Source organism: Odontesthes bonariensis, chromosome 4 (assembly GCF_027942865.1).
Source record: "Odontesthes bonariensis isolate fOdoBon6 chromosome 4, fOdoBon6.hap1, whole genome shotgun sequence".
NCBI lineage: Eukaryota > Metazoa > Chordata > Actinopteri > Atheriniformes > Atherinopsidae > Odontesthes > Odontesthes bonariensis.
In genome coordinates this window covers 17,924,800-17,985,747 of record NC_134509.1, presented here as the reverse complement: position 1 = coordinate 17,985,747, position 60,948 = coordinate 17,924,800, and the positions used below count along the sequence as shown (strand labels likewise).

Sequence of the window (60,948 nt, the reverse complement as noted above, 5' to 3'; positions counted from 1 at the left end):
CGATTATTTTAGGAAGGTGACGATATGTTAATTAACATTTTATTTGGATTGTAGCCTAATTGTGATAGTTTCAGTGGAGTGGTGAGTGTGTATTTGTGCACTACTTACGCATTCAGGCGGTCAGCAATGGTTTGCCACGCTTGCTCCCTTTGTTTTTTGACTGTGGCAGTATTTCCTTTTTGTTTTATTTTCTCCTTCACCTCTTCATAGGTTTCCATTAATAATTATTGCTCCGCTGGGGAGAAATACGCCGCCCTTGTTGCCATGGTGAATCAGTGAATCTATGATGATCGTGGGGTCTATTTAAGCAAGCCGTGTGCAGCACTTATCCAGGATCGCTTTCACCTGGCTTAATGAATCCGTGTCTGCTCATCCTGGCTTGGCCTTTGTGCAACCAACTAAGCCTGGGCGCCCATGTTTTGGATTCCTTGAACCTGGCTAAGTAATTCATCCTGGATGTCTTAATCCTACTTTTGTGCAACAGCCCCCGGACGATGACGAAAATATTTCGTTAACGCCCCTTTTTCCCGTGACGATGACGAGACGATGACGCACAAAATTGCTTCCAGAAAATAAAAATATGACGAGAATAAAAAATGGTTTTCGTTAATGAGACTAAGACAAAACGAAATTTACAAGCCATGGACGAATGGACATTAAAATATGTAATTGTTTATAATTAATTTGTAATTTGTAATTGTTAATATAAGTGTTTCTTGATGATGTGTTGAAGATACCGCACAGATTTCATGCATAGACACATGAGAACAGAAATGTTTTTAACCTGGATTTAAAAATGTCTCCATTTGGTGAAAGTTTAATCTCCACTGGCAGTTTGTTCCACTAGTTTGCAGCTTAACAGCTAAATGCTGCTTCTCCATGTTTAGTCTGGACTCTGGACTGGACCAGCTGACCTGAGTCCTTGGATCTAAGAGCTCTGCTGGGTTTATATTCTCTGAACATATCACAGATGTAAACCATCAGCAGGCTTTTAAAATCTATTCTGTGACTGACTGGAAGCCAGAGTAAAGATTTTAAAACTGCTGTGATGTGTTCAGATCTCTTAGTCCGGGTTAAAACTCGAGCAGCAGCGTTCTGGATGAGCTGCAGATGTTTAATGCTCTTTTTGGGGGACGCAACGAAGAAAAGACTTGAGCCTGCAAAGTTGTCCACAAGACAAAATGTATAAAATATGAAGTATACTATTAATTTAAGATGGCTCTGTCAGAAGTCAGCCATGGTGGAGAAGTTTCAGCAATGAACCTGTATTTAATTTGGCCAAAGGTCAAGCATGCATAGCCTCTGTCCCCAAGCAGGACACCACTGAACTCTCCTGCAGAATAAGAGAAATGTTGAATGGATATACATGTGTTAAGACTTGACAATTTGATGCAATATGTGCCTTATATGGCTATCTATAATAAAGTATGACGAGCACTTTAAATTCCTTAAGATGACCTCTACACCTGACCTCTCATTACATTACCAAAATTCTGCCTATGCTACACCTTACTTCAAAAGTACACTCCTTCGGGTTAGTAAAATTCTTGCGCCTTGTGCAAACCTCTGTGCCAGTGAGGATGCTCGGAAGATCCAAGAATCATGAACTGATCCCGGCCATTTAGCCTCAGTGTTGGAAATTAAATGACCTCCATCACAGATCATCTGTATGCACGCAGGAAAGGAGTCAATGATGAGGTTTCACAGGGCATAAATGTAACATTGCTCAGCATTACTCAAAGGGGTTGATGTGGTATTTTTCAAAATGAGAAATCCAGTTCAGAGTCTATGGACAATTATCCCCAAGTGTACCTGTACATTTAGGATATGGAAAAATGTTCGGTTTACATAGTCAGCCTCCACGGGTCCAGCAGGGGCCTGGACAATGTGACAATGTTTAAATCCAGACTGAAAACAGTTCTATTTAGATGTGCATATGACACCTGAAAGTATTTTATCTGCACTCTTCACTTTTAAATTAATTAATGATTTTTTTTGTTTTTTGGAATGATTTTATTGGCGCCTTGTGATTTTATGTAGCTGTAAAGCACTTTGAATTGCCTTGTGTACGAATTGTGCTCTACAAATTGCCTTGCCTTGGATGCGTACATGGGTACAGTGAAATGCACCGATAACATTAGGGAAGCCTGAGGGAGATGATGAACTTAATGCAAATACTTCAGCCAGTAGGTTGTTTTACATTATCGGCTACTGTAAATGTGGAGCAGCAGTCTGAAAGGACAAAGCCCCCCCCCCGGTATTCGCAATACTGACACTCTCCCTCTGTTCAAGTCTTAACTCAAAACCCATCCGTTTAACTTTGCTTACCTCCATTTATTGCTCCGTTCTGTGTATTTTTAATATGGTATGATGTTTTAATTCCTGCATTTTATCTAATATCTTGTTTGTACAGTCCTTGAGTGTTTTGAAACGAGCTTTCAATAATTCATTAACATTATTACCTGTCCCCCATTTTTCTGAGTCGGGTCCTACGTGGGTGTAGATCGGATGTTTGTTAGGTATTGATTAGTTTTAATGAATACCATGTTCTCTCTCATTTAATTTCATGTTCAATACGTGTGTATAGTTGCGTTTCTTGAGTTGCACTGGCACCGACTGATTGATTTTTCGAGACAGTGAAAGTGGTGATATGATAACCACAGTTTTTGTTTCGTTTTTTAGACATGATTGCGGGAGCGCAGAATTCTTGGTGAACATTTCTTTCGGGAGTCTGTTTCAGCATTTTTTTAGTTGCAGCTAAGCTAAGCTTCAACTTTAGCCTGCCAGGAACCAGGCTAGTTCAGCAGCATAAACTACCATGGTTACTCAGCGAGCGTTCAAATAAGCCACCTTTATGGAACGGAACTCTCGCTAAATTTAGCCAGAAGTAGTGAAATAAGCCAGGCTTTCCGCTAAGCCAGCTTCGTGGAATACCCCCCTGGATGAATGGAGCCATTTCGTTTACAACGCGAAGGACAACAAAACAACCTGCATGATAATGATTGATCATGCCGCCATGTGTGGAGAAGTTCTATTATGTACAGTGTTGACTAAAATTACTAAAATTTGACTAAGACTAAAATTGATTTTCGACATTGTGACTAAGACTAAATTAAAAAAAGCTGACGAAATTAACACTGCACTGTTGGAGCTTTTTCAGATGAAGTTACACTTTGTGTTTGTATCCAATCCAGCTTTATTTCTACAGCACCTTAAAATAACCACAGTGGACCACAGTGCTGTACAGAAGAGGAGATAAAAGACAAAAGAGCAATAAAGACCGAATAAGTACAAGAAGTAATAATAAGTCAATAAAAATAAGTGCCAAAAGATATGATAAATATACAATAAAATAAGAATAAAAAAGTCAACAACTCAAACGTCAGAGACACAGACCCTGAAATGAGTTAAATCTCTCTATAAACATTACAGCAGATGTATGACATGTAACAATTAGATTTAAGCTCAAATGAGATTTAAAAAGAGAGAAAAAATTTAAAGTTTCAGCTGAGAAATTCCTGTTGTGTTCATCTGGTTTTGTTGATGGTGCTGTACAACACGGATGCATCCTCTCTGGTTTCCTCAGCTCTGGTTCAGGGAGACAAAAAGAGAAATCAGCTGACTGTGCAGATACAGCAGTAAATGATGTCATTCCCATTGAATCCCATGAATGATGAAAACGTAACAACAGAGCAGGAAGATGCAGCAGAAATGAGTCTGTGTGGTGATGTCAGAGTGTGAGGAGCTGCTCACCTTGGGGCTGGACTGACTCTATGAAACCTGACAACAGCGTACTCAGTAACTTCCTCTGAGTGTCTGTGAGGCTGAGCTGCTCTGATGTTGGAGTACAGAGGATCTGCCTGGTTGTTGCTGAAGTGGACGCTGGCATACTGAGGCTCATCCTGCTCCTCTGGCTTTCCCTGACCACCAACACACTTCACATGTGGTAAAACACATGGAAGTTAAAGAAGGACAGCAAACAGCAAAGGGAGGCTCTTCTCAGTGGAGTCAGTTTTTAGTTCTACAACAGAATAATGAGTCCAAAGCCAAATGTTGTAGTTTTCTACCACAATGATACAAGTGTCCTCACCTGTTCCCTGCCGTCTGCTCTGAGCTCAGGCTCAGATGATCCATTGGAGGTCCTCTTTGTTCTGCTCAGGAGAATCGATGATGAACGAAAGCTGAACATATGAACTCTGAACATGACTGAATGAGTTTAATGAACAATAATGTAACAGAGCTGCTCACCGGATCCACAGACAGGCAGAGAGGAAGACGAGAGGCAGCAGAACAGCAGCAGTTACTGCAGCAGCTGTAGATTTTACTGCTCCTGAACAAACATGGATCAGAATCAGGCTCTGACACGTCATCGAGTTTGACAGCAGGTTTGTCCTCATTGGACCCACAAAACAAGAAACACAACCCCTGATAGATTGATCTATTTATCTATCTATCTATCTATAATTATGTTCAAAGAACAGGAGACCTCTAGTGGTCGTGAGAGCAACAGCATGAGAAAAATGGTGTTGATGATGCTGATGAACGCCTGGTAAAAAGAATGTATTTTATTCCTAAATATGATTGTTTTCTGACCCTAACACAGTCATGTTACTGCCTGAAGCCAACCAGGAAACAATAAAAGTGTTTCAGTGAAATAATGTTGTGTTATTATCTGGAACCAATCTACTGGACAGAGGCTGGACTTCTATCCACTCTGGAGCTGCCCTGGGTGAAAGGTGGAAGCGGGGGTTGGCTGACCTGCAGCTCCCCGTTTGTGGGCTCAAATGTTGGAGTTTTCCCTGGTGGATGAAAGGGTGGTCTGCCTGCACCTTTGGGTCGGGGAAAGGGCTGACTGTTGCTTGCGTTTATGCTCCTAATGACAGTTTGTTGGCCCAAATCTTCTGCCCACTTCAGGCTGGGGATGAGTCACTGCCTGAAGTGGGGGATTTTAAGTATCTTAGAGTCTTGTTCACGAGTGGGGGTATAAAGGAGCGGCAGATTGGCAGGTGGAGTGGGGCAGCATCTGCAGTACTGCTGGTGTTGGACCGGTCTGTTGTGGTGAAGAGAGAAGGTGAAGCTGTCAATTCACCATTCGATCTACATTCCAACCCTGACCGATGGTCATGATGGTCATGACCCTCCAAAGGGTCGCTGGGCTCACCCTTAGGAGCTGGGTCATCCAGGAGGGGCCCAGAGTGGAGCTGCTGCTCCTCTGCATCGAAAAGAGCCAGTTGATGTGGTTCAGGTATCTGGTCAGGACGCCTGCCTACTGAGGTGTTTCGGACATGTTCTACCGGGAGGAGTTTGACTCAGGAGCTGCTGGAGAGACTGTATCCCTCGGTTGGCCTGGGAACAACTCGGTATCCCCCAGAAAGAGCTGGAGGAGGAGGCTGGGCAGAGGGAGGTCTGGGGATCTCTGCTTAGACTGTCCGGACCCAGTTAAGGTTCAGATGGATGGGGGCGGGCGGGCGGGCGGTGGCGTAGTGGGTTAAGCAGCCGCCCCATGTACAGAGGCTACAGTCCTCGCTGCAGCTGGCCCCGGTTCGAGTCCCGCACCGGATGGCCCTTTGCTGCATGTCTTCACCATCTCTCTGCCCCCTGTTTCCTGTCTCTCTCCAACTGTCTATCCATTAAAGGCATAAAAAAGCCCCAAAAAATATATATATAAAAAAAAAAGGTTCAAATGGATGGATGATGTAATATGATGCTATATTATAGACTGAATGGAAGTCAGAGAAGAGGAAAGAGTTGTCGTATGTTGGTCTTGATCTCACCTCACATAGAGGTGCATGATTGAAAGCAGTCTGTGCCGCTGCTACATCCAACCACCCTCCTTCCTTCTTATGAGGACTTTGTAGCTTTTTAAATGAAAGAGAACAACGTCTGCTCTGATGTGGAAACACTTAAAGAAGTCGTATTTCCCTCCTGCGGCTTGTAGGGGCGGTACTTTACAGGACACCAGAAAGAGTCGTATTTAAGGGTCTATCAAACAAACTATTTATGTTACATACTGGACCTTATCTTCACCAGGCACTGTTCTAGCGCCTCCAGGCCTGCACGCTCAGCTCCACCTGCCCCTTGGCTGTCGGACTAAGTGCGTACTGAGAGGTGGAGCTTGATGGTGGCTGAGCGCAAATGGAGGAAAAGTAAAAACCCTGAGGACCTTCTTGCCTTCCAGTCCTTGCTTTCCACTTTTTCCTCCTCTCTCTCTGCTGCAAAAACTGCCTTCTTCTGTAACAAAATTCAAACTTCTGCTTCCAACCCCAAAAAACTCTTTCAAACTTTCTCGGCCCTCCTCCAACCCCAAACCCCTCTTCCCTCCTCCTCCCTGACGATTTCGCCGACTTCTTTGACAAGAAGGTTAACGATATCTGATCTTCCTTCCCTCAACCCCCAGCTGTCCACACCACCCACACTTGTCGCTCTCCCACTCCTCCCTCCCTACCACCTTCTCCCTCACCTCCCTCTCTGCCCCACTTCTCTCCCCTCTCTGCAAATCAGGTCCTTCACCTTGTAACATCCAGCTGCCCCACCACATGTTCCCTTGACCCATTCCCTTCCCCTCTCCTTCATTCTGCTGCCCCTGATCTTCTTCCTTACCTGACCCACCTCATTAACACGTCTTTGACATCAGGCTCTTTTCCTTCTGCTTTCAGGACTGCCAGAGTCACTCCTCTTCTAAAGAAACCAGCTCTTGACCCTTCAGAGAGCTCTTGACCCACAGACCGGTATTCCTTCTACCCTTTCTTAACAAAACTCTTGAACGTGCTAAACAACTGTCCTCTTACCTCCACCAGAACAACCTCTTGGACCCCCACCAGTCCGGGTTCAAGGTGGGCCACTCAACTGAGACGGCCCTTCTAGCAGTAACTGAATCACTCCAAACTGCTCGAGCTAACTCTCTCTCCTCTGTCCTGATTCTCCTGGACCCTAACCCTAACCCTGGACCTGTCTGCAGCATTTGACACAGTGAACCACGACATCCTTCTCTCTACCCTGGAGGGAATGGGGGTTTCTGGCTCTGCACTCTCTATGTTCTCATCCTACCTGACAGATCGCTTCTACCAGGTCACACTGAGAGGATCTGTGTCGAAGCCACGTAGGCTCACCACTGGGGTTCCCCAACGTTCGGTCTTGGGTCCTCTTCTTTTCTTCCTCTACACATCATCTCTTGGTTCTGTCATCCACTCCCATAACTTTTCCTACCACTGCTATGCAGACGACACCCAGCTGATTCTGTCTTTTCCCCCTTCTGACACCCAAGTGGAAGCACGCATTGCTGCGTGCCTGGCAGACATCTCAGGGTGGATGTCGATGCACCACCTTAAGCTCAACCTGGACAAGACTGAGCTGGTGTTTCTCTCGGGGAACGGCTGCCCATTCCGAGATCTGGCCATCACCATGGATGACTCCGTGGTGACGTCAACTCGGACCGCGAGGAATCTGGGTGTGACCCTGGACGACCAACTGTCGTTCTCGCCAAACATCGCATCAGTGACCAGTTCCTGCCGATTCCTCCTCTACAACATCCGGAGGATTCGCCCCTTCCTCACCGACAAGGCAGCACAGGAGCTCATCCAGGCTCTTGTCATCTCCCGCCTGGACTACTGCAACTCCCTCCTTGCTGGCGCCCCGGCTTCTGCCATCAGACCTCTGGAGCTTGTTCAGAAAGCTGCTGCTCGTCTGGTGTTCAACCTCCCCAAGTTCTCCCACACCACTCCCCTTCTCCGCTCTCTACACTGACTCCCCGTAGCTGCTCGCATCCAGTTTAAGACTCTGGTGCTCGCCTACAGGGCAGTGGAAGGAACAGCTCCTTCATACCTCCAGGCTATGGTCAAGCCCTACACCCCCGCCCGACCACTTCGCTCTCCAGGCGCCTGGCTGCCCCGTCACTCAGCGGTCCCTGCGCACGATCGACACGGTCACGGCTTTTCTCTGTTCTGGCACCCCGATGGTGGAACGATTTCCCGACTGATGTCAGGACAGCTGAGTCGCTGCCCATCTTTCGCCGCAGGCTGAAAACCCACCTCTTCACAGAAACACTACCCTGATCCGCCCTCTTAGGACATCACCTGTTTCGTCCTAGCTCCTTACGCACTTATTTGTTTCCTAAATTGTCTTTGTTTTCTAAATTGTCTTCCCATTTGTCTAGGTACCTAACTTATCGCATTTACTCTGGCACTAGTTATGCTCTTAGCTGTTTGGTTTTGGAAGGAAATGCACTTATGATTTCTTGTGACCTGAAGTTCTTTTGCCTACCGATGTGGAACACACTTATTGTAAGTCGCTTTGGATAAAAGCGTCTGCAAAATGACCGTAATGTAATGTAATGTAATGTTCTCGTGTCCATTGGAGGAACCTTAACTTGACTGAGTGTTACAGGACCACATGCAAAGACTACATTAAAATAATCTGGAACACAAACCATCAGACAATATATTTCATTACCTGCTGTAATTATAAAATCTTATTTCTCACTATTGGGATGTGGCTGATTATTTTCATTGTGGATTCATATCTTGGATAATTCAGTAAAAAGCCAAATTAATATTATATAAGCAGCTGAAGGTTACAGATCACACATTTACCTCAGGAGAGTTTACAGTCTGTTCAACCCTCAGTTCTTCAAATCAGATATTTAAAAACAACTTCAGTTTAACTGGGAAAAGAAAATGGATGAAGCTTCAGGAGGATCAAATGTTGAAGTGATTCTTCTGGATAAACAATAGATGTTTTTACAGAAAAGCAGCATCACAGATTTTCAGATATGAAAATCAAACATGATGAAATTATAGTTATTTACAGAATATTTACAGTTTTGGTAGAATGTGAACTTTATAAGAAGATTATCTGGAAGGAGGTCATGCACCTTCTAGGTACTGTGAAATAAAACGACCCGAGTCACATGACCTCATCACAGCCAATCAGTCATTAAAACCACATGAAATATTAACTGAATATAAAAGATCACCTGGAACAACCATCAGAAGAACTGTGGAGTTCTGACTTCCTCTTGTGTTCTGAGCTTCACAGGAATAATTTCCACTGTGTTCAAGTCTGACGTCAGCGATGGTGAAGTTCTGTCCTGAAGCTTTTGGGGACTCTTCCTCCTCCTTGTACCAGGTGTATTGAGCTGCTGGGTTAGCATCACTGCTGCAGGTCAGAGTCACTGAACTGCCCTCCTCTATCTCAGCAGAGGGACTCACTGACACAGAGGGAAGCTTTGGAGCATCTGGAGAACATGTATGCAGAAACACATCACTGAAATTATTAGAAATATTCTAAATTATTGGAGGACTTTTGTTTCATAAAACAAAACAGCCTCATGTGACTTACACTGAACATTTAAGAAGAGAGATGAAGAGTTGATCCATCCATACTGATTCTCACACTTGCAGTAGTAGTTCCCTTTATCCTCAGAGCTGATGGAGGGGAAACGGTAGCTTCCTCCTGCTCCTTGATGCAGTGTTTGATCCTCCTTGTACCAGGTGTATTGAGCTGCTGGGTCAGCATCACTGCTGCAGGTCAGAGTCACTGAACTGCCCTCCTCTATCTCAGCAGAGGGACTCACTGACACAGAGGGAAGCTTTGGAGCATCTGCAGGAGAAAACATGAAATGTTCATTAGAAGATGTGTTTGTTCGGGTGCAATGTGAGTTGGGTGGCAGCCGGAGGTGGAGACCTTGGCGGTCTGATCCTCGGCTACTGAAGCTGGCTCTTGGGACGTGGAACGTCACCTCTCTGTTGGGGAAGGAGCCTGAGCTGGTGTACGAGGCTGAGCGGTTCCAGCTAGATATAAGCCACATTCGAACAGAGCAGTTCTAAGAACGCAGTTCTAGGAACGGTCCACCTGGAATTCTGTTCTAATAACTGCCCTTCCCCAGGGGAACTGTTTCATTTTGCATTCGCACATGAGTCGGGACCCTAATAGAGACTGATGCGGCGCAGCCGTCTGCGACAGCGACGTGTTACTTTAGCGCCACATTCAACAACAAAACAGAACAAAACAAAACCCGCGAAAAGTAAGGAGAGAAGAAAAAAACACCACCAAGAAGCTAATATGGAGAGCGGGGAGGCCACCGTGTTCATGGTCTGCATGATGGTGATATTAATCATGGACGATCACATCGGGCATCTAACGTCGAGGCTGGAAGAGCACACGGAGAGAGGCAGGATCGAGCGCAGGCGATACTTCTTGGTTTGATGAAGGAAGGAGAGCAGAGCGCCGCAGACAAAGGAGGCGACGTGTAAGTTTAACTTATTAAACACCCGCAGGTTGTGTCCGTGTCCTATGAGGAAACATTTCAGCCGTCACAACATGACAAGCGGCGTAGCTACCGACCACCAAACACCTCCGTCAGATGTGTTCCTATAGAACCCAGAACAGACCCAGCCTCGGAGAAGGAGCTAAATGGTTACAGGAACTGAGGGCGATGGCCCCGAGTTCCTGTATGTCCGAATACGGGAAAAAACGGCCCCGTTCCTGAAAAGGTTATAGGAACTGCCAAAGGGTCCTACAGATGGAATGCGCCTATTGAGAATGAGAACTCACGTGACTCCGGTCGGCCGATCGGCCATGTTGGCAGAAGAATCTATTGGTTGCCAGGGGCAACGCCATTAACTTAACGGATATCCTCCCGCATTTGTCATTTCGGCAGGGCAGAGAGAATACAAAAGAAAGAAAGAAAGCAAAGCAATGGAGAGAGATAAGGCGAAAGAAAAGGGACCTTGCAGGGACAAGCTTATTACAAGCGCAAAGCAGCGGTATTTGGAGAAACTGTCCAGCATCCAAAATATTGATCCTTACGAGCTCCCTGCAGCAGAATGGCACAAAGACCTGGACCAGTTACCTCCGTGCACATATATGGACATAGTCAATTATCTTGTGTTTGGTGTAAGTTACTACACTATGCAGGAGTTTAAAAGTCACAAATCTTTGGAATTGTACGAGACTTTCTGCTGTGGCTGGGTGCAGGACTTGGCCATCTACAAGCCTCCAGGTGGCTCTGGTGATGATAACAGCGTTGTACTGGCAAAGGTAAGGTTCTTGTCATGCATTTTAGTGTGTTGTAATTACATTGCATTTAGACACTTCTTGACCAAAATGACAACGTAATTAACTGCGACTTGTTTTGTAAACACTAGATTAACGAGATGTTCAATGTACACAAACGTTTCCAATGTTTTGATGTATGCTAAAGCTTATGTTTAGGTATTTAGTTGTCATTTGATTTTAGCCCAACGACACATACTGTAGCAGGTTATTGTGTTGGGGGCTGCAAAGTGAACAAACCAGTTCTGGGTTGGCTAGGGTACTTATGTGTGATTGCAAGGCGTACATTCCTGGTTAGATTTAAGCCATTAACATTTTGAATGCAAGGTGTACATGTCCTGGTTAGATTACAGCCATTATCAATGTGTCTAAAGTGTAGACTGTAACTTGAAATAAATGCTTTTTACTGTTTAGTTTATTTCACTTTATTTATTTTACAGGTCCTGCATTCACGGAGACTCTGAGCCTCCACTTACCAGTCCAGTGGTATCACTTCAGTTGTGTGGGGCTTGTGGACAGACCCTCCGCTGACACGCCATGGTTTTGCTCTTCTTGTGCTTAATAGTGTTTCTTTGTTCTTTTGCACTAGTAACAGTATTATTTTATTATTGCTTGTTGTCGATGTTTACATGCTGGAAATTTTTATACTTTTTATTCTGAATGCACACATGTTCTTTTGCACTGTTAACTTTTCCTAGAGGTATATTGCATTCTGCACCTTGCGCCCTTATTCTTTTTTCCTGTTCTGTTAATAAACATTGTTAAGCCATATCAAGTTGTTTCAAGCATTTATTTCAAACAAATTAAAAGGTAATGAACAAGGCACTCAAACATTTATTTCAAACAAATTAAAAAGTAATGAACAATGAGGAATGAACTCAAACAACACTTTTGCACATGTTCGTTAAGGCACAGCAAACAGTGACAATCTTATCTAAAGGCATTAGGTTTTCACCCTCACATTTGAGCAGCATGTGCACAGGTACAGTTGAATGTAAAAAGCTGAATTTGTCCAGTCAGCGTGGTTCTCCAACATCTCATATGATGGCTTACCTACAACAGAATAAATAGTTTATGAAAAAAACCTATGCAATCAATGGCAAACCCATCACAGAACACATGCAAAATAAAGATACAGACTGAGAGGGTAACGCTGCTCATGGTATGACAAAAGGGCTGAAGGGGTACACATTAACACATTAGCCACATTAGGGGGTAGTTAACATTAATTTTCGAAGAGGCAACAGTTTGCAAATTGAGCATTTTCGAAGAGGCAACAGTTCGCTAGTTAGCTAGCTAGGCAGCAACGTCAGGTGCACTTCAGGGTTTGCAACAACATAAAGTAACTTTGTAGCTTTAAGAGACAACAACATAAAGAGATTTTTAGAGAACGTACCCAAGTGAAAATGTAGAGAACACACTCTCATCGACGGAGGGGTGCAATCGAAAGTAAGGTCCAGCCAGCCAGGCAACCCGGCGTCTCCTCGTCAGGTCAGACGCCTGCTCTCCCTGATGCTGCATCCATTTAGGAAACCGAAAAAAATGTTTTTCGTTGTTCCTATGTTTCCCAAACGTATTATGTGAGGTACTGGAACAGTTCTTCACACAGCAGTGATTTCCAGGCATGTTCTTGCAATTCCGCACTGTTTAAACTTACTGATTTAAAAACACACGCGTACACTGTAAACGAACGGAGAGAATGGCGTTTTCTCGCTAGCATTCTGCCAACATGGCGGATAGGGGCGGGGCTCTGTACTATGACGACAACTCCTCATTCTCAATAGCACGGCTTGGGCTCCGGAACCAGTCTCCTTGAGAAGGGTTGGACTCTCTTTCACTCTGGAGCTGCCAGTGGTGAGAGGCGCAGAGCGAGTGTGGGCATACTCATTGCCCCCCGGCTGTGTGCCTGCACATTGGGGTTTACCCCGGTTGACGAGAGGGTAGCCTCCCTCCGCCTTCGGGTGGGGGGACGGTTCCTGACTGTTGTTTGTGCTTATGCACCAAACAGCAGTTCAGAGTACCCACACTTTTTGGAGTCCCTGGAGGAGGCACTGGAGAGTGCTCCTGCAGGAGACTCCCTCGTCCTGCTGGGGGACTTCAATGCTCACGTGGGCAATGACAGTGAGACCTGGAGGGGGGTGATTGGTAGGAACGGCCCCCCCCCCCATCTGAATCAGAGTGGTCGTTCGACCGTGTCCCTCGGGAAGTCCTGTGGGGGGGTGCTCCGGGAGTATGGAGTGCCGGACCCCTAGATAGGGGCTGTTCGGTCTCTGGATTACCGGTGTCAGAGTTTGGTCCGTATTACCGGCAGTAAGTCGGATGTGTTACCGGTGAGGGTTGGACTCCCTCAGGGCTGCCCTTTGTCAACAATTCTGTTCATAATCTTTTTATGGACAGAATTTCTAGGTGCAGCCAGGGCGTTTTGGCAACCTCAGAATCGGGTCTCAGCTTTTTGCGGATGATGTGGTTCTGCTAGCGTCGTCGAATCTACGTTCCTACCCTCACCCACGAGCTGTGGGTAGTGACCGAAAGAACGAGATTGCGGATACAAACGGTCGAAAATGCGCTTCCTCTGCAGGGATCACACAAACATGTCTGAAATGTGTCTGAAAGTCTGCAGCGATGGTCTGACTGATTTTTTATATTCAGAGCTGGATCAATACATCCATCCATCCATCCATTATCTTCCGCTGGTCCGGGGATCGGGTCGCGGGGGCAGCAGCTTGAGCAAAGAGACCCAGACGTCCCTGTCCCCGGCCACTTCCTCCAGCTCTTCTGGGGGGACCCCGAGGCGTTCCCAGGCCAGCCGAGAGACATAGTCTCTCCAACGTGTCCTGGGTCTTCCCCGGGGCCTCCTCCCAGTGGGACGGGCCCGGAACACCTCACCGGGGAGGCGTCCAGGAGGCATTCTCACCAGATGCCCGAGCCACCTCATCTGACTCCTCTCGATGCGGAGGAGCAGCGGTTCTACTCCGAGCCCCTCCCGGATGACCGAGCTTCTCACCCTATCTCTAAGGGAGAGCCCAGACACCCTGCGGAGGAAACTCATTTCGGCCGCTTGTATTCGCGATCTCGTTCTTTCGGTCACTACCCACAGCTCGTGACCATAGGTGAGGGTAGGAACATAGATTGACCGGTAAATCGAGAGCTTCGCCTTCTGGCTCAGCTCCTTCTTCACCACGACGGGCCGGTGCAGAGCCCGCATCACTGCAGACGCCGCACCGATCCGTCTGTCAATCTCCTGTTCCATTCGTCCCTCACTCGTGAACAAGACCCCGAGATACTTGAACTCCTCCACTTGGGGAAGGATCTCATTCCCGACCCGAGTTATTGATATTACAGTCCTGGTGAGTCCAAACTAAGAGATCAATGTGTGTTTGATGTTTTCTTTTGTGAACATTCTTCTTCAGATATACTGTCACAGAGATCATTTAATGGTTTGTGGTGTTTGTTCTGTAATTTAACTGTGAGGGGAACAAAGACGTTGACCTTCCTACCATCCACTGAATGTTGCCACATGATGCTTCTAAATGTGTTTGACTCATTAAATCAGCAGCATAGAAACATAATACTAGGAGACACAGGTTGGATTAATGTGTGCTCATGTTTGTTCAGTCATGTGTAACTTTGAGGTGGTTTTCAGGATCTCTGATGGTTTGAATCTCCTGAATTTATCTCTGGGAGCCAACTGGGAATAAAACTTCCTCTTTCAGCTGCTCAGTGAAGTCCAGCAGCAGAATGTCAGTGTTAAACAGACAGAGCTGAAGGAAACATGTTCATGAATCTCATTTCTTTTACTCACATTTCACATCAATACGTCTGTATCCTGACTGCTTCCACCCCAGCTGGTTTGCAGCTGAACAGTAATACTGTCCAGAGTCAGAGGACTGGATGGAGCTGAAGAAGAGCTGTGAGTCTTTATTGAGAAGTTTAATATTATTCTTCTCCTTGTACCAGGTGTATTGAGCTGCTGGGTTAGCATCACTGCTGCAGGTCAGAGTCACTGAACTGCCCTCCTCTATCTCAGCAGAGGGACTCACTGACACAGAGGGAAGCTTTGGAGCATCTGGAGAACATGTATGCAGAAACACATCGCTGAAATTATTAGAAATATTCTAAATTATTGGAGGACTTTTGTTTCATAAAACAAAACAGCCTCATGTGACTTACACTGAACATTTAAGAAGAGAGATGAAGAGTTGATCCATCCATGCTGATTCTCACACTTGCAGTAGTAGATCCCTTTATCCTCAGAGCTGATGGAGGTGAAACGGTAACTTCCTCCTGCTTCATGATGCAGTGTTTGATCCTCCTTGTACCAGGTGTATTTAGCTGTTGGGTTAGCATCACTGCTGCAGGTCAGAGTCACTGAACTGCCCTCCTTTATCTCAGCAGAGGGACTCACTGACACAGAGGGAAGCTTTGGAGCATCTGCAGGAGAAAACATGAAATGTTCATTAGAAGATGATGTGTTTGTTAAACTGTAATATGATCTGGATGTTATTTAGTGAATGCATGGGACCCCCCTTTCCAGTCTCTTCCTGATGCACAGAGAGCTGCAAAAGTCCACAGTGTGTCTTTAACATGAGTAAGTCTGAGCTAAATGAGCAGTGAAGAAGAGCAGAAATCAAATCCTTTAAAGATAAACTTCTGTCTCCATAATTCATCAAACTGACTGCAGCTGCTGCCACATCTGGACTAAACGTTTCTCCACATCTGTGAAGGTAACCACAGTCAGATTATATCACACAAACATGTCTGAAATGTGTCTGAAAGTCTGCAGCGATGGTCTGACTGATTATTGATATTCAGAGCTGGATCAATACAGTTATTGATATTACAGTCCTGGTGAGTCCAAACTAAGAGATCAATGTGTGTTTGATGTTTTCTTTTGTGAACATTCTTCTTCAGATTTACTGTCACAGAGATCATTTGATGGTTTGTGGTGTTTGTTCTGTAATATAACTGTGAGGGGAACAAAGACGTTGACCTTCCTACCATCCACTGAATGTTGCCACATGAGGCTTCTAAATGTGTTTGACTCATTAAATCAGCAGTATAGAAACATCATTTCTAGGAGACACAGGTTGGATTAATGTGTGCTCATGTTTGTTCAGTCATGTGTAACTTTGAGGTGGTTTTCAGGATCTCTGATGGTTTGAATCTCCTGAATTTATCTCTGGGAGCCAACTGGGAATAAAACTTCCTCTTTCAGCTGCTCAGTGAAGTCCAGCAGCAGAATGTCAGTGTTAAACAGACAGAGCTGAAGGAAACATGTTCATGAATCTCATTTCTTTTACTCACATTTCACATCAATACGTCTGTATCCTGACCACTTCCGCCCCAGCTGGTTTGCAGCTAAACAGTAATACTGTCCAGAGTCAGAGGACTGGATGGAGCTGAAGAAGAGCTGTGAGTCTTTATTGAGAAGTTTAATATTATTCTTCTCCTTGTACCAGGTGTATTGAGCTGCTGGGTTAGCATCAGTGCTGCAGGTCAGAGTCACTGAACTGCCCTCCTCTATCTCAGCAGAGGGACTCACTGACACAGAGGGAAGCTTTGGAGCATCTGCAGGAGAAAACATGAACACATTTAACATCTAATAACGTGAGATTTTTATGTCTGTGGAAGCATCTGAAACCTTAAAGGTGGTTTTCTGTGTCATTGGTGGTTTGAATCTCCTGAACATCCAGACATGTTTGACACCCAGTTCTGAATAAAACTGTCTCTTCTTAAATCAGCAACTGTGTAACTACTAGTTAGGCTGCAGTACAATATGTTAAAGGCTCATCTAGATGGTGAAAAGTTGGTGGAAGACTGTTGAGTGAACTCACACACTGATGGAGAGGGACACTCCTTGTATCCTTTTACAGCACAGGAAACTCTGTCTGCAGGATAAAATGAGGTTGAAATAGTAGAAGATGTTCCTCTCAGAGTTATCTGCTCATTCTTGGTCCAGACATAGGAACGATGATCAGACAGACGACTGCTGTGACATTTCAGTTCTGCCCAGTAATAACCCCGTTTGTACTCTGATGATCTGATCACCTGCACCTGGAGAGCTGAACACATGAAGAAACAACAGAAATGTCATTTATGTTCTTACATACATGCAAAAAGCATCTGGAGCCAAATGATGATTCAGAGAAAATGTTACCTGAGACAGACAAAAAGACTCCAGGTGAACCAGTAAAACGTCCTCCTTGTTGGTTTGTTATGAATCTGAACTTGTACTGAGCTGAGTCGCTCTCTCTCAGGTCTTTGATTCTCAGAGACCAGACATTCCCTGTAAAGAAATACTGAACACGACCTGTGTAGTCCGAGTCTGTCATCAGATCCACAGGAGCTTTATCATCACCTTCCCTGAACCAGAATCTTTCTATAACTTCAATAACTTTATCATTTTTTCTGTCTGGATGGGTGTAGGTGCAGCTGATTTCCACTGTTGATCCTTTCACAGCACAGATCGATGTACGACTGTAAGTCACACTCCAGTCACTCTGACCCTGAACCGCTGTAACACAGAGCACATCAGAGCCCACAGTCAGAATGAACAGCCTCAGGAACCAAACACAAAGTGGTCCCTCAGCTCCACATGGTCAGTGTGATGAAGACTGGAAGATGAACACATGCTCTCCACAGTCAGTCTCAATCTGCTCTGAGGGAGGAGATCATAGAGTGTCAGGATGCAGTGAAGGAACAGAGAAGTGGTGAACCAGAGAACTCTGATTCAGTTTACTGAGCAGAGAAAGAGGAAGAGTTTTATTATCACACTCTTTCTGCTTATTTTAGCCCGTTTGTTCTCTCTGCCTTCGACTTGTTGCTGAGTTAAATGTGAGAGTCAGATAAATGTAAAGCATAAAGTTTACAGGAAACACTTGACAGCATCTATTGTAGAGTAAAAACTAAACTGTCTTGTGTTATCTGCACAGAGCATGGAAACATCATGATCTCCACCATCAGGAACAGAGAGTCTCAGCTTCAGAGTCTGAATCAGCTCATAAAGCTGCAGGCAGAAATGACTGTTTAACAACACTAAAGTTTGTTCAGTTATGAAGAATCCATCAAAGTAAAATCACTGTTTAACTTGGATAAAAACATCCAGCATTTTAATGAAGTTCCTCTTCACGCAGCTCTGATCCGTCCATTTCAACATATCATATCATAAAGTGAGGTTCAGCCCCAGTTTACAGACTCCATGTTGGCCCACGTTGGTCTCTCTGATTCCAGTGAAGGTAAATGTAGACATACGGTACCTGACACCGAGAGAAGGACGACAAGAAATCCACTCAGCGCTGCAGTTAAACTCATGGCTGCTCCTCTCGTCTGTCTGGGACTCCTCACACACAATAAAACATGTCAGCAGCTCAGTGATGTTTGTAATGAGCAACAATCATGTAACAAGATGTGCACGGATGATGAAGAATAAACATTTGAACTCACGATAGACTGAGACGTCTGTACAGATAAGCTCCCTGTGTGTCTGCAGTGAGCTGAAGGCAGAAGGAGAGCCGTGAAGTTATATTTCCTTCCTCTTTCCTTTAATTAGTATGAAGTGAGAATTATCTGACAACATTTAACAATAACTGACTACGTGTAGCTGTACAGCAGCTCTCTGTGCATCAGGAAGACTTTGGAAAGAGGTGTCCAATGCATTCACTGAATCACATCCAGATCATATTACAGTTTAACATCATCAAGACCATAACCACCATTGAGGACATCGAGGCCGTGTCCTCTGTATTTATTTTATTTTTTTTTTTGCATAAATTGTGGAATATGAACTCAAAATAAATTACACGCAAAACTGACTGCAGGACGATGATCTTGGTCTCCCACAAAACCGTAAGGTGATTTTACACTTGAAGAGCCAAGAGTAGAGCACTCGAGAATCTGGGCACAAGTGCATCAACAACACGCAATGTCGCTATGGTAACTACCAGAGCCTTATAAAATGAGAGTTACGACACTCTTTGAACAAGCCGGTCACGCCCCAATAGTTCCAACCTGGTTCCAACGTCACAGCGCTGTCAGTCAGTTTGAACGGGTTTTAGCGGAACGGAGCCTAAAAACAACAACTTTAAGATTCATAACGCAATTTTTTGTAAATATTGACCAATAATGTGCATTGATTACTACACTGACTATGTATTTTATCAACATTTTTCTATTTTGGAGCAGTAGAGACACATTTATCACCGTTTTAATGGTAGAGGGGACAGCTAATCTCGTCCTCCTTTAAACTTCATCATGCCAGTGGCCCAGCTTACTTTCAGATCTACATCTTTCAACAGAGCATGATATTACCGTCTGTTTCCCAGGATCTACTCCTGTTGTCCCAAACACTCCATCTGTAGAAGATGTCATTCAGTCTGTCTGTTCTCTCTGGTGTCAGATGGAAAATGAGCTGAATGGCAAAGCTGAGCTGAATAAATCATTTTAAAGAAGCTTTAAATTACTTGGAGGGAAATGTGTGGCTGTAGATGCGTTGACTGATGAGCCGGGATGAATTCTTATTTTCTGTAGAAGACGTAATTATTCTATATTTCTCATGTGAACTGAATACATGCATCTGTAACCCTGTTTATTGTGCTTCAAGTCAGAAAACTATTGTAAAATATTAATGAATTGATTAAAATATTAATCTAAATCAAACATTTTCTGTTATTAAATGACAACACAATTGTGTTAATTGCGCAAAAACAAACAGATTTCAACCAAACATTTTATTATAAAATGTCATCATGGAAAATGTAAAACAAGCCTTAATAAAGAAGTTATTTTACTGCTATTTATACTGTTGGGTAGATTAATCTTCAACAATGAACTGTATTTGATCAAATTCAAGGGTTTCGACATTGTAGAAATGTGCTGAAGTCCTAATGAAGGTTGATCCATGACAGCAGCGACCACCACATCTGCTGACCTCCCTGACAACAACAACAGAGAAATGAATAAATTCATGATCACAGCTGCAAAGTCATGCTGAAATAAAAAGATGGCAATAGGTGTTTCTTTGAAGGAATTAACTTGTGTAATCAGAAGAAAATTAAATAAACTTATTAGAAGCGGAACATTTTACATTCAGGCTGAAATTAATAGTTTGATAATAGTTTATTTATTTTTATGAAAGTTATACAAACATTATACAATTTCAAAATTAAATGAATATTTTGAAAAGCTGAAATAGACAGTAATAGGCAAATGTCTTGAGACCCGTTTAAACCCGTCTTGCTTGCAGCTAAACTACAACTAGCTGGTTAATACGATTAATTAACTAAAACTTACTTGATTAGTTAAAGACCAGTCAGCTAATGCCTCACAATGCCCAAAAATGTTGTAATTTCATCAACGTACCGGAGAAAATACTTCAGAAACAACTGCATTCGATGGTGTCTCCGGAACTATCGGCGGCTCCGTGACCCAGGTGACTTCCGCATTCCTTTCTTTCTCTAAAAGTCTATGGGAGTGTTGCTAAGCTCTTTTGACGCCACTCTGGTAACTACCACACAGTCAGTCACACCAGTCTCTGGAAGAGGAGCACATCAAGCTAAAAGTGTAGGTGGAGAGCAGCTTAAGAGGTAGATGAATGGGAGAAAAAAAATGCATTTTCATGTGGAAATATTTTTATTGCAGCCCAGGTTACTGCTCAGATAGCAAGGAAACATAGAACCAAAGTTTAAGTTTGGTTAACTCCGTCAGTACCGCTCGTCAATCAATTTCCACCGGTTGAATCAACATTCATTTTGCGATTGATATGTCAGCGACGTCTTCAGTTGAAAATGAAACGTTTATTTCTCAATGTTGGATGTTGAACCTGTTATATATTTCTGCCGGATGCCGGAGCACAACGCAGCAACACGGCACAGAGCAGATCGTGCGGGACAGGAAGTCGTGTGCAGAAACAAAATAAAATATCCGGTTAATTTTCAAAATAATAATAATAAATCATTTTCTGTGGTAACTTGCCCTTACTTCATGAGTCACCATAATGGTCCATCAAAAAGCCTCAGAATGCCCCATTTTTACCTCAAATTTTCAAAAGCTCCGCACCGCCCTTAAGGTTTTTTAAGATTTCTGACACATCTAAATACATGATGTTGAAATGGCAACACATCTGTAACAGAGTAGATTTGTGCCTATTAAATTTAGAAAAAGAGGTGCAACACCGCAATCTATTGGCGTAGTGGTTGGCTTGGGTACAGCACAGAGAAAAGAGGACTTTATATAATATTACTTTTGTAAGACGTCCCTATGTGGTCCGGGAAAATTAATTATTTCATATTACGTTGCAGATGTTTATACTTTAGAATTTACTGTGTCATGTACTCACTGTGACCTTTGCTAACTGTTTTGAGCGCTTACTGGGAGTTATTAGACTAAAAAGTATGTTTACAGAGTTGTTAATGTTGCTAAACGAGCTTAAATGTTTTCCCTTGCGTCAGGTGTTGTTGATTGTCCCGAGACTGTGACGCTAACTTTCACCCACCACTGCGGTGCTGTATGCTGTGTTGCAGAAAAAGAGCTGTAATAAACACCCCATAATCCACCTGGTCGTCGATGGGATATGTAGAAGTAACAGTAGTGTGGAGCTGCATCTCACAGATAGCTGTGATCCGTGACACATGGTCAGAAGGGTTAGGTCTGTGAGAATGTTCTCAGTGTCTCCCTCCGTCACTCGATAGCTGCCACGGAGTTTGGTGTAGAACTGAAGATCTGTCTGACCTTTATGTAACTGGGCCTGGAGAATAGTTCTGGGAAGGTCTATAGTTAATATTTGTCTCCGGAGCAGAATAATCTTTACATTTTTCCTGAAGAAGATATTGAGTCAAGAAAATCCTGTTAGGGTTAGGGGTTACCCTACCCACCGCCAGACCTATAAAGTCCAGCTGCTGCAGGACACTGAAGTCTGCTGCAGATACAGTTGTCATGTTTTACATGGAGCCATCCTGCAAGAGTTCTCTGAACCCCTCTGGATGCATTTCAGTTGCTTCAACAACACTGTTGCAGTGTTAATTTCGTCAACCCGGGGCCCGTTGCACAAAAGTAGGATAAGGGATTAAGCCGGGATATGTTGGCTATCCTGGATCAACTTATCCGTGATCCAGTTGCACAAAAGTGGGATAGAGGGAAGTGGGATATGTTCAGACGTAAGTTACCATGGAGATTTATTCTGTGAAGCTAGCCTGCTCCAGACCAGGCTAAGTTCCAGGATCTATTTAATCTCATTCCTTATCTCAGTCAGCGGTCGCCACAAATGGAAACCAATATTTATTCCACTGCCTAGAACATATTGTTAAAACATTTAACTATACCCACTATCATTATTGAAACATTTGTGATCATTAATTACAATCATTTTAGATAACTGATGATTTTAGATGAACCACTAGATAATTTAGTTTCCCACAGACTACACATAAAGTACATCACCATATAAATATAAATACACATTAGAGTGTACCACGATGTTCCTTTATTGAACAAGGATGAATCAAAGTAAGTAAACCATCAGCTCCTTTCAAAACTGAAGTCACACAGTGCTCTACAAGACAAAAAGCACAGAATCAAAGCATGCAGTTTGAGACAAACGGTTTGTAAAAATGGCCTATACAAATAAAATTGCCTTGCCTATACAGCACAAAAACCTAACAAAAATTCCTCTGCCATTGCAGGCCCAACTTAAATAAACATGCAATATTAATTAAAATAATTTAACACATATTGGTCTCTGACCAGCCGACCACAGTCGTCATCCGGGAAGATGGCAGGATTGTCCCAGTCTATGAGAGCTGGCACTCTGGGGGCCCTCTCCTTTCTCAGGCAGGCCACATTGTGGAGGACAGCACAGGCCACAATGATATCACATGCCCTGTCTGGGCTGACTCTCAGGTGGGTCAGACACTGAAAGCGTGCCTTCAGTAGGCCAAATGTCATTTCTATCCGGCCCTTGTTCTGGCATGGGCATGGTTGTATGCCAGTTGTGCCTCCAGAGGGTCTGCAAATGGAGTGAGCAGAAAAGGCTGGCAGGCATACCCTCTGTCACCCAGCAATACACCCAGGAATTCACCTGTGAATACAAAATGTTACCATCACAACCTCCTAAGTAGTGACATTCCTAACACAGCCATGGTGTTAAAAGTGGTTATCAATAGAGGTTCTGTGGCTCACCTTGTGATAGGCGCCGATAGATCTCTGAGTTCTGAAACACTCGGGAGTCGTGGACCGAGCCGGGCCACTTTGCCACAACATTACTGAACAAATAGTCAGCATTGCAGACCATCTGAAATGATAAGATGTTAAACCAATTAATGCACAGTACAGGCAATGTGTGGGCAGGCACATTCTTAATAAAAAGTACACTTGTTAAGTATTTGTCAGGGGACTTACCATTCTGCAGGATGTTCTTATATTTCACTTTGACTTGCTGCCATGTCCGTTTTGGCCCAGTCATGTTAAATCTGCACACACAAAAACACACGCACACACACAATGAAACAGTGGAGGAGCATGGAGTTACATTTAGATAATTTCACTCACATCCAGTCAATTTCAACTTATTCATAATCAAAGTAGGCTACAAATATCTTTTCAAATATCGTCACCTTCCTAAAATAATCTCATAAGTCATTTTTTCAGGAAACACAAAAAGCTCCCCCCAAAAGTTAAATTATAGCATAAAATAATAATTTCAGGCAGTAAGTATAAAGGATGCTTGACATAAGAACACTTATTGTTTTTCATAAAAACTAAGATTAAATAAATGACTTTAGGCATTTTTTGGACCACACCTTTGATGCCAAAAAATGACTTGGGCGATTATTTTAGGAAGGTGACGATATGTTAATTAACATTTTATTTGGATTGTAGCCTAATTGTGATAGTTTCAGTGGAGTGGTGAGTGTGATTTGTGCACTACTAATTGTTTATAATTAATTTTTAATTTTTAATTGTTAATATAAGTGTTTCTTGATGTAGAAAAGGCTCCAAAGTTGAGATTTGTTACGTTCATAGATGTATTGTGTTGGTCAGTTCAGAGCGGAGCGGCCCCCTGCTGGTCATGTAGCGTAACTGTCGGTGCTCGGTTCGAACAGGTGTGTGCTCTGATGAGTCGACAGAGGGAAGATCGAGCTGTTGATTAATGTCCCGGCAAGTGGTGTGTGCGTAAATGAAACGTGAGTATGGCTGTATATATTGTTTATGTAATGTATTCAGGTTGCTGCAGCCGTAGCTTCTGTTGCTTTGATGTGTAACTCGCCATGTGTATGCTAGTTGCATTTAGCTCACCTGCCTCTGATTGAGTGTAGGCTACGTCATGTCACGTGGTATGTCTGTTGTTACCGCTCCGACTCATTAGTGTGATGTTTACAGTGAGTGTTACGTTATGTTACCATGTTACCATGTGATGTTGTTTATGTATTTAATAATAATAAGTCAGGTGAAGTGTGTTTAGGACTGTGATAGTGGGAATTAGAGGCAAATGGAGATGTAGTAATTTCAGTACTCCTTTATTAGAGAGAAAGAGCTTATTCTTTATTCATTTGGGTATTTGTTATTGTTCTTTTGATAGGAAACCACACACATGACCTTATTGCCTGCAACAAAAGGGAAATAAATCACCTGAACCATCATTAACCTGCCTCCTTCCTCTGGAAGTCTGATTGGCCTTAAGTTGGTGTTCTGGCCGGCACCCCAGTGTGAACTTTGTGTTAACCCCTGAACTAACGCCTGACATAATTTAGCCCAGTGTCTTCACTACATTTGAACTTCATAGAAGATTACGCGCTGTTGCCCTGTTTGTCCCTGCACGGCGCCTGTCCCACAGTGCCTCGTGCGGCTCAATCAGTAGTAGTTCAGTGAGTCGAGTTCAGTTGAGTTTAGGCCCTTCCCATGTCAAGTAACGTAGCCGGTAGCTAGCTATAACTTAACCGTAGCTAGTTCAACTTTGCAGTCCAGTCATGGCGTCGGGCTCGGATACCGGTATACGGTTTGTTGGAGCTGGGCGAAAACAACGCCAGAGGGGTGTTCCTAGAAGGTAGCTAAAGAAAGCCAGGCTATAGCCGGAAAGCGTCGTTTGAACTAGCGCCATCTCCCATTTAAGCCTCAAGTCGTTCCTCGAAGATATTTTAGCTGCATCTCGGTGAGGCTAATCCAAGCGAGGCTTACATAGCCTGGCTAAATGCGAGTGCACGAGGAACGTAAGAAGCCCTGACGAGTGGATGGTGGAAAAACGGAGATCTGTGTGAAAAGGAGAGCAAGACGAGCTGTTATTTTTTCGGCAGCTGAACAAATAATGCTTATGGAGCTGTATGAGGATTTTAAAAGTGTCATCACCAGAAATGGTAATACAGCTGCGATCAATAAAGCGAAGAAACGGCATGGCAAACAACTGCAAACAGACGAATGCGTAAGTTATGAAAGTTTCATACCATTGTCAATTGTTAGACATATATTTTACTGTCCTCATGTATTTATGCTCTCCTCTTTGTGTTATAATTTGTTTACATAAAGCATGCTGAATTGTCTCTGTATGAGATGTACAGCACACATATCAGGGTTCTAGCTAGGATGAAATTATAGCGTAGTGGTGTAGGCGAGGGAGCGAAGCGACCAAGCCCGGGGGGATGGTGCGGAAGGGGGGGTAAAAATTGGCCATTCTAGGGGTACCCAAAGGGAGAAATTGTACTTTAAAAACAATAAAGTCTTAATGGGAGATGTTCCCATCTTTGCTTTTGGCAGTGTGTTACCTTCATAACGGACCTTGTCAGAAGACATTAAAACTTAGACATAACCAGGAATAGAGATTAAAATAAATGTTTATTAAAGTTACACACTTTTCAGTTGTCCTGATGACAGACAAACAAACAGACAGACAGACAAACCAACGCAACCAAAAACATAATAGGCTACAGCTATTCTAACATGATTTCTGCCGAATCCCCTTACGTGTGCGCTTCTGCGTGTGTGAGTAACCATGGCTACGGAGCACTCTTACCAGAGATTCTAGGAGCCACGGACGCGGAGTGCCTCTGCCTCGAACTACAGTTTCGTCTGCGGTTGTACTGACAGGCAGCGCAACCTTTCTTGGCTGCCATCGCGAATAATGTGTCAAGTTTGTCAGAAAGGTGAAAATGGCATTGATCTGGCGTTATTGTACAAATAAATACAGACAAAATGCCGTTACGCTGTATTGAAAATAAGCGTAGCGGTCCAAAATTATAGCGTAGCGGGCCGTGACGCAAGTTTGCGCTAGCTAGAACACTGCATATACTGGCCCTGCTCAGTTTATTAATAACCCAATAATCGACACGCATCATCATACTTTGTGACTATATTATCCCGTGTGTGTGACCCACATATTATTTTTTCACTGTTACATCTCAACAGGAGCAATCTTAACAGCCAAAAGCGTACCTGGCAGCAAGTGAAGGTAAAGTACAGGAACATATTTTAGAGTGGTAAGTAGCCTTTGAAGAAATGTGTTTGTCCAATAAAGAGAGCAGCAGACTAGATATGGAATACAAGAAACTGAAAATAAAAAAGATCAAGCTAGAGATTATGAAACTGGAGAGGGATGTTAGTATAAATTCAGATAAAGGAGAATTTCGTGATGTGAACTGTATTTAATTCTGTTTTCTCTCCACAGCTTGAGAAACATGTAATAATAATTAAACAATTCAAAACAACTTGAACTCAAACTTGTCATTATTGTACGGTTCATGCAACGTGTTAGAAATGTGTTTTTTACATTTATATTCACAGTGGGGTGCCATGACCTAAACGTGTGGAAAGTTATAAATCATCTCTGTCCATTTAGCCTTCTTACACTTGCTCTGACTTAAACTGCTACTGTGTCAATGCTAAATTATGAAAAGAAGTTCTAACTCAAAGGTCACAACAATAAGGATCAAAGGAAATATGTGTCCCTGTATAGGTCCCTCACTGTGTCAGGAGAAACTGAGTCCTTTCAGGCACTAGATCAAATCAAATCAAATCAAATTTATTTATATAGCACATTTCATGTACAAACAATTCAAAGTGCTTTACATAAAATAAAAGCATTGCAGCAGGGAGTGGAAGACAAAAATTAATATAAAGAGAAACAAATAAAATCATTTAAATGAATTTAAAAACAAGCAACAGTCAAGAAAAGTTCAAAGATACCGCACAGATTTCATGCATAGACACATGAGAACAGAAATGTTTTTAACCTGGATTTAAAAAGGTCTCCATTTGGTGAAAGTTTAAAGGGATAATCCGGAGTAAAATGCACTTTAGGTCAATTTACGGGATGTTGGGAGTACATACGTTGAATTGACATCAAAATCATTTAATTCTGATGTGTTTTGAGAATTTTGATTTGACCGTTTTCAGCCAAAAGTCGTTAGCCTGGAGGAGAGTGGGGCATATGGTATCGCCGCTACAAAACGCTATTTTTACACCTCTTCTACAGCTCCAAACAACATAACACTTACGTGGTAGTGAGTAGAGGGTCCCTAAATCCAAACAGAAGTGTCCCGAGGTCTTCATGTGGTCGGATAGAGAGTCCAGAATGAATTTAATCAAGCCAGTATCTTTCCGGAAATGCTCCTGCTGCAGCTGGCATCTTCAGCGTAAAGTCCGTATAGTAGAGCCGAGTGTGGAGTAACACGCTCTGGAAATTCACAATTTCGTTGCCGTTTTTTTTTTACAAACATAGTCCAGTATTTCTTTCGAAAGCCAGGATAGGAACAAACACGCACCATAACTCCAAAAGAAGTTTGCTCCGCTGTTTGTTCAACAATCTGCTCACACACCTCTCCTTCTTCTGTGATGGTCACTCCAGTCACGCAAAAGACGTCTTCCGTAAACAGGAGGCTAGGTCACGCGAGACGTAAGGTCACGTGACATTTTATAAAATTCCAACCTGTTAGTAAGCTAGGCTTTGCTGTTGCATACAACTTCATTTCACTTTCGAAAGAAATACTGGACTATGTTTGTAAAAAAAAACGGCAACGAAATTGTGAATTTCCAGAGCGTGTTACTCCACACTCGGCTCTACTATACGGACTTTACGCTGAAGATGCCAGCTGCAGCAGGAGCATTTCCGGAAAGATACTGGCTGGTTTTAAATTCATTCTGGACTCTCTATCCGACCACATGAAGACCTCGGGACACTTCTGTTTGGATTTAGGGACCCTCTACTCACTACCACGTAAGTGTTATGTTGTTTGGAGCTGTAGAAGAGGTGTAAAAATAGTGTTTTGTAGCGGCGATACCATATGCCCCACTCTCCTCCAGGCTAACAACTTTTGGCTGAAAACGGTCAAATCAAAATTCTCAAAACACATCAGAATTAAATAATTTTGATGTCAACTCAACGTATGTACTCCCAACATCCCGTAAATTGACCTAAAGTGCATTTTACTCCGGATTATCCCTTTAATCTCCACTGGCAGTTTGTTCCACTAGTTTGCAGCTTAACAGCTAAATGCTGCTTCTCCATGTTTAGTCTGGACTCTGGACTGGACCAGCTGACCTGAGTCCTTGGATCTAAGAGCTCTGCTGCCTTTATATTCTCTGAACATATCACAGATGTAAACCATCAGCAGGCTTTTAAAATCTATTCTGTGACTGACTGGAAGCCAGAGTAAAGATTTTAAAGCTGCTGTGATGTGTTCAGATCTCTTAGTCCGGGTTAAAACTCCAGCAGCAGCGTTCTGGATGAGCTGCAGATGTTTAATGCTCTTTTTGGGGGACGCAACGAAGAAAAGACTTGAGCCTGCAAAGTTGTCCACAAGACAAAATGTATAAAATATGAAGTATACTATTAATTTAAGATGGCTCTGTCAGAAGTCAGCCATGGTGCCTGAGAAGTTTAAGCAATTTCTTTGGCAATTAATTTGGCCAAAGGTCATTTCTATCCGTGCCCTTGTTTTAGCATGTGTATGTGCATGTGCATGTGCATGTGCATGTGCATGTGCATGCCCTTATTCCTGGATCAGGATATGGCGTGAGGAGGTACGGCCAGCATGCATAGCCTCTGTCCCCAAGCAGGACACCATTGAACTCTCCTGCAGAATAAGAGAAATGTTGAATGGATATACATGTGTTAAGACTTGGCAATTTGATGCAATATGTGCCTTAAATGGCTATCTATGATAAAGTATGACGAGCACTTTAAATTCCTTAAGATGACCTCTACACCTGACCTCTCATTAGATCACCAAAATTCTGCCTATGCTACACCTTACTTCAAAAGTACACTCCTTCGGGTTAGTAAAATTCTTGCGCCTTGTGCAAACCTCTGTGCCAGTGAGGATGCTCGGAAGATCCAAGAATCATGAACTGATCCCGGCCATTTAGCCTCAATGTCGGAAATGAAATGACCTCCATCACAGATCATCTGTATGCACGGAGGATAGGAGTCAATGATGAGCTTTCACAGGGCATAAATGTAACATTGCTCAGCATTACTCAAAGGGGTTGATGTGGAATTTTTCAAAATAAGAAATCCAGTTCAGAGTCTATGGACAATTATCCCCAAGTGTACCTGTACATTTAGGATATGGAAAAATGTTCGGTTTACATAAGTCAGCCTCCACGGGTCCAGCAGGGGCCTGGACAATGTGACAATGTTTAAATCCAGACTGAAAACAGTTCTATTTAGATGTGCATATGACACCTGAAAGTATTTTATCTGCACTCTTCACTTTTAAATTAATTAATTAATGATTTTTTTGTTTTTTGGAATGATTTTATTGCCTTCTTGTGATTTGATGTAGCTGTAAAGCACTTTGAATTGCCTTGTGTACGAATTGTGCTCTACAAATTGCCTTGCCTTGGATGCGTACATGGGTACAGTGAAGTGCACCGATAACATTAGGGAAGCCTGAGGGAGATGATGAACTTAATGCAAATACTTCAGCCAGTAGGTTGTTTTACATTATCGGCTACTGTAAATGTGGAGCAGCAGCCTGAAAGGACAGAGGTCCCCCCCCCCCCCCCCGACATTCGCAATACTGACACTCTCCCTCTGTTCAAGTCTTAACTCAAAACCCATCCGTTTAACTTTGCTTACCTACAGTGATTGCTCCGTTCTGTGTATTTTTAATATGGTATGATGTTTTAATTCCTGCGTTTTATCTAATATCTTGTTTGTACAGTCCTTGAGTGTTTTGAAAGGAGCTTTCAATAATTTGTATCATTAACATTATTACCTGTCCCCCATTTTTCTGAGTCGGGTCCTACGTGGGTGTATATCGGATGTTTGTTAGGTATTGATTAGTTTTAATGAATACCATGTTCTCTCTCATTTAATTTCATGTTCAATACGTGTGTATAGTTGCGTTTCTTTAGTTGCACTGGCACCGACTGATTGATTTTTCGAGACAGTGAAAGTGGTGATATGATAACCACAGTTTTTGTTTCGTTTTTTAGACATGATTGCGGGAGCGCAGAATTCTTGGTGAACATTTCTTTCGGGAGTCTGTTTCAGCATTTTTTTAGTTGCAGCTAAGCTAAGCTTCAACTTTAGCCTGCCAGGGACCAGGCTAGTTCAGCAGCATAAAGTACCATGGTTACTCAGCGAGCGTTCAAATAAGCCACCTTTATGGAACGGAACTCTCGCTAAATTTAGCCAGAAGTAGCGAAATAAGCCAGGCTTTCCGCTAAGCCAGCTTCGTGGAATACCCCCCTGGATGAATGGAGCCATTTCGTTTACAACGCGAAGGACAACAAAACAACCTGCATGATAATGATTGATCATGCCGCCATGTGTGGAGAAGTTCTGTTATGTACAGTGTTGACTAAAATTACTAAAATTTGACTAAGACTAAAATTGATTTTCGACATTGTGACTAAGACTAAATTAAAAAAAGCTGACGAAATTAACACTGCACTGTTGGAGCTTTTTCAGATGAAGTTACACTTTGTGTTTGTATCCAATCCAGCTTTATTTCTACAGCACCTTAAAATAACCACAGTGGACCACAGTGCTGTACAGAAGAGGAGATAAAAGACAAAAGAGCAATAAAGACCGAATAAGTACAAGAAGTAATAATAAGTCAATAAAAATAAGTGCCAAAAGATATGATAAATATACAATAAAATAAGAATAAAAAAGTCAACAACTCAAACGTCAGAGACACAGACCCTGAAATGAGTTAAATCTCTCTATAAACATTACAGCAGATGTATGACATGTAACAATTAGATTTAAGCTCAAATGAGATTTAAAAAGAGAGAAAAAATTTAAAGTTTCAGCTGAGAAATTCCTGTTGTGTTCATCTGGTTTTGTTGATGGTGCTGTACAACACGGATGCATCCTCTCTGGTTTCCTCAGCTCTGGTTCAGGGAGACAAAAAGAGAAATCAGCTGACTGTGCAGATACAGCAGTAAATGATGTCATTCCCATTGAATCCCATGAATGATGAAAACGTAACAACAGAGCAGGAAGATGCAGCAGAAATGAGTCTGTGTGGTGATGTCAGAGTGTGAGGAGCTGCTCACCTTGGGGCTGGACTGACTCTGTGAAACCTGACAACAGCGTACTCAGTAACTTCCTCTGAGTGTCTGTGAGGCTGAGCTGCTCTGTTGTTGGAGTACATAGGATCTGCCTGGTTGTTGCTGAAGTGGACGCTGGCATACTGAGGCTCATCCTGCTCCTCTGGCTTTCCCTGACCACCAACACACTTCACATGTGGTAAAACACATGGAAGTTAAAGAAGGACAGCAAACAGCAAAGGGAGGCTCTTCTCAGTGGAGTCAGTTTTTAGTTCTACAACAGAATAATGAGTCCAAAGCCAAATGTTGTAGTTTTCTACCACAATGATACAAGTGTCCTCACCTGTTCCCTGCCGTCTGCTCTGAGCTCAGGCTCAGATGATCCATTGGAGGTCCTCTTTGTTCTGCTCAGGAGAATCGATGATGAACGAAAGCTGAACATATGAACTCTGAACATGACTGAATGAGTTTAATGAACAATAATGTAACAGAGCTGCTCACCGGATCCACAGACAGGCAGAGAGGAAGACGAGAGGCAGCAGAACAGCAGCAGTTACTGCAGCAGCTGTAGATTGTACTGCTCCTGAACAAACATGGATCAGAATCAGGCTCTGACACGTCATCGAGTTTGACAGCAGGTTTGTCCTCATTGGACCCACAAAACAAGAAACACAACCCCTGATAGATTGATCTATTTATCTATCTATCTATCTATAATTATGTTCAAAGAACAGGAGACCTCTAGTGGTCGTGAGAGCAACAGCATGAGAAAAATGGTGTTGATGATGCTGATGAACGCCTGGTAAAAAGAATGTATTTTATTCCTAAATATGATTGTTTTCTGACCCTAACACAGTCATGTTACTGCCTGAAGCCAACCAGGAAACAATAAAAGTGTTTCAGTGAAATAATGTTGTGTTATTATCTGGAACCAATCTACTGGACAGAGGCTGGACTTCTATCCACTCTGGAGCTGCCCTGGGTGAAAGGTGGAAGCGGGGGTTGGCTGACCTGCAGCTCCCCGTTTGTGGGCTCAAATGTTGGAGTTTTCCCTGGTGGATGAAAGGGTGGTCTGCCTGCACCTTTGGGTCGGGGAAAGGGCTGACTGTTGCTTGCGTTTATGCTCCTAATGACAGTTTGTTGGCCCAAATCTTCTGCCCACTTCAGGCTGGGGATGAGTCACTGCCTGAAGTGGGGGATTTTAAGTATCTTAGAGTCTTGTTCACGAGTAGGGGTATAAAGGAGCGGCAGATTGGCAGGTGGAGTGGGGCAGCATCTGCAGTACTGCTGGTGTTGGACCGGTCTGTTGTGGTGAAGAGAGAAGGTGAAGCTGTCAATTCACCATTCGATCTACATTCCAACCCTGACCGATGGTCATGATGGTCATGACCCTCCAAAGGGTCGCTGGGCTCACCCTTAGGAGCTGGGTCATCCAGGAGGGGCCCAGAGTGGAGCTGCTGCCCCTCTGCATCGAAAAGAGCCAGTTGATGTGGTTCAGGTATCTGGTCAGGACGCCTGCCTACTGAGGTGTTTCGGACATGTTCTACCGGGAGGAGTTTGACTCAGGAGCTGCTGGAGAGACTGTATCCCTCGGTTGGCCTGGGAACAACTCGGTATCCCCCAGAAAGAGCTGGAGGAGGAGGCTGGGCAGAGGGAGGTCTGGGGATCTCTGCTTAGACTGTCCGGACCCAGTTAAGGTTCAGATGGATGCGGGCGGTGGCGTAGTGGGTTAAGCAGCCGCCCTATGTACAGAGGCTACAGTCCTCGCTGCAGCTGGCCCCGGTTCGAGTCCCGCACCGGATGGCCCTTTGCTGCATGTCTTCACCATCTCTCTGCCCCCTGTTTCCTGTCTCTCTCCAACTGTCTATCCATTAAAGGCATAAAAAAGCCCCAAAAAATATATATATAAAAAAAAAAGGTTCAAATGGATGGATGATGTAATGTGATGCTATATTATAGACTGAATGGAAGTCAGAGAAGAGGAAAGAGTTGTCGTATGTTGGTCTTGATCTCACCTCACATAGAGGTGCATGATTGAAAGCAGTCTGTGCCGCTGCTACATCCAACCACCCTCCTTCCTTCTTATGAGGACTTTGTAGCTTTTTAAATGAAAGAGAACAACGTCTGCTCTGATGTGGAAACACTTAAAGAAGTCGTATTTCCCTCCTGCGGCTTGTAGGGGCGGTACTTTACAGGACACCAGAAAGAGTCGTATTTAAGGGTCTATCAAACAAACTATTTATGTTACATACTGGACCTTATCTTCACCAGGCACTGTTCTAGCGCCTCCAGGCCTGCACGCTCAGCTCCACCTGCCCCTTGGCTGTCGGACTAAGTGCGTACTGAGAGGTGGAGCTTGATGGTGGCTGAGCGCAAATGGAGGAAAAGTAAAAACCCTGAGGACCTTCTTGCCTTCCAGTCCTTGCTTTCCACTTTTTCCTCCTCTCTCTCTGCTGCAAAAACTGCCTTCTTCTGTAACAAAATTCAAACTTCTGCTTCCAACCCCAAAAAACTCTTTCAAACTTTCTCGGCCCTCCTCCAACCCCAAACCCCTCTTCCCTCCTCCTCCCTGACGATTTCGCCGACTTCTTTGACAAGAAGGTTAACGATATCTGATCTTCCTTCCCTCAACCCCCAGCTGTCCACACCACCCACACTTGTCGCTCTCCCACTCCTCCCTCCCTACCACCTTCTCCCTCACCTCCCTCTCTGCCCCACTTCTCTCCCCTCTCTGCAAATCAGGTCCTTCACCTTGTAACATCCAGCTGCCCCACCACATGTTCCCTTGACCCATTCCCTTCCCCTCTCCTTCATTCTGCTGCCCCTGATCTTCTTCCTTACCTGACCCACCTCATTAACACGTCTTTGACATCAGGCTCTTTTCCTTCTGCTTTCAGGACTGCCAGAGTCACTCCTCTTCTAAAGAAACCAGCTCTTGACCCTTCAGAGAGCTCTTGACCCACAGACCGGTATTCCTTCTACCCTTTCTTAACAAAACTCTTGAACGTGCTAAACAACTGTCCTCTTACCTCCACCAGAACAACCTCTTGGACCCCCACCAGTCCGGGTTCAAGGTGGGCCACTCAACTGAGACGGCCCTTCTAGCAGTAACTGAATCACTCCAAACTGCTCGAGCTAACTCTCTCTCCTCTGTCCTGATTCTCCTGGACCCTAACCCTAACCCTGGACCTGTCTGCAGCATTTGACACAGTGAACCACGACATCCTTCTCTCTACCCTGGAGGGAATGGGGGTTTCTGGCTCTGCACTCTCTATGTTCTCATCCTACCTGACAGATCGCTTCTACCAGGTCACACTGAGAGGATCTGTGTCGAAGCCACGTAGGCTCACCACTGGGGTTCCCCAACGTTCGGTCTTGGGTCCTCTTCTTTTCTTCCTCTACACATCATCTCTTGGTTCTGTCATCCACTCCCATAACTTTTCCTACCACTGCTATGCAGACGACACCCAGCTGATTCTGTCTTTTCCCCCTTCTGACACCCAAGTGGAAGCACGCATTGCTGCGTGCCTGGCAGACATCTCAGGGTGGATGTCGATGCACCACCTTAAGCTCAACCTGGACAAGACTGAGCTGGTGTTTCTCTCGGGGAACGGCTGCCCATTCCGAGATCTGGCCATCACCATGGATGACTCCGTGGTGACGTCAACTCGGACCGCGAGGAATCTGGGTGTGACCCTGGACGACCAACTGTCGTTCTCGCCAAACATCGCATCAGTGACCAGTTCCTGCCGATTCCTCCTCTACAACATCCGGAGGATTCGCCCCTTCCTCACCGACAAGGCAGCACAGGAGCTCATCCAGGCTCTTGTCATCTCCCGCCTGGACTACTGCAACTCCCTCCTTGCTGGCGCCCCGGCTTCTGCCATCAGACCTCTGGAGCTTGTTCAGAAAGCTGCTGCTCGTCTGGTGTTCAACCTCCCCAAGTTCTCCCACACCACTCCCCTTCTCCGCTCTCTACACTGGCTCCCCGTAGCTGCTCGCATCCAGTTTAAGACTCTGGTGCTCGCCTACAGGGCAGTGGAAGGAACAGCTCCTTCATACCTCCAGGCTATGGTCAAGCCCTACACCCCCGCCCGACCACTTCGCTCTCCAGGCGCCTGGCTGCCCCGTCACTCAGCGGTCCCTGAGCACGATCGACACGGTCACGGCTTTTCTCTGTTCTGGCACCCCGATGGTGGAACGATTTCCCGACTGATGTCAGGACAGCTGAGTCGCTGCCCATCTTTCGCCGCAGGCTGAAAACCCACCTCTTCACAGAAACACTACCCTGATCCGCCCTCTTAGGACATCACCTGTTTCGTCCTAGCTCCTTACGCACTTATTTGTTTCCTAAATTGTCTTTGTTTTCTAAATTGTCTTCCCATTTGTCTAGGTACCTAACTTATCGCATTTACTCTGGCACTAGTTATGCTCTTAGCTGTTTGGTTTTGGAAGGAAATGCACTTATGATTTCTTGTGACCTGAAGTTCTTTTGCCTACCGATGTGGAACACACTTATTGTAAGTCGCTTTGGATAAAAGCGTCTGCAAAATGACCGTAATGTAATGTAATGTAATGTTCTCGTGTCCATTGGAGGAACCTTAACTTGACTGAGTGTTACAGGACCACATGCAAAGACTACATTAAAATAATCTGGAACACAAACCATCAGACAATATATTTCATTACCTGCTGTAATTATAAAATCTTATTTCTCACTATTGGGATGTGGCTGATTATTTTCATTGTGGATTCATATCTTGGATAATTCAGTAAAAAGCCAAATTAATATTATATAAGCAGCTGAAGGTTACAGATCACACATTTACCTCAGGAGAGTTTACAGTCTGTTCAACCCTCAGTTCTTCAAATTAGATATTTAAAAACAACTTCAGTTTAACTGGGAAAAGAAAATGGATGAAGCTTCAGGAGGATCAAATGTTGAAGTGATTCTTCTGGATAAAAAATAGATGTTTTTACAGAAAAGCAGCATCACAGATTTTCAGATATGAAAATCAAACATGATGAAATTATAGTTATTTACAGAATATTTACAGTTTTGGTAGAATGTGAACTTTATAAGAAGATTATCTGGAAGGAGGTCATGCACCTTCTAGGTACTGTGAAATAAAACGACCCGAGTCACATGACCTCATCACAGCCAATCAGTCATTAAAACCACATGAAATATTAACTGAATATAAAAGATCACCTGGAACAACCGTCAGAAGAACTGTGGAGTTCTGACTTCCTCTTGTGTTCTGAGCTTCACAGGAATAATTTCCACTGTGTTCAAGTCTGACGTCAGCGATGGTGAAGTTCTGTCCTGAAGCTTTTGGGGACTCTTCCTCCTCCTTGTACCAGGTGTATTGAGCTGCTGGGTTAGCATCACTGCTGCAGGTCAGAGTCACTGAACTGCCCTCCTCTATCTCAGCAGAGGGACTCACTGACACAGAGGGAAGCTTTGGAGCATCTGGAGAACATGTATGCAGAAACACATCACTGAAATTATTAGAAATATTCTAAATTATTGGAGGACTTTTGTTTCATAAAACAAAACAGCCTCATGTGACTTACACTGAACATTTAAGAAGAGAGATGAAGAGTTGATCCATCCATACTGATTCTCACACTTGCAGTAGTAGTTCCCTTTATCCTCAGAGCTGATGGAGGGGAAACGGTAGCTTCCTCCTGCTCCTTGATGCAGTGTTTGATCCTCCTTGTACCAGGTGTATTGAGCTGCTGGGTCAGCATCACTGCTGCAGGTCAGAGTCACTGAACTGCCCTCCTCTATCTCAGCAGAGGGACTCACTGACACAGAGGGAAGCTTTGGAGCATCTGCAGGAGAAAACATGAAATGTTCATTAGAAGATGATGTGTTTGTTCGGGTGCAATGTGAGTTGGGTGGCAGCCGGAGGTGGAGACCTTGGCGGTCTGATCCTCGGCTACTGAAGCTGGCTCTTGAGACGTGGAACGTCACCTCTCTGTTGGGGAAGGAGCCTGAGCTGGTGTACGAGGCTGAGCGGTTCCAGCTAGATATAAGCCGCATTCGGACAGAGCAGTTCTAAGAACGCAGTTCTAAGAACGCAGTTCTAGGAACGGTCCACCTGGAATTCTGTTCTAATAACTGCCCTTCCCCAGGGGAACTGTTTCATTTTGCATTCGCACATGAGTCGGGACCCTAATAGAGACTGATGCGGCGCAGCCGTCTGCGACAGCGACGTGTTACTTTAGCGCCACATTCAACAACAAAACAGAACAAAACAAAACCCGCGAAAAGTAAGGAGAGAAGAAAAAAACACCACCAAGAAGCTAATATGGAGAGCGGGGAGGCCACCGTGTTCATGGTCTGCATGATGGTGATATTAATCATGGACGATCACATCGGGCGTCTAACGTCGAGGCTGGAAGAGCACACGGAGAGAGGCAGGATCGAGCGCAGGCGATACTTCTTGGTTTCATGAAGGAAGGAGAGCAGAGCGCCGCAGACAAAGGAGGCGACGTGTAAGTTTAACTTATTAAACACCCGCAGGTTGTGTCCGTGTCCTATGAGGAAACATTTCAGCCGTCACAACATGACAAGCGGCGTAGCTACCGACCACCAAACACCTCCGTCAGATGTGTTCCTATAGAACCCAGAACAGACCCAGCCTCGGAGAAGGAGCTAAATGGTTACAGGAACTGAGGGCGATGGTCCCGAGTTCCTGTATGTCCGAATACGGGAAAAAATGTCCCCGTTCCTGAAAAGGTTATAGGAACTGCCAAAGGGTCCTACAGATGGAATGCGCCTATTGAGAATGAGAACTCACGTGACTCCGGTCGGCCGATCGGCCATGTTGGCAGAAGAATCTATTGGTTGCCAGGGGCAACGCCATTAACTTAACGGATATCCTCCCGCATTTGTCATTTCGGCAGGGCAGAGACGAATACAAAAGAAAGAAAGAAAGCAAAGCAATGGAGAGAGATGAGGCGAAAGAAAAGGGACCTTGCAGGGACAAGCTTATTACAAGCGCAAAGCAGCGGTATTTGGAGAAACTGTCCAGCATCCAAAATATTGATCCTTACGAGCTCCCTGCAGCAGAATGGCACAAAGACCTGGACCAGTTACCTCCGTGCACATATATGGACATAGTCAATTATCTTGTGTTTGGTGTAAGTTACTACACTATGCAGGAGTTTAAAAGTCACAAATCTTTGGAATTGTACGAGACTTTCTGCTGTGGCTGGGTGCAGGACTTGGCCATCTACAAGCCTCCAGGTGGCTCTGGTGATGATAACAGCGTTGGTATGGCAAAGGTAAGGTTCTTGTCATGCATTTTAGTGTGTTGTAATTACATTGCATTTAGACACTTCTTGACCAAAATGACAACGTAATTAACTGCGACTTGTTTTGTAAACACTAGATTAACGAGATGTTCAATGTACACAAACGTTTCCAATGTTTTGATGTATGCTAAAGCTTATGTTTAGGTATTTAGTTGTCATTTGATTTTAGCCCAACGACACATACTGTAGCAGGTTATTGTGTTGGGGGCTGCAAAGTGAACAAACCAGTTCTGGGTTGGCTAGGGTACTTATGTGTGATTGCAAGGCGTACATTCCTGGTTAGATTTAAGCCATTAACATTTTGAATGCAAGGTGTACATGTCCTGGTTAGATTACAGCCATTATCAATGTGTCTAAAGTGTAGACTGTAACTTGAAATAAATGCTTTTTACTGTTTAGTTTATTTCACTTTATTTATTTTACAGGTCCTGCATTCACAGAGACTCTGTGAGCCTCCACTTACCCAGTCCAGTGGTATCACTTCAGTTGTGTGGGGCTTGTGGACAGACCCTCCGCTGACACGCCATGGTTTTGCTCTTCTTGTGCTGAATAGTATTTCTTTGTTCTTTTGCACTAGTAACAGTATTATTTTATTATTGCTTGTTGTCAATGTTTACATGCTGGAAATTTTTATACTTTTTATTCTGAATGCACACATGTTCTTTTGCACTGTTAACTTTTCCTAGAGGTATATTGCATTCTGCACCTTGCGCCCTTATTCTTTTTTCCTGTTCTGTTAATAAACATTGTTAAGCCATATCAAGTTGTTTCAAGCATTTATTTCAAACAAATTAAAAGGTAATGAACAAGGCACTCAAACATTTATTTCAAACAAATTAAAAAGTAATGAACAATGAGGAATGAACTCAAACAACACTTTTGCACATGTTCGTTAAGGCACAGCAAACAGTGACAATCTTATCTAAAGGCATTAGGTTTTCACCCTCACATTTGAGCAGCATGTGCACAGGTACAGTTGAATGTAAAAAGCTGAATTTGTCCAGTCAGCGTGGTTCTCCAACATCTCATATGATGGCTTACCTACAACAGAATAAATAGTTTATGAAAAAAACCTATGCAATCAATGGCAAACCCATCACAGAACACATGCAAAATAAAGATACAGACTGAGAGGGTAACGCTGCTCATGGTATGACAAAAGGGCTGAAGGGGTACACATTAACACATTAGCCACATTAGGGGGTAGTTAACATTAATTTTCGAAGAGGCAACAGTTTGCAAATTGAGCATTTTCGAAGAGGCAACAGTTCGCTAGTTAGCTAGCTAGGCAGCAACGTCAGGTGCACTTCAGGGTTTGCAACAACATAAAGTAACTTCGTAGCTTTAAGAGACAACAACATAAAGAGATTTTTAGATAACGTACCCGAGTGAAAATGCAGAGAACACACTCTCATCGACGGAGGGGTGCAATCGAAAGTAAGGTCCAGCCAGCCAGGCAATCCGGCGTCTCCTCGTCAGGTCAGACACCTGCTCTCCCTGATGCTGCATCCATTTAGGAAACCGAAAAAAATGTATTTCGTTGTTCCTATGTTTCCCAAACGTATTATGTGAGGTACTGGAACAGTTCTTCACACAGCAGTGATTTCCAGGCATGTTCTTGCAATTCCGCACTTGGTTTAAACTTACTGATTTAAAAACACACGCATACAATGTAAACGAACGGAGAGAATGGCGTTTTCTCGCTAGCATTCTGCCAACATGGCGGATAGGGGCGGGGCTCTGTACTATGACGACAACTCCTCATTCTCAATAGCACGGCTTGGGCTCCGGAACCAGTCTCCTTGAGAAGGGTTGGACTCTCTTCCACTCTGGAGTTGCCCGTGGTGAGAGGCGCAGAGCGAGTGTGGGCACACTCATTGCCCCCCGGCTGTGTGCCTGCACATTGGGGTTTACCCCGGTTGACGAGAGGGTAGCCTCCCTCCGCCTTCGGGTGGGGGGACGGTTCCTGACTGTTGTTTGTGCTTATGCACCAAACAGCAGTTCAGAGTACCCACACTTTTTGGAGTCCCTGGAGGAGGCACTGGAGAGTGCTCCTGCAGGAGACTCCCTCGTCCTGCTGGGGGACTTCAATGCTCACGTGTGCGATGACAGTGAGACCTGGAGGGGGGTGATTGGTAGGAACGGCCCCCCCCCCCCTCTGAATCAGAGTGGTCGTTCGACCGTGTCCCTCGGGAAGTCCTGTGGGGGGGTGCTCCGGGAGTATGGAGTGCCGGACCCCTAGATAGGGGCTGCTTGGTCTCTGGATTACCGGTGTCAGAGTTTGGTCCGTATTACCAGCAGTAAGTCAGAAGTGTTTCCGGTGAGGGTTGGACTCCCTCAGGGCTGCCCTTTGTCAACGATTCTGTTCATAATCTTTATGGACAGAATTTCTAGGTGCAGCCAGGGCGTTTTGGCAACCTCAGAATCGGGTCTCAGCTTTTTGTGGATGATGTGGTTCTGCTAGCATCGTCAAATCTACGTTCCTACCCTCACCCACGAGCTGTGGGTAGTGACCGAAAGAACGAGATTGTGGATACAAACGGTCGAAAATGGGCTTCCTCTGCAGGGATCACACAAACATGCCTGAAATGTGTCTGAAAGTCTGCAGCGATGGTCTGACTGGTTTGTTCTGTAATTTAACTGTGAGGGGAACAAAGACGTTGACCTTCCTACCATCCACTGAATGTTGCCATATGAGGCTTCTAAATGTGTTTGACTCATTAAATCAGCAGCATAGAAACATAATTCTAGGAGACACAGGTTGGATTAATGTGTGCTCATGTTTGTTCAGTCATGTGTAACTTTGAGGTGGTTTTCAGGATCTCTGATGGTTTGAATCTCCTGAATTTATCTCTGGGAGCCAACTGGGAATAAAACTTCCTCTTTCAGCTGCTCAGTGAAGTCCAGCAGCAGAATGTCAGTGTTAAACAGACAGAGCTGAAGGAAACATGTTCATGAATCTCATTTCTTTTACTCACATTTCACATCAATACGTCTGTATCCTGACCGCTTCCACCCCAGCTGGTTTGTAGCTGAACAGTAATACTGTCCAGAGTCAGAGGACTGGATGGAGCTGAAGAAGAGCTGTGAGTCTTTATTGAGAAGTTTAATATTATTCTTCTCCTTGTACCAGGTGTATTGAGCTGCTGGGTTAGCATCACTGCTGCAGGTCAGAGTCACTGAACTGCCCTCCTCTATCTCAGCAGAGGGACTCACTGACACAGAGGGAAGCTTTGGAGCATCTGGAGAACATGTATGCAGAAACACATCGCTGAAATTATTAGAAATATTCTAAATTATTGGAGGACTTTTGTTTCATAAAACAAAACAGCCTCATGTGACTTACACTGAACATTTAAGAAGAGAGATGAAGAGTTGATCCATCCATGCTGATTCTCACACTTGCAGTAGTAGATCCCTTTATCCTCAGAGCTGATGGAGGTGAAACGGTAGCTTCCTCCTGCTCCATGATGCAGTGTTTGATCCTCCTTGTACCAGGTGTATTGAGCTGCTGGGTTAGCATCACTGCTGCAGGTCAGAGTCACTGAACTGCCCTCCTTTATCTCAGCAGAGGGACTCACTGACACAGAGGGAAGCTTTGGAGCATCTGCAGGAGAAAACATGAAATGTTCTTTAGAAGATGATGTGTATGTTAAACTGTAATATGATCTGGATGTGATTTAGTGAATGCATTGGACCCTCCTTTCCAGTCTCTTCCTGATGCACAGAGAGCTGCAAAAGTCCACAGTGTGTCTTTAACATGAGTAAAGTCTGAGCTAAATGAGCAGTGAAGAAGAGCAGAAATCAAATCCTTTAAAGATAAACTTCTGTCTCCATAATTCATCAAACTGACTGCAGCTGCTGCCACATCTGGACTAAACGTTTCTCCACATCTGTGAAGGTAACCACAGTCAGATTATATCACACAAACATGTCTGAAATGTGTCTGAAAGTCTGCAGCGATGGTCTGACTGATTATTGATATTCAGAGCTGGATCAATACAGTTATTGAAATTACAGTCTTGGTGAGTCCAAACTAAGAGATCAATGTGTGTTTGATGTTTTCTTTTGTGAACATTCTTCTTCAGATTTACTGTCACAGAGATCATTTAATGGTTTGTGGTGTTTGTTCTGTAATTTAACTGTGAGGGGAACAAAGACGTTGACCTTCCTACCATCCACTGAATGTTGCCACATTAGGCTTCTAAATGTGTTTGACTCATTAAATCAGCAGCATAGAAACATCATTTCTAGGAGACACAGGTTGGATTAATGTGTGCTCATGTTTGTTCAGTCATGTGTAACTTTGAGGTGGTTTTCAGGATCTCTGATGGTTTGAATCTCCTGAATTTATCTCTGGGAGCCAACTGGGAATAAAACTTCCTCTTTCAGCTGCTCAGTGAAGTCCAGCAGCAGAATGTCAGTGTTAAACAGACAGAGCTGAAGGAAACATGTTCATGAATCTCATTTCTTTTACTCACATTTCACATCAATACGTCTGTATCCTGACCGCTTCCACCCCAGCTGGTTTGTAGCTGAACAGTAATACTGTCCAGAGTCAGAGGACTGGATGGAGCTGAAGAAGAGCTGTGAGTCTTTATTGAGAAGTTTAATATTATTCTTCTCCTTGTACCAGGTGTATTGAGCTGCTGGGTTAGCATCACTGCTGCAGGTCAGAGTCACTGAACTGCCCTCCTCTATCTCAGCAGAGGGACTCACTGACACAGAGGGAAGCTTTGGAGCATCTGTAGAAGAAAGCATGAACTCATTTAACATCTAATAACGTGAGTTTTTTATGTCTGTGGAAGCATCTGAAACCTTAAAGGTGGTTTTCTGTGTCGTTGGTGGTTAGAATCTCCTGAACATCCAGACATGTTTGACACCCAGTTCTGAATAAAACTGTCTCTTCTTAAATCAGCAGCTAACTACAAGTTAGGCTGCAGTACAATATGTTTAAGGCTCATCCAGATGGTGAAATGTTGGTGGAAGACTGTTGAGTGAACTCACACACTGATGGAGAGGGACACTCCTTGTATCCTTTTACAGCACAGGAAACTCTGTCTGCAGGATAAAATGAGGTTGAAATAGGAAAAGATGTTCCTCTCCGAATTATCTGCTCATTCTTGGTCCAGACATAGGAACGATGATCAGACAGACGACTGCTGTGACATTTCAGTTCTGCCCAGTAATAACCCCATTTGTACTCTGATGATCTGATCACCTGCACCTGGAGAGCTGAACACATGAAGAAACAACAGAAATGTCATTTATGTTCTTACATACATGCAAAAAGCATCTGGAGCCAAATGATGATTCAGAGAAAATGTTACCTGAGACAGACAAAAAGACTCCAGGTGAACCAGTAAAACTTCCAACTTGTTGGTTTGTTATGAATCTAAACTTGTACTGAGCTGAGTCGCTCTCTCTCAGGTCTGTGATTCTCAGAGAGCAGACTTTCCCTGTAAAGAGATACTGAACACGACCTGTGTAGTCCGAGTCTGTCCTCAGATCCACAGGAGCTTTATCATCACCTTCCCTGAACCAGAAACTTTTTATAACTTTATAATATGTTCCGTATGGATGGGTGTAGGTGCAGCTGATTTCCACTGTTGATCCTTTCACAGCACAGATCGATGTACGATTGTAAGTCACACTCCAGTCACTCTGACCCTGAACCGCTGTAACACAGAGCACATCAGAGCCCACAGTCAGAACGAACAGCCTCAGGAACCAAACACAAAGTGGTCCCTCAGCTCCACATGGTCAGTGTGATGAAGACTGGAAGATGAACACATGCTCTCCACAGTCAGTCTCAATCTGCTCTGAGGGAGGAGATCATAGAGTGTCAGGATGCAGTGAAGGAACAGAGATGTGGTGAACCAGAGAACTCTGATTCAGTTTACTGAGCAGAGAAAGAGGAAGAGTTTTATTATCACACTCTTTCTGCTTATTTTAGCCCGTTTGTTCTCTCTGCCTTCGACTTGTTGCTGAGTTAAATGTGAGAGTCAGATAAATGTAAAGCATAAAGTTTACAGGAAACACTTGACAGCATCTATTGTAGAGTAAAAACTAAACTGTCTTGTGTTATCTGCACAGAGCATGGAAACCTCATGATCTCCACCATCAGGAACAGAGAGTCTCAGCTTCAGAGAGTCTGAATCAGCTCATTAAGCTGCAGGCAGAAATGACTGTTTAACAACACTAAAGTTTGTTCAGTTATGAAGAATCCATCAAAGTAAAATCACTGTTTAACTTGGATAAAAACATCCAGCATTTTAATGAAGTTCCAGTTTACAGACTCCATGTTGGCCCACGTTGGTCTCTCTGATTCCAGTGAAGGTAAATGTAGACATACGGTACCTGACACCGAGAGAAGGACGACAAGAAATCCACTCAGCGCTGCAGTTAAACTCATGGCTGCTCCTCTCGTCTGTCTAGGACTCCTCACACACAATAAAACATGTCAGCAGCTCAGTGATGTTTGTAATGAGCAACAATCATGTAACAAGATGTGCACGGATGATGAAGAATAAACATTTGAACTCACGATAGACTGAGACGTCTGTACAGATAAGCTCCCTGTGTGTCTGCAGTGAGCTGAAGGCAGAAGGAGAGCCGTGAAGTTATATTTCCTTCCTCTTTCTTTTGATTTGCACAAAGTGCAAAACCAAAAACCCCTCTGAACATCATCTGTGAAAGAACAAGAGACTAGTTTAGTCAGTTGTGGGCTCGGAACCGACTCCCACATCAGACAAATTAAAGCAGCTGACGGTCAGAGAACTCCAGGACAGACCTGTGACAGCTGCTCCAAAGCATCAGCTTCATCACCGTTGCTCACAATGTTTCATTTCTCTTCTTCACATGCAAAGATTTGTGCTGAACATGCAGTTCAGAGTGACTTCAGGCACCACCTGCAGAACGGTTGTAGGGGATCTCACACCTGAACTCCTTTAGTCCTTCATTTGTGGAACAGAACTTCTCGAGCATTCGGTTGTTTCCTTTCCAGGAAGCCACACCCCCAGCTCCCCTCAGTAAACCCCCTGCTTTCACTTCCTTTTCCAACAGCCTCACAGGGGAAGGCCACACACCTCCAGGCTGGCAGGTCACACTTTATTTACCTTCAATCTCCGATCTTTGATAAAAAGACATTTGCTTTTTGTCTAACTGACATCGTAGAATATACCTGTGCCTCAGGGGAAAGAAAGAAAAACTTTGCTGTTGGTACATTCAGGTTGTCACGACCTCATTTTTGGAAACTTAATATGATCAACTGAAGCAACATTTATTTTAATGTCACAGACTGGGCTGTAATGCTGGGGGAAGAAGAAATGGATAGGAGGGTCAGCACCAGACTACATTAACTTCCGCGGGAACACTGAGTATGTGGACAGAGCCAATACATTCAACGGCTTTGATAGTGTGGCTTTTTCCCCCCCACGTCGCCAAGCATCCTCCGCAGCAGCTTCCATCACCAGGCCTCCTGAGCCCAGCTGCACCCCACATCTATGGGTTAGCCCAGAGTCACATAATTTTGTTTTAAAGTCTTAATGTGTTTGTGGCCCTTCAACATAACACAAAGGCTCAGATTTGTTTTTAATGGGAGTGGTGTTACATTGTATGGCACCTATAGGGGGAGCCAGAAAGCAAAGTTTCTCCAAATTCTTGTTACTTTAAATGGTTTTTCCTTCCAGGAGCTGTGGTTTCACTTCATTATCAAAAGGAGACTTTAGTTAATGTTTTAACTCCAGGATGGTGATGAGTCCACAGCTTCTTCAGGTGCTGCAAACTCAACATGTAAGATACTTATACCCAGATTCAGACTGGAAAACAAACGTGCATTCAACTCCAAACATCCACATTATCCAACAACTGCAGCAGCTTCCAGTTTAAATACAGCAGAGTTCACTCATTAAGACTCAACATGATGTTTATTACTGGATCAACGTCGTAAAATTCTAACAAACATGGAACAAATATCACAACATAAAAATATTTTGTATTTACAGCAGATTCAGAACAGCAGCGTGGAACAATGAATAAAATAAAGCCGAACGTCAGTGTCCGAACATCTCCTGCGAGGCGTACGTCATGTAGAGGAAGCCGTCCTCGTCCTGGTGGTCTTTGTACACCTGAGCCATGGTGAGGGACATGCTGGCCAGCCCGCTGTTGTTGATGAGCAGGTAGAAGGCCTGACTGGGCAGCAGCGCCATCCGGTTCCTGAGAGAGGAGACAAAGAGCAGCCGTTAGCTGCTCCTCATGCACTCAGAAGCCATCGAGAACAAGTCCGACCTCAAAACATTTTAAACCTGCATGTTAACTTTACTGCGTCCTTTTGGTAGCAGGAAGAAGCCACGTGTCAAAGTCTCACCTCAGAAGGAAGTTCTGTTCAGGTTTTTTTGGGGGCTTTAATGGACAGGATAGTTGAAGAGAGACAGGAAGTAGGGGGCAGAGAGAGGGGGAGTGGCATGCAGCAAAGGGCCGTCCAATGCAAAACTCGAACCGGGGCCAGCTGCAGCGAGGACTATAGCCTCTGTACATGGGGCGGCTGCTTAACCCACTACACTACCAGGTTTTAAATGTTGATCAGACCTGAAAGGTTCTGCTCTCAGCTGGAATCCAAGTCTATGAAACCTGGTCCAGTCGCAACATTAATCATTGTTCGCCTTCATGAAAACTTGGCTGTGCCCTCTGAAAGCTTCCATTTCCACAGACACTTCCAACAGGATACGTACTGTGAGAAAAACCTCTGAACATTCAAACTCAAAATGTTAGATTTTGTATTAAAAGGAAAATCATTTACATTAAAGCATGAAGCAGTCACACAAGCAGGTCCTGTGACAGCTTTTATTTGGCCGTCTACCAAGGGGATTCCAGGACCTGCAGTGGAGCTCAAGGAACTGACAACTAACCCGTCTATGGATATCCAGCACCAGCCATTTACCGACTGCTGTTAGGAACAGAGTTACGATTCCCATCTTTAATTCGAACAGAGTTTGGCCAGTTGCAGGATCATTGGCGAGAGGAGATCATCCAAGCCTGTTAAAGTAGGAAAACTATAGTTTCGCTCAACTGTGCTTAACATTTTTCCTTCCTCTTAAAGACCAAATTCAGGTCACAGAGTATAAATGTTAATTCGTCTTCAGGAGGCCCAACACTCAAATGTCTGACCAACTGGTCAAAAGTTGTTCCCAACGCTGCAAACATGTTTGTTGTTCCAGTGATCAGCAATCGCTGCTTCAACAGAAGAAAAGAATACTCAAATATTCTGACTCGAAACAGCTGAAGATTTAGCCACATTTCAACTCTACGATGACTTCTGAGTTTGGTTTAAAGTTAGCGGCCACCACCTGATCACACCAAAGCAGATGATAGATAACCACTGACGAGAATTAGCTGTGAAGAAACGTTCAGGTTGAAATGCACTTTGAGACAGATTGACAAAAAGAGTCTCAGTTTGGTCATCTCTGGATGGAGCCTTTGCCTCTCCAGATGGTTCAATTACAAGCAGCCGATAATACAGAACAGAAGCTGATGTGCAGCTGCTTTATAGTTCTGCAGCAACAAGGTGATTCCCAAAGAGCTGTTTGCTGAAAACTTGGCATATCTCAGCATGGTGTGCAGTGTGTCCTTAAAACATTTGAGGAAACTGGACAAGTGGAGGACAAAAGAACAAGTGTCAGGCCTAAAGAACTATCTACAGCAGATGAACAGGATCTGAAAGTAATGTCCTTAAGAGGAAAAAGATCCAGCAAAGACCTGACACAGGAGCTGAGAGATGCATCTGGACCTTCAGCTGATCCATCATCTGTTGGCCCAAGCCTCATCAGAAATGGTCTCCATGGAAGGGTGGCTGTCAAGAAGCCGTTCTTAAGGAAGGGAAACAGGGAGAAAAGGCTGAGCTGTGCCAAAGGACACAAGAAGTGGACTGAAAATCAGTGGCAGCAGGTCTGATGGAGGGATGAATCCTCCCCAGAGCCCGGAGCTCAACATTACTGAAGTAGTGTGGGATCATGTTGGCAGAGAACGGAACAAAAGGCAGCCAACATCCAAAGAGCAGCTTTGGCATGTCCTTCAAGAATCCTGGAGAACGATTTCTGAAGACTCCTTAAAGAAAGGACAGAAAGCTCATCTGAGAGGGTTCAGGCAGTGTTGGAGGATAAAGGAGCTCAGACCAGATATTCACTTTAAAGCTGCTTAGAAACTGTTTCTGCCTCATCAAATCAGAGAAATCAAATCCAGAACAGCAGCAAGAGATGAGACGTTCCCACATTTTGATTAATTTTCAATGTGCACAGATTACAAAGCACACGTGTGATTTATAAAGAGTTCAATGACTTTAAAGCATGTTTTCCCCACATAGTTAATGACTCTGGATTCAAATCAAGTCTGAACTTTTTTTTTTAGATTATTCAAGCAGACACTACAGAGCGCCATGTGATGAAGGAATTATAGATGAAGTTACCCTAACATACTGAGAATGCCATCAGACATGGTGATTTATTGGAAGACTTGGATCTCTGACTGTTTAACTCCACAAATTGATTTCAGGTCTCAGGAGACAAAGTGTCACGTTACCCAACCTTCTGCTGAATCATCATGACCAAGCAGAAACATCTTGGAAATGTGCAGAGGAGCAACCCAAAGAATTCAGACATTAATGAGAGAGCGCTGGCTGTCCATTCCCCAGAAATTAGACCCATCCCTTCAGCTCAGACTTCACTGGGAAACACACAAACTGACAGATTTTCTTTAGTTTCACGTTCTAACCGACTCTTTGTTTCCAGCTTAAACTATGATGAACGGATCTTATCAGGAAGCATTTCGTTGCCGATTAAATGCTGTAAATATTTCCCTTTTTTTGTGATTTAACAGATAAAAGATCATTTTTTCACGCAGCGCTGAAGCTGTAATCAGAAGTCACTCAGATCAGTTCATAGAACAGAAAGTCACCAGCAGGTTAACAGTTTTATTGTTCCAGGACTACGCACACTGACCGAGCCTTGAAGGGCTTCTCACCTGATGATGGTGACGAACTGGGTCATGGTGAGTTCGTGCGGCACCAGGAACTTGGTCTTGTCCAGCGGAGGCAGATACTTCTCCCGCTCGTAGCGCTCGATGATGACCTGCGAAGCGCCGAAAAACAGCTGAGGACAACCGGAGCCACCTCAGAGAGCCGGGACACGGGTTTAAGCATCACTTACCGGGATCTTATTGGGGAACTTGGACCTGATCCCCGCCACCTCCTGCTTCCTCGTGGCTGCGTAGAGAAAAGAAAAGTCAGTGAGTATCTGCAGGTTCCACCCGGGTTCTCCTGCGTGTTGCTCGGGACATTTACCGAAGCTCTTCCTCAGTTTGAAGGGTCTGCTCTGCAGCTGAGTCTTGTCAAACGGAGGCATGCTCTGGGTATGTGCGTGTGTGTGATGGAGGTAACAGCGGCGGGGCGCGCGGAGTTCAGCACGCGGACTGTCCCGAGCTGCAGTTAAATAGAGGCGGCTGTGGCGCATCAGCTGATTAGCACATGTCCGCAGTCACAGCCTGCATCATCTGCGGAGCTTAATGAGGTTAGAGCGGCTGCGGAGCTCCGGCTGCCCCGGGCCACTCCCCCAACCAACATGAAGTATTTTTTCACTTCATGTTCAGAATACACAGCGTCGTGTTTATTATGGGGCCGTTTCATTGAGCGCATCATTTCTAGTTAGTTTCTTGTTTTTACTAATTTAGGTCAACATCAAGTGTTATTTAGACATATCACAACAAATGTCACCTTAAGGATAAAGTTCAATTGGGGCGGTCTGTGGTGTAGTGGGTACAGCAGACGCCCCATGTACAGAGGCTATAGACCTCGGCCCTTTCCTGTTATTCCCCCTCTCTCTGCCCCCTGCCTCCTGTCTCTCTACACTGTCCTATATAGTAAAGGAATAAAAAGCCCCAAAAAATAATAATAATAAAAAAAAGGATAAAGTTCAATTCAAGCCAGTTACAATCTAATTCATACAGAACCAATTAAATAAAGTTTCCCAGCTCAGGAAACCAACAGACTGCATTAAAAACTTCTCTCTGATCCAATCTGCCGTCCTGAGTGTGCACGAGGCGACTATGGAGAGAAAAAATTCTCTTTTAACAGGACCTCCATCAGAACCAGAACCAAGAAGGGCGACCATCTGCCTGGACCAGCTAGGGGCTGAGAGGACAGAAAAGAGGGGACAACCAGCACCGTAACACCAGGCCAGGGATACCTGCTGAGAAAGAGAAACAGTTATGACAACAATGATGTCATATGTACATGGAGAGGAAAGAGAGCAGAGTTACACGACTGAACTAAAGTCCTGATCCAGTCCATCATTGTGAAAATGCATTAAGCATTCTCATTGTGAGAATGCATTCTCACATTTAGGTTCCTGTTTCTCTTTATTCATTATTATTCCGCCAGTTTTCGGCGCTTAACTACTTCAGCATACTTTCAGCCATTTCAACACTTTTGGTATCAAAATGTTCAGCTCTTTCAGCAAATTACTGCAATTATTTCTGGTGTTTCTGACTTTTAAACTTTTTAAGCTATTAAGCTTTTTGTGCAAGTTTTTCTTCCTTTAAAAGTAATGGTAAATCCTTTCAAATCCTTTCAAAAAGCTTCCTCCTCTTTAAAAACTTAACTACTTCAGCATACTTTCAGCTAGAGAAAAAATTCAAATTTTAAAATGTTCACAAGACAGTCTGCTGTTACCAAATGTTTCAGCTTTTAAAAATATTCGGCCAATTTTGAAACATGAGAGTTTAAAAAATATGAACATTTTGCTCCTTCTGGGATTTTTATGAATGAGACATTCAGCAGTGCGTGCTGATAAGTTTCAACTTTTTCAGCTTTTCAAACAACTTACTATAACTTTCATACAGTTTAACTGACAAAAACAAATTAAACCTTAAAATGTAGGAAAAATGTCCTCTTTCAGCCAATGTAACTACTAAAGAGCTCACATTGACAGAATTTCAGCTATGAGCCTGTAAGTGAGAACAATCTCTCAAATTCTGACGAATTCTCCCATTCACTCCAATGTTAAATTTCGGAGCACTCAAAAATCAGCTTCAATTGTGTTCAACCTGCTGCCATTTAAATATATTTCACTCCACTTATATAAAAACTACATTGCCGTGTTCCTCTAAGCCTTCTGCTTCTGACGGTGTTCAAATTATTTTCCTCGCTCTTATACTTTTCTCAAACGAAGTCATAGGATAGAGTATTGCGAGTCAGCCTTTTGCTGCAGTTCGCTGTTTGTGTCTGTCAGTATTCACTTGTGCTTTCACAGGACTGAATAGTCTAGTGGTAACACTGTCGCCTTTCGTGCGGGTGACCCAGGTTTGAATCCCCTACATGACAGATTCATAAAGTTTTTTCAACTACTTCAGCAGACTTTCAGCCATTTCAACGAATTTGGTATAAAAAATTTGGTATATTTGTCTTTTAGCATGGTTCTTCAAATAGCTTGAAATCATTCCACTTTTGTCTTTTAACATTCAAATTCCTTCAACCCTTCATACATATATATAACATATACAAACATACATCTTACTTTTAACTCTTCAGCTTCTTCAACGAAGACTTCTATAGTTTTTTCCAGAACTGCAGTAGATGGAGCCGGAGCAGCTGCAGTTCGCTGTGTGTATCAGCTCGTTAAGCGCAGCTGTGTACTAACTGCTCTCACTCAGGACATATCTTTGTATACGTAGTATTCACTTGTGCTTTCACAGGACTGAATAGTCTAGTGGTAACACTGTCGCCTTTCGTGCGGGTGACCCGGGTTTCAATCCCCTACATGACAGATGCATAAAGTTTTTTCAACTACTTCAGCAGACTTTCAGCCATTTCAACGAATTTGGTATATTTGAGCTTTTAGCATGGTTCTTCAAATAGCTTGAAATCATTCCACTCTTGTCTTTTAACATTCAAATTCCTTCAACCCATCATACATATATATAACATATACAAACATACATCTTACTTTTAACTCTTCAGCTTCTTCAACGAATACTTCTATAGTTTTTTCCAGAACTGCAGTAGATGGAGCCGGAGCAGCTGCAGTTCGCTGTGTGTATCAGCTCGTTAAGCGCAGCTGTGTACTAACTGCTCTCACTCAGGACATATCTTTGTATACGTAGTATTCACTTGTGCTTTCACAGGACTGAATAGTCTAGAGGTAACTCTGCCGCCTTTCTTGCAAGTGACTTGGGTTCAAGTCACCTGCAGAGCATTTCACCACAGAGCTGAACAGTTGTCATGAAAAAGATGATAAGTTAAATGGAGGACCACAAAAATGATCTAAAATGGGGAAAAGAGAAACACAGAAAAGAAAGAAATGGTTTAATTGAAAGCAGTTTAAAAAATATGAACATTTTGCTCCTTCTGGGATTTTTATTAATGAGACATTCAGCAGTGCGTGCTGATAAGTTTCAACTTTTTCAGCTTTTCAAACAACTTACTATAACTTTCATACAGTTTAACTGACAAAAACAAATTAAACCTTAAAATGTAGGAAAATGTCCTCTTTCAGCCAATGTAACTACTAAAGAGCTCACATTGACAGAATTTCAGCTATGAGCCTGTAAGTGAGAACAATCTCTCAAATTCTAACGAATTCTCCCATTCACTCCAATGTTAAATTTCGGAGCACTCAAAAATCAGCTTCAATTGTGTTCAACCTGCTGCCATTTAAATATATTTCACTCCACTTATATAAAAACTACATTGCCGCGTTCCTCTAAGCCTTCTGCTTCTGACGGTGTTCAAATTATTTTCCTCGCTCTTATACTTTTCTCAAACGAAGTCATAGGATAGAGTATTGCGATTCAGCCTTTTGCTGCAGTTCCCAGCTGCAGTTCGCTGTTTGTGTCTGTCAGTATTCACTTTTGCTTTCACAGGACTGAATAGTCTAGTGGTAACACTGTCGCCTTTCGTGCGGGTGACCCGGGTTTGAATCCCCTACATGACAGATGCATAAAGTTTTTTCAACTACTTCAGCAGACTTTCAGCCATTTCAACGAATTTGGTATATTTGAGCTTTTAGCATGGTTCTTCAAATAGCTTGAAATCATTCCACTCTTGTCTTTTAACATTCAAATTCCTTCAACCCTTCATACATATATATAACATATACAAACATACATCTTACTTTTAACTCTTCAGCTTCTTCAACGAAGACTTCTATAGTTTTTTCCAGAACTGCAGTAGATGGAGCCGGAGCAGCTGCAGTTCGCTGTGTGTATCAGCTCGTTAAGCGCAGCTGTGTACTAACTGCTCTCACTCAGGACATATCTTTGTATACGTAGTATTCACTTGTGCTTTCACAGGACTGAATAGTCTAGAGGTAACTCTGCTGCCTTTCTTGCGAGTGACCTGGGTTCAAGTCACCTACAGAGCTGAACAGTTGTCATGAAAAAGATGATAAGTTAAATGGAGGACCACAAAAATGATCTAAAATGGGGAAAAGAGAAACACAGAAAAGAAAGAAATGGTTTAATTGAAAGCAGTTTAAAAATATTAACATTTTGCTATTCTGGGATTTTTATGAATGAGACATTCAGCAGTGCGTGCTGATAAGTTTCAACTTTTTCAGCTTTTCAAACAACTTACTATAACTTTCATACAGTTTAACTGACAAAAACAAATTATACCTTAAAATGTAGGAAAATGTCCTCTTTCAGCCAATGTAACTACTAAAGAGCTCACATTGACAGAATTTCAGCTATGAGCCTGTAAGTGAGAACAATCTCTCAAATTCTGACGAATTCTCCCATTCACTCCAATGTTAAATTTCGGAGCACTCAAAAATCAGCTTCAATTGTGTTCAACCTGCTGCCATTTAAATATATTTCACTCCACTTATATAAAAACTACATTGCCGCGTTCCTCTAAGCCTTCTGCTTCTGACGGTGTTCAAATTATTTTCCTCGCTCTTATACTTTTCTCAAACGAAGTCATAGGATAGAGTATTGCGAGTCAGCCTTTTGCTGCAGTTCGCTGTTTGTGTCTGTCAGTATTCACTTGTGCTTTCACAGGACTGAATAGTCTAGTGGTAACACTGTCGCCTTTCGTGCGGGTGACCCAGGTTTGAATCCCCTACATGACAGATGCATAAAGTAATTTTCAACTACTTCAGCAGACTTTCAGCCATTTCAACGAATTTGGTATAAAAAATTTGGTATATTTGAGCTTTTAGCATGGTTCTTCAAATAGCTTGAAATCATTCCACTCTTGTCTTTTAACATTCAAATTCCTTCAACCCTTCATACATATATATAACATATACAAACATACATCTTACTTTTAACTCTTCAGCTTCTTCAACGAAGACTTCTATAGTTTTTTCCAGAACTGCAGTAGATGGAGCCGGAGCAGCTGCAGTTCGCTGTGTGTATCGGCTCGTTAAGAGCAGCTGTGTACTAACTGCTCTCACTCAGGACATATCTTTGTATACGTAGTATTCACTTGTGCTTTCACAGGACTGAATAGTCTAGAGGTAACTCTGCTGCCTTTCTTGCGAGTGACCTGGGTTCAAGTCACCTACAGAGCTGAACAGTTGTCATGAAAAAGATGATAAGTTAAATGGAGGACCACAAAAATGATCTAAAATGGGGAAAAGAGAAACACAGAAAAGAAAGAAATGGTTTAATTGAAAGCAGTTTAAAAATATTAACATTTTGCTATTCTGGGATTTTTATTAATGAGACATTCAGCAGTGCGTGCTGATACGTTTCAACTTTTTCAGCTTTTCAAACAACTTACTATAACTTTCATACAGTTTAACTGACAAAAACAAATTAAACCTTAAAATGTAGGAAAATGTCCTCTTTCAGCCAATGTAACTACTAAAGAGCTCACATTGACAGAATTTCAGCTATGAGCCTGTAAGTGAGAACAATCTCTCAAATTCTGACGAATTCTCCCATTCACTCCAATGTTAAATTTCGGAGCACTCAAAAATCAGCTTCAATTGTGTTCAACCTGCTGCCATTTAAATATATTTCACTCCACTTATATAAAAACTACATTGCCGCGTTCCTCTAAGCCTTCTGCTTCTGACGGTGTTCAAATTATTTTCCTCGCTCTTATACTTTTCTCAAACGAAGTCATAGGATAGAGTATTGCGATTCAGCCTTTTGCTGCAGTTCCCAGCTGCAGTTCGCTGTTTGTGTCTGTCAGTATTCACTTTTGCTTTCACAGGACTGAATAGTCTAGTGGTAACACTGTCGCCTTTCGTGCGGGTGACCCGGGTTTGAATCCCCTACATGACAGATGCATAAAGTTTTTTCAACTACTTCAGCAGACTTTCAGCCATTTCAACGAATTTGGTATATTTGAGCTTTTAGCATGGTTCTTCAAATAGCTTGAAATCATTCCACTCTTGTCTTTTAACATTCAAATTCCTTCAACCCTTCATACATATATATAACATATACAAACATACATCTTACTTTTAACTCTTCAGCTTCTTCAACGAAGACTTCTATAGTTTTTTCCAGAACTGCAGTAGATGGAGCCGGAGCAGCTGCAGTTCGCTGTGTGTATCAGCTCGTTAAGCGCAGCTGTGTACTAACTGCTCTCACTCAGGACATATCTTTGTATACGTAGTATTCACTTGTGCTTTCACAGGACTGAATAGTCTAGAGGTAACTCTGCTGCCTTTCTTGCGAGTGACCTGGGTTCAAGTCACCTACAGAGCTGAACAGTTGTCATGAAAAAGATGATAAGTTAAATGGAGGACCACAAAAATGATCTAAAATGGGGAAAAGAGAAACACAGAAAAGAAAGAAATGGTTTAATTGAAAGCAGTTTAAAAATATTAACATTTTGCTATTCTGGGATTTTTATGAATGAGACATTCAGCAGTGCGTGCTGATAAGTTTCAACTTTTTCAGCTTTTCAAACAACTTACTATAACTTTCATACAGTTTAACTGACAAAAACAAATTATACCTTAAAATGTAGGAAAATGTCCTCTTTCAGCCAATGTAACTACTAAAGAGCTCACATTGACAGAATTTCAGCTATGAGCCTGTAAGTGAGAACAATCTCTCAAATTCTGACGAATTCTCCCATTCACTCCAATGTTAAATTTCGGAGCACTCAAAAATCAGCTTCAATTGTGTTCAACCTGCTGCCATTTAAATATATTTCACTCCACTTATATAAAAACTACATTGCCGCGTTCCTCTAAGCCTTCTGCTTCTGACGGTGTTCAAATTATTTTCCTCGCTCTTATACTTTTCTCAAACGAAGTCATAGGATAGAGTATTGCGAGTCAGCCTTTTGCTGCAGTTCGCTGTTTGTGTCTGTCAGTATTCACTTGTGCTTTCACAGGACTGAATAGTCTAGTGGTAACACTGTCGCCTTTCGTGCGGGTGACCCAGGTTTGAATCCCCTACATGACAGATGCATAAAGTAATTTTCAACTACTTCAGCAGACTTTCAGCCATTTCAACGAATTTGGTATATTTGAGCTTTTAGCATGGTTCTTCAAATAGCTTGAAATCATTCCACTCTTGTCTTTTAACATTCAAATTCCTTCAACCCTTCATACATATATATAACATATACAAACATACATCTTACTTTTAACTCTTCAGCTTCTTCAACGAAGACTTCTATAGTTTTTTCCAGAACTGCAGTAGATGGAGCCGGAGCAGCTGCAGTTCGCTGTGTGTATCAGCTCGTTAAGAGCAGCTGTGTACTAACTGCTCTCACTCAGGACATATCTTTGTATACGTAGTATTCACTTGTGCTTTCACAGGACTGAATAGTCTAGAGGTAACTCTGCTGCCTTTCTTGCGAGTGACCTGGGTTCAAGTCACCTACAGAGCTGAACAGTTGTCATGAAAAAGATGATAAGTTAAATGGAGGACCACAAAACTGATCTAAAATGGGCAAAAGAGAAACACAGAAAAGAAAGAAATGGTTTAATTGAAAGCAGTTTAAAAAATATGAACATTTTGCTCCTTCTGGGATTTTTATTAATGAGACATTCAGCAGTGCGTGCTGATAAGTTTCAACTTTTTCAGCTTTTCAAACAACTTACTATAACTTTCATACAGTTTAACTGACAAAAACAAATTAAACCTTAAAATGTAGGAAAATGTCCTCTTTCAGCCAATGTAACTACTAAAGAGCTCACATTGACAGAATTTCAGCTATGAGCCTGTAAGTGAGAACAATCTCTCAAATTCTAACGAATTCTCCCATTCACTCCAATGTTAAATTTCGGAGCACTCAAAAATCAGCTTCAATTGTGTTCAACCTGCTGCCATTTAAATATATTTCACTCCACTTATATAAAAACTACATTGCCGCGTTCCTCTAAGCCTTCTGCTTCTGACGGTGTTCAAATTATTTTCCTCGCTCTTATACTTTTCTCAAACGAAGTCATAGGATAGAGTATTGCGATTCAGCCTTTTGCTGCAGTTCCCAGCTGCAGTTCGCTGTTTGTGTCTGTCAGTATTCACTTTTGCTTTCACAGGACTGAATAGTCTAGTGGTAACACTGTCGCCTTTCGTGCGGGTGACCCGGGTTTGAATCCCCTACATGACAGATGCATAAAGTTTTTTCAACTACTTCAGCAGACTTTCAGCCATTTCAACGAATTTGGTATACAAAATTTGGTATATTTGAGCTTTTAGCATGGTTCTTCAAATAGCTTGAAATCATTCCACTCTTGTCTTTTAACATTCAAATTCCTTCAACCCTTCATACATATATATAACATATACAAACATACATCTTACTTTTAACTCTTCAGCTTCTTCAACGAAGACTTCTATAGTTTTTTCCAGAACTGCAGTAGATGGAGCCGGAGCAGCTGCAGTTCGCTGTGTGTGTCAGCTCGTTAAGCGCAGCTGTGTACTAACTGCTCTCACTCAGGACATATCTTTGTATACGTAGTATTCACTTGTGCTTTCACAGGACTGAATAGTCTAGAGGTAACTCTGCCGCCTTTCTTGCAAGTGACCTGGGTTCAAGTCACCTGCAGAGCATTTCACCACAGAGCTGAACAGTTGTCATGAAAAAGATAATAAGTTAAATGGAGGACCACAAAAATGATCTAAAATGGGGAAAAGAGAAACACAGAAAAGAAAGAAATGGTTTAATTGAAAGCAGTTTAAAAAATATGAACATTTTGCTCCTTCTGGGATTTTTATTAATGAGACATTCAGCAGTGCGTGCTGATAAGTTTCAACTTTTTCAGCTTTTCAAACAACTTACTATAACTTTCATACAGTTTAACTGACAAAAACAAATTAAACCTTAAAATGTAGGAAAATGTCCTCTTTCAGCCAATGTAACTACTAAAGAGCTCACATTGACAGAATTTCAGCTATGAGCCTGTAAGTGAGAACAATCTCTCAAATTCTAACGAATTCTCCCATTCACTCCAATGTTAAATTTCGGAGCACTCAAAAATCAGCTTCAATTGTGTTCAACCTGCTGCCATTTAAATATATTTCACTCCACTTATATAAAAACTACATTGCCGCGTTCCTCTAAGCCTTCTGCTTCTGACGGTGTTCAAATTATTTTCCTCGCTCTTATACTTTTCTCAAACGAAGTCATAGGATAGAGTATTGCGATTCAGCCTTTTGCTGCAGTTCCCAGCTGCAGTTCGCTGTTTGTGTCTGTCAGTATTCACTTTTGCTTTCACAGGACTGAATAGTCTAGTGGTAACACTGTCGCCTTTCGTGCGGGTGACCCGGGTTTGAATCCCCTACATGACAGATGCATAAAGTTTTTTCAACTACTTCAGCAGACTTTCAGCCATTTCAACGAATTTGGTATATTTGAGCTTTTAGCATGGTTCTTCAAATAGCTTGAAATCATTCCACTCTTGTCTTTTAACATTCAAATTCCTTCAACCCTTCATACATATATATAACATATACAAACATACATCTTACTTTTAACTCTTCAGCTTCTTCAACGAAGACTTCTATAGTTTTTTCCAGAACTGCAGTAGATGGAGCCGGAGCAGCTGCAGTTCGCTGTGTGTATCAGCTCGTTAAGCGCAGCTGTGTACTAACTGCTCTCACTCAGGACATATCTTTGTATACGTAGTATTCACTTGTGCTTTCACAGGACTGAATAGTCTAAAGGTAACTCTGCTGCCTTTCTTGCGAGTGACCTGGGTTCAAGTCACCTACAGAGCTGAACAGTTGTCATGAAAAAGATGATAAGTTAAATGGAGGACCACAAAAATGATCTAAAATGGGGAAAAGAGAAACACAGAAAAGAAAGAAATGGTTTAATTGAAAGCAGTTTAAAAATATTAACATTTTGCTATTCTGGGATTTTTATTAATGAGACATTCAGCAGTGCGTGCTGATACGTTTCAACTTTTTCAGCTTTTCAAACAACTTACTATAACTTTCATACAGTTTAACTGACAAATACAAATTATACCTTAAAATGTAGGAAAATGTCCTCTTTCAGCCAATGTAACTACTAAAGAGCTCACATTGACAGAATTTCAGCTATGAGCCTGTAAGTGAGAACAATCTCTCAAATTCTGACGAATTCTCCCATTCACTCCAATGTTAAATTTCGGAGCACTCAAAAATCAGCTTCAATTGTGTTCAACCTGCTGCCATTTAAATATATTTCACTCCACTTATATAAAAACTACATTGCCGCGTTCCTCTAAGCCTTCTGCTTCTGACGGTGTTCAAATTATTTTCCTCGCTCTTATACTTTTCTCAAACGAAGTCATAGGATAGAGTATTGCGAGTCAGCCTTTTGCTGCAGTTCGCTGTTTGTGTCTGTCAGTATTCACTTGTGCTTTCACAGGACTGAATAGTCTAGTGGTAACACTGTCGCCTTTCGTGCGGGTGACCCAGGTTTGAATCCCCTACATGACAGATGCATAAAGTAATTTTCAACTACTTCAGCAGACTTTCAGCCATTTCAACAAATTTGGTATATTTGAGCTTTTAGCATGGTTCTTCAAATAGCTTGAAATCATTCCACTCTTGTCTTTTAACATTCAAATTCCTTCAACCCTTCATACATATATATAACATATACAAACATACATCTTACTTTTAACTCTTCAG

At 43.1% G+C, this 60,948-nt stretch overlaps 3 protein-coding genes and 1 long non-coding RNA gene across 6 annotated transcripts; all 4 read right to left on the bottom strand.

Annotated features, from left to right (window-relative positions):
• Positions 1-3,759: 3,759 nt before the first annotated feature.
• Positions 3,760-4,331, bottom strand: LOC142379324 (uncharacterized). The gene is made up of 3 exons (XR_012769674.1): positions 4,249-4,331; positions 4,091-4,151; positions 3,760-3,935 (listed from the first exon to the last, which is right to left on the bottom strand). It is a non-coding gene; the product is annotated as an uncharacterized LOC142379324 (long non-coding RNA).
• Positions 4,332-4,683: 352 nt separating this feature from the next.
• Positions 4,684-18,562, bottom strand: LOC142378145 (B-cell receptor CD22-like). Its single transcript, XM_075462373.1, has 11 exons — positions 18,496-18,562; positions 18,309-18,388; positions 17,210-17,566; positions 16,887-17,114; positions 16,357-16,620; positions 15,223-15,483; positions 14,855-15,118; positions 9,337-9,597; positions 8,972-9,232; positions 5,162-5,212; positions 4,684-4,829 (listed from the first exon to the last, which is right to left on the bottom strand). The coding sequence occupies exons 2-11, from the start codon at positions 18,361-18,363 to the stop codon at positions 4,684-4,686; spliced, it is 2,148 nt and encodes a 715-aa protein (XP_075318488.1). The 5' UTR covers positions 18,364-18,388; positions 18,496-18,562.
• A 12,455-nt stretch (positions 18,563-31,017) lies between these two features.
• LOC142378595 (B-cell receptor CD22-like) lies at positions 31,018-45,841 on the bottom strand. 2 transcript variants are annotated; one of them, XM_075463286.1, is made up of 14 exons: positions 45,656-45,841; positions 45,410-45,552; positions 45,223-45,305; positions 44,193-44,540; positions 43,870-44,097; positions 43,344-43,607; positions 42,209-42,469; positions 41,841-42,104; positions 37,114-37,374; positions 36,749-37,009; positions 32,038-32,119; positions 31,880-31,940; positions 31,543-31,724; positions 31,018-31,377 (listed from the first exon to the last, which is right to left on the bottom strand). In XM_075463286.1, the coding sequence occupies exons 2-14, from the start codon at positions 45,550-45,552 to the stop codon at positions 31,317-31,319; spliced, it is 2,499 nt and encodes an 832-aa protein (XP_075319401.1). In that variant the 5' UTR covers positions 45,656-45,841; the 3' UTR covers positions 31,018-31,316. The 2 variants fall into 2 exon arrangements, with proteins under 2 accessions (XP_075319401.1, XP_075319402.1); XM_075463287.1 differs by lacking the exons at positions 45,410-45,552; positions 45,656-45,841 and having other exon boundaries at positions 45,223-45,380.
• Positions 45,842-46,802: 961 nt separating this feature from the next.
• On the bottom strand, positions 46,803-50,496 carry map1lc3c (microtubule-associated protein 1 light chain 3 gamma). 2 transcript variants are annotated; one of them, XM_075463289.1, is made up of 4 exons: positions 50,198-50,496; positions 50,064-50,119; positions 49,879-49,985; positions 46,803-47,079 (listed from the first exon to the last, which is right to left on the bottom strand). In XM_075463289.1, the coding sequence occupies exons 1-4, from the start codon at positions 50,364-50,366 to the stop codon at positions 46,917-46,919; spliced, it is 495 nt and encodes a 164-aa protein (XP_075319404.1). In that variant the 5' UTR covers positions 50,367-50,496; the 3' UTR covers positions 46,803-46,916. The 2 variants fall into 2 exon arrangements, with proteins under 2 accessions (XP_075319404.1, XP_075319403.1); XM_075463288.1 differs by having other exon boundaries at positions 50,064-50,496.
• Between the last annotated feature and the right edge of the window lie 10,452 nt (positions 50,497-60,948).

What these genes read in the sequence shown, in the direction of transcription:
- LOC142378145 (XM_075462373.1), bottom strand. Translation starts at nt 18,363, where the DNA reads ATGAGTTTAACTGCAGCGCTGAGTGGATTTCTTGTCGTCCTTCTCTCG. An exon ending in CGTCCTTCTCTCGGTGTCAG is followed by an intron (nt 17,567 to 18,308) that starts GTACCGTATGTC and finishes TCTGTGTTACAG; the next exon opens with CGGTTCAGGGTCAGAGTGAC. An exon ending in CAGACGTATTGATGTGAAAT is followed by an intron (nt 9,598 to 14,854) that starts GTGAGTAAAAGA and finishes TTTCTCCTGCAG; the next exon opens with ATGCTCCAAAGCTTCCCTCT.
- LOC142378595 (XM_075463286.1), bottom strand. Translation starts at nt 45,552, where the DNA reads ATGATGTTCAGAGGGGTTTTTGGTTTTGCACTTTGTGCAAATCAAAAG. An exon ending in AGTCTTTTTGTCTGTCTCAG is followed by an intron (nt 44,098 to 44,192) that starts GTAACATTTTCT and finishes TCATGTGTTCAG; the next exon opens with CTCTCCAGGTGCAGGTGATC. An exon ending in GTGTCCCTCTCCATCAGTGT is followed by an intron (nt 43,608 to 43,869) that starts GTGAGTTCACTC and finishes TTTCTTCTACAG; the next exon opens with ATGCTCCAAAGCTTCCCTCT.
- map1lc3c (XM_075463288.1), bottom strand. Translation starts at nt 50,366, where the DNA reads ATGCGCCACAGCCGCCTCTATTTAACTGCAGCTCGGGACAGTCCGCGT. An exon ending in AGTTCCCCAATAAGATCCCG is followed by an intron (nt 49,986 to 50,063) that starts GTAAGTGATGCT and finishes GGCGCTTCGCAG; the next exon opens with GTCATCATCGAGCGCTACGA. An exon ending in CAGTTCGTCACCATCATCAG is followed by an intron (nt 47,080 to 49,878) that starts GTGAGAAGCCCT and finishes CTCCTCTCTCAG; the next exon opens with GAACCGGATGGCGCTGCTGC.